The sequence below is a fragment of the Puma concolor genome, chromosome A1 (assembly GCF_028749965.1).
Source record: "Puma concolor isolate L17-30 chromosome A1, mPumCon1.1.hap2, whole genome shotgun sequence".
NCBI classification, from domain to species: domain Eukaryota; kingdom Metazoa; phylum Chordata; class Mammalia; order Carnivora; family Felidae; genus Puma; species Puma concolor.
Window position 1 is genome coordinate 178,468,427 of NC_141667.1, and position 72,089 is coordinate 178,540,515.

Consider the following 72,089-nt stretch of genomic DNA (forward strand, 5'->3'; position numbering starts at 1 on the left):
ATGTTCCAAAGATAAACTAAGAAAGGTGAGAGCACTTGTTCTTAGACTGTTTCAGGTAAGTGAAACCTCACTGTGGATGCAAATGTATTTGCTCAAAGGTTTTACTCAGAGAAAACAGTCAAAAGATTAAATCTTCATAGGGAACTATAACCCTAACAAACTTCAAAGAAGTGGGGCTCCAATTGACAACCTGTGGACTGTCCCTCCCCCTAGCTGTGAGCCTAGGAGCAAAGCAATAGAAAAGTTCAACAAATTGGATTGGTTTTCTTAATGGGACTGAAATAATCTGGTCTAAGTGAAAAAAATAAACTTTGTTCAGCTGAAGTTAAAAGGGCAGTTCTTTGTGGTTATCAAAATAATAGCTTTACAATAGGATGTTAGCACCATGTAGCAATTATTTTTTACTTTTTTACTACTCTTATCATTCTCGTTTTCCTTTTTATCTTCCATGCAATCCACTTTTATAGTTCAGAGCTGAATAAGCCATGATAGAATATTTTCACCTTTCTACTTCAAAAATTATCCTAGAATACTCTTTCCCCAAACACATCTATTTCACAAACAGCCTTATTATTTTTTTCTTTCAGTACTAGTATTTCAGTAGTCAAATTGAATTCAAGTAATATATATTCCATGGTGGAAGAACCAAAATGTCTATTAGTTTAATTTAATCCATATTAGATTGTGATACTTGTGCTTCAAATGGGTAAATTTAACAAGGTCTGGTTTTAATTTATCAAGTATACTGAAGTAGGTAAATATCAGCATGGAGCCTGATACATCAGAGTTGGAAGTATAATGAGATCAGTAGGTAAGCCCTCCATAAAATTACTTGGAGCATAGAAGAATCCAGACGTAGCAATTATACTTAGCAAGAAGAAGCATTTTTAGAGAGCGTAAAGCAATTAGTCAGATTTACAATCTCAAAGGAGAAAAGGGAAAATTACTTAAGTTAAACTAAGAAGCGTCCTAAATCATCATTACACTGTATTGATCTCAGTTGAAAGTGACTGGCTAGAAATGCTTGGTTTATCTTTACCATTAAATATTTCCATAGTGTTTGACTAGCACCAAGAATATATAGTCGGCATTTGAGCTATAGTAACTTATAAGCACACAGGCCTTTTGGAATGTGTGCACATCTTTTTGAAGAAGACTCTCAGAACATTCAGGAGAGTTGACATTGATCTATATGCTAGTTATATTTTTTAACATTTCTGCCAGTATACTAAAGTAAAGGGTGGGCAAATACATTTAAAGAGGATGAAGAAGTGTACGTGGCAGTGGTTTTAAGTGACAAATAGGTTGTAATATTTTAACTGTTTGGTTTTATATCAAACGTGTCATTGTTCATTTACTCATTGAATTGTCCTGAATATTTCTAACCTACTTCATTTTTCAGAAAGATTTAATGTCCCTGAAAAAATATAAAAGATATTTTGAAATATGCATTGCTATGTTGAAATATCTGAGAAACCTCTTCTGATTTGTAAGAATATGCTCTTCAGATGTTAAATTACTCACGTTGGAGGCATCTGACCCATCCAATTAAAATTTTGGACTGGGGAGAGGAACACAGAATCTTTCCTATTTGCTAGTAAAATACACCCTTGAATTTGTCTCATCACTACTATGGACTCAAATGTCATCTGCACAAGGAGAGAAACTGGCCAATTATTATCTCTACTAATTGTTTATTAAGCACATTTCTTGAAGAGAAAAAAAGAAAAAAAAATAAATGAGATGGTAAAATAGTATCATTACTAGGCAGATGGGGTGGTGTGTGTGTGTGTGTGCGCTCATACACACTTTTATTCTTTAAGATCTTAGTTATTAGAATTAGTCAAGTATATATAAATACACAGAAAGGCCAGAATGACCAATGCTACAAACTACCTGAATTTCTCTTTGTAGAATTAACCACTGAATTTTTCTATAAAAGAAAAAGGGAGATATTTAGATTGTACCAGAGGCTGTGATGATAGCTTTTTACACATCAACTAATTTAATCCTGAGCAACTCCTAAATTATAACGTTGAGCTTCCTATTTACTAAGATAATAAGTCCTTCTAATGTTGATGCTTTGAGAAAACAACCGAGTAAAAGAAAGGGCAATGTTTATTGGCCCTAATATGGCCCAAAGAACTACCTACTCTAACAAGCCTACAATACAAATGTAAGGAGAAGGACTTAAAAACAAACAAAAAAACAAACAAGCAAACAAACAAACAAACAAAGCTGTGGTCCCTGTAGAATCTCTCTCTCCCCTTACCATTTCCTTTTTTTTTTTTTTTTTTTTTTTTTTTTTTTTTAAATTTTTTTTCAACGTTTATTTATTTTTGGGACAGAGAGAGACAGAGCATGAACGGGGGAGGGGCAGAGAGAGAGGGAGACACAGAATCGGAAACAGGCTCCAGGCTCTGAGCCATCAGCCCAGAGCCTGACGCGGGGCTCGAACTCACGGACCGCGAGATCGTGACCTGGCTGAAGTCGGACGCTTAACCGACTGCGCCACCCAGGCGCCCCCCTTACCATTTCCTTTAAAGCAAAGGTTGGTAGATAAGGAAAGCCTAGGTTTGAAAAGCTTCCAAGATTTGGTTCTTTGTATTCCTAAAGGTGGACACTAGGGTTTTCACTTTTTTAGTTTGGTATTTTTTTGTATTCATGTTTTGGAAACAATTTAAATGAGTCGTCGTTTATACAAATAGAAGATATTAGGAACAATAAGAAAAATGTAGAGCCATCTTTCTTATGCACATCAATGTAAAAATCCTCAAAGTTAACCACTAGCATCCAGCAGCCCATGAAAAATTAAAGCATCATTACCAAGTAAACTTTTTGGGGGGAAATCTAAAAATGGCTCAATTTTAGGCAGCTTTTACCATTATAGACCAAATGTGAACTCAAAAGATCATTGTCCATGGATGCTGAGATAGCTTTATATAGAACTCAACACTCATTTCTCATGGTGTGCTGAATATATTACATTTGCCCCTCTAGATCATTTCTTTACCCTACTCTATGCCCCCAGGAAGCTCTTCTGTATAGACTCCATAAAAAGACTGTTATAACCCCTGGGGTCTAGCTGGGCTCAGTCAATGAAAATGCCTGCCTTCCAGAAGCAGATCACAGAGAGGAGAATGAGGTCAGAATATTTAGTTCCTGTTTCCTCTCTGAAGCATTGCTTCTAGCTATCCCTTAAAAAAAAGTTGCTGCTTCCCTCAAGGTGGCTTTTGTACATGATCCTCTCCCTCTGAATTCTGGTAAATGCTTCAATCTCCTCCCTTCTATCTTTAGGGTAATCCCAGGTTTAAGGAAATTCCCTTTGAGGTTCCTCAATACTCCAGCCTTACCTTAATAGTCTCCTTGTTAAAACCAAGTTATCTTAATTTCAGTGAGCCATCTGTTTTCCTTCTGTTATGGGTTCAGATGGGAAGCTTTCTTAGCATGTCCAAATATTGTGTTACATTAGTAAATTATATAAATAGAGAGAATTATCTGGTTTTTGTCCAAGATTCCCGGCACAGAACTATAAAAACACTTAGAATTTTTCTTTGTTATGCTAATAGGTAGACTCTTGGTAGGCCCCTACATAACTTCAGGATGGGGTCTGGTCCCCAAAAGATCAAGCACATGTTTAGAGAATTGGGGACTTTGAGTCAGCCTGACCACCAGGGAGCAAAGAGGACCTGGAGATTGAGTTCAATCACATGGCCAATGATTTAGTCAATCGTGACTAAATTATAAAACCATAATTAGAAGCTTAGTGGGAAATACTGATGTGCTTAGAAGGTGACATGTCCTTCCTCCACATGAAGATGGCATGGGAGCTCTGCATCGTTCCCTTCCAGAACTCATTCTATGTGTATCTTTTATATAGTAAAACTGCAATAATTAATTATAGCATTTTCTCGAGTTCTGTGAAAGGATTATGGGAACCCTCAAATTTGTAGTCAGTTTGCTGGAAGTCCAGATTGTATGATGTCCCCCCAAAACACAGCTGGCATCTGAAAGAAGGGCAGTCTTGAGGCAGATTAAGCCCTAAGCCTATGGAGTGTGATGTTAACTACAGGTGGTTTAATGTCAGAATTGTATTGCAATATATCCAGTTGGAAATGAAACAGAACAAATGTATCCCAAATCAGGAGACAGCATCATGTTTTAAATGGTGAAACTTCAAACACAGCTTCATTAAAATTGAACTTCCACTATCATATTAGTATTTCTCAGTTTTAGTAATACAATTAGTTAAGACTATGAATTTTCTTAGAGAAGAACATTGGTTTTGGTGAATCTTATAAGTTGATATGTTTCATACTTAATATCTTTTCAAATTCTTTAGTTTGGATTTTAATTTCTTCTTTGGTCCAAGAGTTAATATTTCTCTTTTAATTTTCAGGTTTTTTTATTATTACTTTAAAAATTATTGTAACTATATATTTTAAACATAGAGCTTGTTTGGTACCATATCTGCTTCTAGAAATTATTAAGCTTTTCTTTGAAAATTAATATTTAGTTTGCTTTTATGAAATGTTCATAGACATGAAAATAAGATACAGTTTCTAATTTCCTGATGTTGAAATCATTTTATATTTATCAGATAAAGTTTATTAATTTTGCCATCAGTGCCCTTAAATCCTTAGTAATTTTTTTATTTACTTGATTTATTATGGCCTTTGAGAGCTGAGACATGGTCTCCTATTTAATATTGTGTTTCTATTACTTCTCATTGTAGTTACTGGAGTTTTGCATTATGAATATTATTGACACATTATTTGGTACACAGAAGTTGATTGAAGATTTTTATTGTATTTTGTATTTTTTTATTACTATAAAGCCTTTTTCTGTTTTATGTAACGTTTTGACCTTGATTATATTTTCTCAATATTAATAGGGACTCCTGAAGTTGATTAGTCTTTTAAAAATATTTCTTTATTCTTTGTTTCTTTGTAATTGCATTGTATTTCTTGGCTCATCTTAGCTTTTTCATTTAACTTTTTTGAATCACTTTGCTTTAGATGTATACTTTGTATACAGCATTTTCTTGTAGCTTTGGAATCTAATATGTACTTCTGGGTTTTTTCAAGTTTTTTTTTTGCGTGAGATCTGTGTGCGTGCGTGTGTGTGTGTGTGTACCTATGTGTCTTTTTATGCTGACAATATATAAGGTTTATGGTCTTTGTTCTTCTTGTAGTTAACTTCATGACTTTTAATTTTATCTTTAGACCCTTCTTTATTGATATATCTGTTTTTTAATAAATAATTTATTGCTTCCTAAAACAGTAGAAATTAGAACACTTCTGTACTATATTAGTCATCCATTGCCATGATAATGCTGCATAACAAACCACTTTAAAATTGTTTTTTTTTAATTTTTTAAATGTTTATTTATTTTTGATAGAGAGACCAAGCACAAGTGGGGGAGGGGTAGAGAGAGAGAGAGAGAGAGAGAGAGGGAGAGAGAGAGAGAGAGAGGGAGATACAGAATCTGAAGCAGGCTCCAGGCTCTGAGCTGTCAGCACAGAACCTGACACAGGGCTTGAACTCACGAACCATGAGATCATGACCTGAGTCAAAGTTGGAGGCTAACCAACTGAGCCACTTGGGCAGCCCCCAAATTCACTGTTTTAAAACATTAAATATGTCAGTGATCTAGGGGAGAGTTTAACTTAACAGTTATTTTGGTTTTGTCTGGACTTATTCATTTGAAAAACTGTTCACAGTTCAGCTAGCCTAGGATAGTCTTAGTTGGGATGAATAGGGAAACTCAGCTATGTTTCTCTCACGTTTCATTTTTCAGCAAGCTAGCCCAAACATATTTTTATGCTGCTAGTAGAGGAACCAAAGAGAGCAAGAAGAAATGCACAAGACTTCTTTCAGTTTAGATTTGGAGTTAATGTGCTGTTACTTCTGCTATATTCTATTGGACAAAGTAAGGTATAGGCTAGTCCAGATTTAAGGAGTGTGAAAATAGTTTCTTTTTAGTGAGACAATAATCAACATCACATGGTAAAGAATATGAACACAGAGAGGACTGAAGAACTAGGCCAATAAGTGTAATCAATTTCAGAAGATCTGCCCTAAGAGCCATTTATTCACATTCCTCACACCTGCAAAATATACTTCTCTTCATCTCAAGTTATGCCGCTCTATTTACTCCAAATTCACTTTCAAATTGGTAATTGGCATCCTCTCTATCCCACGCCTGAGTTAATCCCTTCTTATACTACTGTAGACTATAGAGCTAAATGCAACCAGCATTTAACTAGCTAAATGTAATACTTAATATTTTACCTGGTGATGGCTTTGCCAAGTACAACAGTTTCATTAGGTACACAAGAGTTACCATGTTACCATGGTACCACAAGAGTCAGTTTTACCAATTGTTTTGCCAGTACAGAATATGGGTTGCCATCTAGAACAGTTTCAGCTTCCTCTAACAGTTTCTTCATCCTTTTCTTAGCCTCTGCCGCCAACTTCATCTCACATACTACATATTTTAGATTTTATTATGGCAGCTCCAACTAAAAAGTTTTAGATCTGCATGGCTGGCTAGCTTGAATCCTACCCTGTGTCTATTAATTTCCAACAAAAGCATCAGAAAATTGCTGAGCCAGTGCTGAACCTAAGTGATTTGATACCATTAACTAAAATGTGATGCTCAAAATTGTTTTTTAAATATTAAATTTATCTTTATCTAGTATGATTTTTTGGGTAAAGATTTATTTTTTTAGGGCATTTTTGGTTCAGAAAATGATTCAGGGGGGCACCTGTGTGGGTCAGTCAGTTGAGAACCCGACTTTGGTTCATGTCACAATCTCATGGTTCATGAGTTCAAGTCCCACATTGGGCTTGCTGCTGCCATCACAGAGCCCTCTTTGGATCCTTTGTTCCCCTCTCTCTGCCCCTCTCCTTCTTGTGTGCATGCTCTCTCTCACTCTCTCTCTCAAAAATAAACATTAAAAAAAAGAAAAAGATTGAGAGGAAGATGCAGAAATTTCCTATATACCCCTTGCCCCCACTCTTACATAGCATCCTTCATTATCAACATTTACCACTGAATTGGTATATTTGTTACACCTGGTGAACCTATAGTGATAAATGTAATCACCTAAATTCCATAATTTACCTTAGGGTTCACCCTTGCTATTGTGTATTTTGTGAGTTGAGACAAATGATATGTCTATCATTATAGTATCATACATGGTGTTTTCATTGCCCTAAAAATCCTTTGTGCTCTGCCTATTCATCCTCTCCCCAACCCCAAACCCTGGAAACCATATATATATATACGTATATATATACGTATATACATATACGTGTATGTATATGTATGTGTGTATATATATGTATATATATATATATACATATATATAAATATACATATATATATATATATATTTTTTTTACTGTCTCCTAGTTTTGCCTTTCCCAGAATGTCATATAGTTGGAATTGTAAAGTATGTAGCCTTTTCAGATTGGCTTTTTCACTTAGTAGTATTCATTTAAGCCTCCTTCATGTCTTTTCATGACTTGATAGCTCACATATAAACTTAGAATGAGTTTGTTGATGCTCACAAAGTAACTTACTGGAATTCTGATTGGGATTACATTGAATCTATAGACCAAGTTAGGAAGAGTCTTCCTATCCATGAACATGGGATATCTCTTCATTTATTTAGTCCTTCATTGATTTCATTCATTTTGTACTTTTACTCATATAGACCTTATACACATTTTGTTAGATTTATATCTAAGTATTTCACTTTTTTGGTTTTTATATAAATGGTATTTAAAAAATTAATTGGCATGTAGTAGACATACAATATTATATTAGTTTCAGGTATATGACATAGTGATTTGATATTTATATACAGTACAAAATGCTCACTATGATAAGTGTAATTACCATCTGTCAGTGTGATTGTGTTTTCAATTTCAAATTCCACTTGTTCCTTTCTGGTACCTGGGGAAGTGATTGACTTTTGTATATTAATCCTGTATTCTACAAACTTGCTATAATTGCTTATTAGTTCCAGGAATGCTTTTGTTAATTCTTTCAGACTTTCTACATAGACAATCATGTCACCTGTGAATAAAGCCAGTTTTATTTCCCCTTTCCCACTCTGCGTCTTTTATTTATTTTTCTTATCTTATTGCAGTAGCTAGAACTTCCAGTACAATGTAAAGAAGGAGTCATAAAAGGGGACATCTTTGCTTTGTATCTGATCTTAGTGGGAAAGTTTTGAGTTTCTTATTGGTAAGTTTGTTAGTTGTATGTTTTTTATAGATATTCTTTATTAAACTTAGGAATTTCCCCCTCTTCCTGGTTTTCTGAGAATCTTTAATCATGAATGAGTGTTGGATTTTGCCAAATGCTTTTTCTTCACCTATTGCTATAATCATGTGAGGTGGTTTTTTTTTTTTGTTGTTTTTTTTTTTTTTTTTTTTTTAGCCTATTAATGTACTGGATTACCTTAATGGATTACTGAATGTTAAATAAGCCTTGCATACCTGAGATAAATTCCACGTGGTTCTGGTGTATAATTCTTTTTACACATTGTTGAATTAGATACACTAATATCTTGTTGAGGATTTTATGAGAGATACTGATCTGTACTTTACTTTTCTCATAGAGTCATTACCTGGTTTTGGTAGTACAGTAATGCTGGCCTTATAGAATGAGTTAGGGGGTATAACCTCTGCTTCTATCCTTTGAAGGAGATTATAGAAAATTGGTATACTTTCTTTTTTAAAAGTTTAATAAAATTCACTATTGAACCCTTCTGGACCTGGTGTTTTCTGTTTAGGGAGATTATTAATTATTGATTAAATTTCTTTAATAGATATAGACCTATCAGATTGTCTATTTTTTGTGTAAGTTTTGGAAGATTGTGCCTTTCAAGGAGTTGGTACATTTCATATAAGTAACCAAATTTGTGGGCACAGAGTTACTCATACTATTTCTTTATTATTTTTTTAGTGTCCATAGGATCTGTACTGATGTCAGCTCTTTCATCTCATATTAGTAATCTGTGGTTATTTTTTTCTAGCTAGCCTGGCTAATGTTTTGTCAATTTTATTGATATTTTCAAAGAACTACCTTTTAATTTCATTGATTTTTTCTACTGATTTCCTGTTTTCAATTTTATTGATTTCTGCTCTAATTATTATTTTTTCTCTTCACTTAGTTTGAATTTAATTTGCTCATATTTTTCTAGTTTCTTAAGGTGTTCAATATTGGTTTTAAAGCATCTAAGCTTCCAATGCAGAGATGGACAGAAGTCCATATCTTAATTATATGAAGTCTGAGGACTGGGACAGAAATGATGAATGAAGTAGTGAGAATGCTTAAACTTTTGGTTTTAGGAATTTGGCACTACCTTCACTTGTTCAATTCAGACAGACATTTTAGATAAAAGGAAATCAGATCTCTTCTAAGTACTGTCCCTGAGGGAAGATTCCTGGTATTTAGCTTGTTTTTGCCTGGAGGTTGCTCCTATGCAATTATGGCAGTTGGTGGTGTAAGCTATCTGACCTGCTGAGGACTGCTGCTGAGTGTTTTATGTAATCAAAAGAGACTCAACAGGATTGAGAAGAGCAAACTGATTTTGTAATTTTGTTGAATATTTCAAACCTTTTAAGTTGTGTGCCTGTTTGACAATTGTCAGAATAATTGTTACTTTGCTAATTTGTTAAAAAATTTTAAATTTATGTATATTTGTGTAAATATTTTATATTGATTGCTTTGTTTTTTGTTAATACTATAAATAGCCTGAAGAAAGAAGATTGAATCTGTAGTAGATATGTCAAGCAGTTAGACACATTTAGTAATGAAGCACTGAGACGGATAGCTAGTCAAGATAATGCAGTAAATAAAGACCATGAATGGTCTTTTTAGTGTGTAAATTCTTACACCATAAATTATTATCTGTATAGCATTAAATAAACTATCTACACCTCAGATTCTTCATCTTTAAAAAAACGTTACAATACGGTATAAACTTTTTTGTGGGGTGAAATGAAATGTTTATAAAATCGAAAGCACTGAGCTAGCTCTGTAGTAAATGTTCAAGAGATGTTAGCTTCTTCTCTTCCCTCAATATCCTACATTTACTCTGAGATCTGAGTTTTATTTATAGATAAAGATTACTCTTTACTGACATGCTTCCCGTATTATTAGGTTCCTTTATATATAAAGTCTCAATTATGGAAAATTATTTTTATTATGTTTAGCCTATATAAGAAACTAAGAAGTAATTTTCGTGAAGTAAATATGGGTAGAAATAAGTGTATTTTTAAAATTCCCTTACTGTAAGTAAAATTTATTCTCAAAAAACTATTAGTGTTATTTTTCAATATGAGAAATATTTACAGGATTTCTACATTTATGGAATGAACAAATTGTTATAAATTCACTCAGATATAATGCTTCTCAAATTATAGAATTTAGGCTTTTTTGTGGTTGTCATCAGTGTCAAGTCTCTCTTTTTTGCTACTAGCAAAATGGGCTATGTTATTGTACCTGAAGATGTATAGTTATAACCTAGCAACTGCTGGCAAGGCAAACAGTGGTGAATACTTCTCAAGAATCATATTTTCCAGGTTAGATATGCTAATTACCAAGGTCAGTCTTTGGCAAAAAGGCAAAAACTGTCTCAGTTAGTTTATTCATGGTTAATTTTGCACTTTATTTTTGGTATCAAATCCTCCTGTTTTTTTCTACCAGCTTCATTTTGCTTTATTCTTAACTTTCATTGTGAGGTAAACCTGTTAATTCTAAACTATAAATCAACAAGGCAATGCATACAAAGAGATATTAATTTCTTTCCTATATAAACATTTTTTTTGGCAAAATATAACTTTGTTATTTTGGCCATGTAGGCCAAATATGGCATTGTTCTTTCTTCTAAAATGGAAATAGAGGCACATATTCTCTACAGTAAATTTTCATACTGAGTTCAATGAAATCAACTGCTTTACATTTCTGTTTAATACTTTGGAATTTCAAAACAGCTTATGTGTTTTATCTCCTTAATAACTGTGCAAGACAGACAAGGTAAGTAGCCCTGTTGCTACTGTATGGATAAAGAAATAGCATATCAAAGATTCTAAATGATATATCCAGAATCTAGTACTGGAGGGTGGACTGAAAATCCAATCTTGGTATTCTGCTAACCCGCCATGCCTCTCTCAAATAAACATAATATGACTGATTATGGCAGATAAGTTTGGAATATGTGGTAATTTGTATAATTCTGACATGTCAAATCATAATACTGTTTGCTTTTTCTACCAACAATTTTAGTGAATTGTGTGAGAAGCGAGCTTATAATTCTACCTTTTGCTATCACATAGTTGTTGATTGATAACTGCTAACTTATAGTCAGGTACTCTGCTTAGAATTATTTATCTGATGAGTGGATTCGTCCTTGTCCATGGTGACCAGTGCCAGGCAGTATGCAAGATGACTAGATATGAATGCATCAGGATTCTGTAATTGGAGTCTGTTCTAAACAAATAAACAGACAAAAATTGAAGGAAACAAAATTGAAATATTCCCTGCTCTATTTTATGAATACTTTTTAATGTTTGTTTATTTTTGAGAGACAGAGTGCAAGCAGGGAAGAGGCAGTGGGGGGGGAGGGAGGAAGGGAGGGAGAGGGGGAGGGGGAGGGGGAGGGGGGAGGGAGAGGGAGAGGGGGAGGGGGAGGGGAAGGGGGAGGGGGAGGGGGAGGGAGAGGGGGAGGGGGAGGGAGAGGGAGAGGGAGAGGGAGAGGGAGAGGGAGAGGGAGAGGGAGAGGGAGAGGGAGAGAGAGAATCCCAAGCAGACTCTGAGGTGTTAGAGCAGAGCCCAAAGCAGGGCTTCATCTCACAAACTGTGAGATCATGACTTACACCAAAATCCAGAGTTGGATACCTAACTGAGCCACCCAGGTGCCCCTGTTCCCTGCCTTATTGATAAATTATTCTAGTCCCAAGAATCTAAGGCAGAATCTAGAAGAAATATTTCTTTCAAACAAAAGCATGTTGATCTAAGTCATCTCTTGTCAAACTTTTGTGGTACAGGTAATCAGCAAAAAAAGGAATTACAATTCAATGAACAACTGCATGTGCATGTTCATTTACATGACCAGCTTTTTCAAGCCTGTCAAATCTACAAAATCTATATTATTGCCCGATTTTACAGATGAGAAAATTGAGGCTCCCAGAGACTAATTGCCAATTGCCAATAATGATAGAACTCAAATTTGAAGAAAGTACTCCCAAACAAAAGTTCATACTTTTTCTACTCTCCCACTAATCCTCTCTCAAAAAACAAAGGTCTACAATTTTTGTAATCTCAAAATATTTGTATTTGTACAAATTTTATTCTAAACAGATAGTCAATTCTTACATAAATAAGGCAATATTTTTATTTGCCTGAGTAACCTAAAGAGTTTAAGAAAATAGGGAGACAGACTGTAGAATTAAAATATGTTCAGTAAATTAAACTGTTGAGACTATACTAAAATAAAAAGCTTTTGCATAGTGAAGGACATCATTAACAAAATAAAAATGCAACCTACTGAATGGGAGAAAATATTTGCAATGATATACAGGTTAATTTCTAAAGTATATAAAGAATTTATACAACTCAACACCAAAACACAAATAATCCAATTTAAAAATGGGCAGAGGACCTGTATAGATATTTTCCAAAGAAGACATACACATAGCCAACAGACACATGAAAAAGGTGCTCAATATCACTAGTCATTAGAGAAATGCAAATCAAAACCACAAGATATCACTTTATACTTACCAAAATGGCTCAAATCAGAAACATTTTAAGAAACAAGAAGTGTTGGTGAGGATGTAGACAAAAGGAACCCTCATGTACTATTGATGGGAATGCAAACTGGTACAGCCACTGTGGAAAACAGTATGGAGGTTCTTCAAAAAATTAAAAATAGAATTACCACATGATCCAGTAATTCCACTACTATTTACCCAAAGAAAACAAAAATACTAATTCCAAAAGATATATGCATTCCCATGTTTATTGCAACATTATTTTTACAATAGCTAAGATATGGAAGGAGCCCAAGTATCCAACAGATGAATGGATAAAGAAGATGTGAGATTGAATACACACACACACACACACACACACACACACACACACACACACTCTGAAATATTATTCAGCCATAAAAAAGAATGAGATCTTACCATCTGCAACAATGGCCAGGACTAAGTGAAATAAGTCAGTCAGAGAAAGACAAATACCGTATGATTTCACTCATATGTGGAACTGAAGAAATAAAATAAATGAACAAAGAAAAAGAGCGACAAAAAACCAAACTCTTAAATACAGAGAACAAACTGGTGCTTGCCAGAGGGGAGTCTGGTGGGGGGAAGGGTGAAATAGATAAAGGAGATTAACAGTGCATTTACCTTGTTTTAAAGTTATCTTTAAGCTTTTATTAATTTATTTTGAGAAGTGGGGGAGAGAGGGAGAGAGAGAGAGTGAGAGAAAATCCCAAGCGGGCTCCATGCTGTCAGCATAGGGCCTGACATGGGGCTCCACCTCTCGAACTGTGAGATCATGACCTGAGCCGAAATCAAGAGTCAGGTGCTTAACTGACTGAGCCACCCTGGTACCCCTAGAGTGCAATTATCTTGATGACAACTGAGGCATGTATAGAGTTGCTGAATCATTATACTGTACACCTGAAGCTAATATAACACTGTATATTAATTACATTTGGATAAAAAATATTTTCATTAAACTGTTTTTTATAATATTGGACTATATTAAATTATTATACATAATTTAAACCCCATGCTTAATATAAGTTTGATTTGGAGGTAAGGCATGCCTCTGATATGCTGCAGTAGTTGTCCCTGCAGTATAAAAAATTATTTTGTACAGAAGAGGAAGCTTAGCATGGTTAGTGAAAATTTGCCAGCATAAAACTTTAGAAAGCATTGACCTGTGTGACTACATGTGAAATAGATTTACTATTCAAAAGATTTGTGTGTCCTACTTACAAAGTTAAACTTTAATTACCACAACTCATGATAAAAAGGCTCCTTAATACTATATTTTTAAAAACTACATAGATTTATTTTCCCAGAAAAAAAATCTTTATGATTAATTGCATGCAACACCCCTAAGAGATCCTCAGTACTTTGCTTTAGCAAAGTTTCTGTTAAAAAAGTATATATGTAATAACTCATTAAGGATTCATTTTGATTACTGTTTTTGCATTTTAAATACTGTTTGGCAAATTCTATTTTTGACAGCAGTGAAATGATTTAGTTTGGAGTGGGCTCTTGGTCATGCTGAAGGACTGTAATAAATCAGTTCCATGAAAAAAAAATTTGTGTGTACGTCACTATATTAGCTCTAGGCCATTCAAAGGCAGCTAAGCCTTTGTTTTACCTCAAAAAAGAATGTTTAATTCATTAGAACAGGTAGAAAAAAAACATGTTTATGCTTCTTCTTGGTATTTTACTTGAAGATTAATCTTTGTTCACCACTGGATCTGTACAAAATAAATTTATTTGAAAGGAATTAACTGTCACGCAGTGTGTGGGTCTTAGTTTTCTTAAAGTGAATAGGAAACGGCTGGGGCCTAAACAATATTTCAGTTTGAGGGTAATGTGTTTTCTGGTTTCTACCCTGTCAGATTCTCACCCTGGTCTCCAGGGAGGCGAGAAGAGATTGCCTATTTGACATATTTTGCCTAAAGCAAGTCCTGAAACTAGGATTTATATTATTCATTTGACTGAGTGCTGATTTCCATAGATTTGCCATGGGTGAGAATACAATCCATTTTCTTAAAAAAACTTAACACCTTTCTTGTATAAATGAAATTGTATTTTGTACAAAATAATGAGGGGAGAAAAGAATTGGGGGATGTTTAAAACAATTTTTTTATGTTAAACTAAGTAAAATCAGACTTTTAAATACTTCTAATTTTTACTTATTTATTTTAAAAGGTATAGGAAAATTTAGGAGTCTGAATTTTTTTTTGCCACAGATTAAAAAAAACACATATAGAGAAAACTAAATTAGAAAACCTGAGGTCTTCCCTTTTTTCAATATCTGCATAACAACAGTAAAATATAAACTCAGTCTGATAAAATAAATGATATATGACTTATCTCTTCAGCCCCCAATGTTAGTTTTTACTGATAAAAATTGTCTTAAGTTGCTGACTGATCTTTTTTTTTTTTTTTTTTTTTTTTTAATTTTTTTTTTTTTTCAACGTTTTATTTATTTTTGGGACAGAGAGAGACAGAGCATGAACGGGGGAGGGGCAGAGAGAGAGGGAGACACAGAATCGGAAACAGGCTCCAGGCTCTGAGCCATCAGCCCAGAGCCTGACGCGGGGCTCGAACTCATGGACCGCGAGATCGTGACCTGGCTGAAGTCGGACGCTTAACCGACTGCGCCACCCAGGCGCCCCAAGTTGCTGACTGATCTTGTAGAGATGCATTATCCATGGACTCAGTTAATAAAGGTTAATGATGATATTAAAATTTTCAGAGATTAATAAAAGTTCATAATCATATTTTGCTATATGGAGAAGCTTTTTTAGTAAAAGGCAAAAGATTTATGCGATTTGAAGAGAAACCAGAGCATGGAGAAGTTTTTTTAAAATAGGGAATAACCCATAATTATATTCCAACATAAAATTATATTATTTATATATAATTATATTCCAAACATAAAATTTTTATTGTAGTTTTTGTTTTTCAAATACAGGGATAAAACAGAAAAGTTCTATGAGAGCAGGAAAAAGTTCCCACTCTAGGTGAAAAAGACAAAATAAGTACCCCAAAACATGACCTATCTGTGGTATAGAGGAGAATTAACTTCACACCATTCATTTTCTAAGGCCTAATCACTATTTAAAATTTTTCTGTTGAATGACTACAACTCGAATTAGTCTTTACAATGAGAAAAATCCCTGTCATAATCTCTCCAAACAGCTCCCAAACTAGTGTCTTGACCTGAATTCCCCATATCTATAAATATTATTAACAGATGAACCAGGCTTCATATACTAGAATAGCTCTTATAGCAATTCTTTTGTTTTATCTCTATTTTCCATAAAATGACAATTTATAAATATTACACATTCATAATTCCTTCTTAATCCACCTTGTTTTTCCCTAGTACCATTGCCATTGCCCATAAGAAGCAGGTAAGTTAATTCATATTTTACTAATTCATATTTTACTAATATTTACTTTGAAAATTTAAATATCTCACTTTCACCTTGCCAGACACCTAAGTATCAACTCAGTCAGAGTTTAAGAATTAGACCTTTACTGGGGTGCATGGGTGGCTCAGTCAGTTAAGCATCTAACTCTTGATTTTGGCTCAGGTCTTGGTCTCACATGAGATCAAACCCTGAATCAGGCTCTGTGCTACAGCGTGGAACCTGCTTAGGATTCTCTCTCTCTTGCTCTCTCTCTCCACACTTGCACATACACTCTCTCTTTCAAAATAAATAAATAAACTTAAAAAAAAGAATTAAACTTTTCCTGCTGTACAGCAAAAATAGTTATTTGCTATATTGGTTTCAAGGGACTGAGTCCATTGAGAAATAATTTGTGGAAAAGAATTTTGCATAGCACTTAGAAGGGAGAAAAAAAGTGTCTGAAGAAGCAAGAAGGAAGGAAAAATATTTGAGTGAAGAAGTCATGTCATGGCCTAAAAAGGAGATTAGAGGATGAGGGAAGAGAAAGAAAAGACTCAGGATTTTCAAGAAAGGAAAGGACCCATATTTCCCTGTTGAGTAGACTTGGAAGAGGACGACTGTGAGGGGCACTGCTGACCTGTCCAGGTAAAAGATCTGGCCTCACCCACTGAGCCTTTCTTTACCTTATCCAGGTTTTATGCTAGTATTTTTTACTGGATAGGGTTCTCCCTTCATCTAGCCACTGGGTAACTATATAGTAGGAGTAGTGCTACTCTGCATTACTGGATTTTGTTTGGTCTTCATCTCATAACACCCAGAACACAAGAAAGGGCTGAGTTTCCTGCCCAGTGTCTAATTTCCATATATGTGTGGGGAGTAACTGAAATTAATCAACTCCAGAGACACTCAGAGCTCAACAGTGTTTAATGATACATTGAGGTATTTGTGGTTCTTAGAGATAGCTTTGTTCATCTCTGATTTGTTATCTCTTTCTTTTCCGATTGTTTAAAGGATAAATTTATTTAAAAAACCAAATCTTGGGGCCACCTGGGTAACTTGGTCAGTTAAGGGTCCGACTCTTGGTTTGGTTTAGGTCATAATCTCATGGTTTGTGAGTTTGAGACCTGCTCTGTGCTGAGAGCATGGAACCTGATTGGGATTGTCTCTCTCACTCTCTCTTTGCCTCCTTCCTGCTCGCATGCTCTCTCTCTCTCAAGATAAATAAATAAAAACTTAAAACAAATGTCAAATCTTGACTTTCATAAAAAACATAAAGTGAACACATGTCAAAGATTTAACTCATGAATTTAGGATGTACTCAGATGTTACAACCAGCTCAAAAGATGATTCAGAGAGCATAGACATTTAGGCATTATGATGATTTTATCCATTATAGTAAAATTGACTCTTTTCTACAGGGATAGGGGAAATGGGGTTAGGGAGGAGAAATAAAATTTCCCTCCATCAGATAGAATTTATTTACATGCTAAAAGGCAAGAGTTATTTGCAGTACTATCAATTATCTCTAACTTGTAGACTTGTAAAATACTTTGACATACCATGAAAAATGCCAATCTCTTAGCTTTAGAAGCTGGAAGGATGAATGTTCTTTAGACCAGAGGTTGGCAAATTTTTCTGTGAAGGACCAGATATTAGACTTTATGGGCCACACACATTCTTTGTCACTTATTCATCCCAGTTTTGCTTTTTGTTTCATGTTATAACCTTTTACAAATATAAAAATATTCATAACCCAAGTCTTTCACAATTTTTTTCTGATAGCAGCTGGACCCATCCTTCATTTTATTGCAAAATAATTCTTTAAGATACTAATTTGGTCTTTTTTAAAAGTTTATTTATTTATTTTGAGAGACAGAGTGTGAGCAGGGGAAGGGCAGAGAAAGAGGGAGAAGAAGAATCCCAAGCAGGCTCTGCACTGCCAGCATAGAGTCTGATTCAGGGCTTGATCTCATGAAACATGGGTTCATGACCTGAGTGGAAACTGACTCGGAAGCTCAACTGCCTGAGTCACCTAGGCACCCTAATATGAATTTGCTCTTAATTAGAAGCTCCTCCTTCTCAAACAATTTCAATAGGTCCTTGAAGAATTAATTAAGTGCAAACTTCCCAGGCCTGGTTTCAGGACTCCAATCACACATTTGACTGCTGAAGATTATTGCCTCAGATCTTTCCATGTATGAACCACTCATTCTTACTTAAATATGCCCCATTTTCTCACTTCTGTGTATTTTCTAATGTTTGAACTATTACACAAAATTCTTCCCCTTTTGAAATCCTAGCCTTCCTTACAAGGCCTATTTCAAAAGCTCTCTGCTCAATAATGTCCTCTTCAACCTTTATCCAGGGAGAATATTTTTCTTTGAGCCTTCCTAACATTAGCATCATTATTTATATCTTTCACATTAATCATCCTAATATTAATTCATTTTTACCTATATTATATCCTGTCTCTATCTGTGCTTCTATAACAAAACTACTGTGGAATAGGTGGCTTATAAATAACACAATATTTTTTCTTACAGTTCTGAAGGATGAACAGCCCACGATCAAGGCACCAGGCAGGTTTGGTGTCTGGTAAGGTCCCACTTCCTGGTTCACAGACAGCTGATTTTTCATTAAAATGTCACATAGTGGAAGGGGCCAAGGAGCTCTCTGTGGTCTTTTTTATAAGGGTACCAATTGCATTATGAGGGCTCTACCATCATGACCTCACCACCTCCCAAAGGACTACTTCCAAATACTATCATACTGGGGATTAGATTTCAACATATACATTTTAGGGGTATACAAACATTCAGTCTATAATAGTTCCCATTCAATATTAAATTTTTTTCTTATTTACCTAATCTAGGCCTTTCAAAGATCAGGTGCTCAATAAACTCTTGCTGCATTCCATCACTTGTTTCTTTTGTTCTTGACTAATTTTTAATTTGCTGGGATGAGACTTTTTGTTGACTTACTGAAATAACTTAACAGTGTTTATTTCCTTTATACCATTAGCCGGTCTGATATCTATGGGAAATCACTTACCATTCTTGTTTTAGTTATCAATTGCTGCATACCAAAATTCCCTAAAACTTATTACCTTAGAATTAAAAGCACATTTTTCATTTAAATGGTTCCCATGCATGAAACATCTGTGTAACTTAGCTGGGTTCTTTGCCTCACAGTCCCTCACAGTACTTTAATCAAGATGATTCTAGAGCTGAGTTACCTCAAAGTTCTTTATGGGGAAAGATCCCCTATAAAGTTTACTCACATTCTTTTGGCAGGATTCAGGTTCCCATGGGTTGTTGGACTGGGGGCCTCAGTTTCTCACTGGCTGTTGGTCAGTGGCATTCTTTCATTCCCTGTAGCTTCTCCATAGGTCAGCTCACAATATGGTGGCTGCTTCATTAGAGCAAGCCAATAAGAAGAGCCAGAGGAAGAAAGAGAGGGAGAGAGAAAGAAAGAAGTCAAGTCTTTTATAACCCAATCTCACAAGTGACATTCCATTCTTCTATTGTATGCTATTTTTAGAGGCACTTCTCTAGCTCTAGCCTATACTCAAAAGGAGAAAATTACCCAAGGGCATGAATATCATTGGAGGCCATCTGGAGTCAGCCTGCTACAATTCTCTCAACTTCAGTTTTCAAACCACTCAGATGATGGTAATAATGTTGAATCTACTAACTTCAGAGAATTGCAAGATTAAAATGCTATTATAAATTAAAAATACAGTGGAATGTTAACAGTGGTCTCTAAATGCAAGGAAACCAAGGGAAACCTGTCAAATAAAGATGAAATTTTCAGATCGATCATATTTATGGAAAAGTTCAAAATTAATCTTCAGCAAAAATTACTGTTAACTGAAAATGATTCAGTCTGATTTTCTCCTCTATTATCTAAGCATCCAGCTTTTGGGAGTCAATACTTTGTTCTCTTGTCTCATTATAGCGTAGCACATTTAAAACAGACATACTTGCATTTTAAAAGAGCCTTTAGAAAGAGAAAGGAATCTTATGATAAAGGAAAGGTCTTAGGCATCCATGAAGGTCTCTAATTTTGGAAGATCTCTTTCCTAGAATTCTTGCAAGTGAATGTTTACTCTTCTCAGAGCCCTGAGAAGTTATCTTTAAAATGTCTGCTTAACCTGGTTTAATCACCATTGTTTCCATTCTTACCGCTGCAAAAATTATTGCAACTGCAGTATATCATTGTTCCAGTAGATGGCAAAAGCATACTATACACCAGACTGAAGTAAGTTTGAAAACATGTATATTGAAGGCATGAACAAATGGTCTCAGCCTGTTTTAAAAATCTGCCTTTGTTGTGTTTGGGACACCATGAATGTAAAGGGAATTGTAGCATTCCATCATTGACATCTCTGATTCAGACAGGTTTTGCTGATATTCTACAGAATTAAAAAATATATATATAGTTCATAGAAATGAGTGATCTCATGCAGAATTAAGTTATGCCTGTGTGTTAATCTTGTAGTCAACTCAGGCTTTTTTTTTTTTTCTTTGTTCTTTTTGGTTTTATTTTAATAAAAGAGTGGATATAATATGGAAATTATTTTAATTAAAAGAAAGGCATATGGCACTTTGTAATTATAAACCATGAAGATCAGTTGTTTAGATAGTGGTGTTCTGCAATGGGAGTTAAAAGACACAGAAAGACATAAGACATTTATATTCAATTGCCATTTTTCAGTTATACGATAACAGCATTTCCCAAAGAATGTACATATTATTGCACATATTGTAATTTAGAAAGCATATATGCTTAACGATTTCGTTGCTATTCTTGCCTATTTATGTTCTTGCTAATTTGACAATACTGTAATTTAAAACAAGAATATTCTGCAGTGATGTGATTGTAACTGCTCAGAAATAAGGATGGTGACATTTATATTCATGCAACATCAACATAAATTAGGCAAAATTCAGCTTTTTTTCCTGGCATTGGTGCTATCTAGAAAGGATATACACAACCAAATTTCAGTGAAGTAAAACTTAATTTTCTTTTTGTTTTCATTATATAAAGTTAAATGTATTTCCACTAAAAAAAATTTCCTATAATACATGTTGTAAATAATGCCCATTGCTCCATTGCTTTATTTGTCCTTGTGGCCTCAGCAGGACACTATGTCCAGCTCTTCCTGTGAGGCACCCTCCACTTGGTAGGGGGCTGTGGTTAGGGAAAAGCCACATCTAGCGAGAATAGATATGACGAAGCTTGCTGGTGAGGCTTTGCAGTGGGCAGATGGGCAGGATTTTAGTTGGAGCTAGCTCAGATTGTCAAATCTGAGAGCTGACTACCATAAGGGGAAATGAATACTGGGGTTCATTGCTGGAAAATTAGAGCAAGACTGGATGAGCTGAGAGATTGATTTGGGCAGTTCAGGAATTAGTTTTTGAATAGAGGCTGTATGCCTGGCTACTTTTTCAGTGTGGTGTTTTAGAAGACTTTCTGTTTAAAGGTGCTAACTAAAAGAGCATTACATTAATGCCTTTAGGGATTGTCAATCTACAAAGTCCTCTCTGACTGTTTCTTGAATTTTGCTGATAACTGAGACCCAATTAGATGGTAAATGGATTTGGATTACTTTTTATTTAATACATTATCTTACATATGCTTATAGTAAAGCTTTTCTGGCTTTTTCTATCCACTGTAGACATCTTTCAGGACAACCCATTTGACTGGGCATTTCATTATCTTAAAGTGCTTGGTTTTGAAATAACGTTAGAGAATTTATTGTCTGCTCTTCTACATCAGCTAAAACAAATCTATTTTAGCACTAGTCCTTGTAGTACCTCATTGTTCCCCTTTCTTTCTTCAGAAGAAATGCTGATTTCCCTTTATAGATTTTAAACTATAATTTTTTATTTATCCAGGTTTTAATTACATTGAGATTTTAAAGTATCCATGAAAATAATTTTATCAAGGTTTTCTTAATAACAAAGTATGAATATCCATCCATTTCTTTTTTATATGCATATTTGCTTTTATTTTAAACACTCTCTTAAGTCAATTTCATAAATGCATAATTGTATATCATAACACAAATGGACCTAATATATCTTGAGAATTAGAACCCTGAAAAATTCAACAAAAGAAAAAATCAGGTTTGAAGCCCTGATGACCTGGTAGTGAAAATGGTATTAGAGAACTTACCTATATAACTTTCACATCTGACATTATTAGAAAAGAGACCTCTATCATTGATTTACCAAATTTGATATAGAAGAAAGTGTTAAGGTCTCTATCCATGTCAATTTCAATGAAATATTTATAATTTGTTTCCTTTGTTGAAGACAGCATTCAGGCAGAGAAGCTCTTTGATGCTTGTTTCTGTGTCTTGGCCTCAATCTAACTGTGAATAGTTTTTGATTTTGTTTTTTAGAGCTGCTGACAACAGGGTTCTGATACTGGTTTTTCCTCCATGCCCTTTTGTCCCTTTTTTCCCCAATTTTTCTAGTAATGCAATCGCTTGGACATTTGACTTTTAAAAAGCTTCGGGTGGCCTTTTTTTTTTTTTTTTTTTTAACTTACTAACATATTTTCCATTTTTTCCCCAATTCCCAGGGCTTTATGGTCTTGGCTCGGCTCTATGTCAAAATATATGCTGTAACCCATCTTATGTTTACTTAGCTTCCTCCTATCTCAGAAATACAAATACCACCAACATGTAATTCCAAAATACGGCATTATAGTCTTTTACCTTCATTTGTTTCTAAAGAATTTATTGAAAATAATTTCTCTGCTACTCCTTGTAGCTTCTTTTTCAATTTCCGAATGCTAAACTCCTCTTTCTTTATATATTTTAACAGAATTTTATTCAATAATTTTACAAATATTTACTGAATATCTACACTGTGAATACAGCAGTAAACAGAGCTGATAAAACCCATATCCTCATCAAACTTCTAAGGTAAAAGAGAAGACAGACATTAAAGACATAGTGAAAAGTAAGCTGAGATGTCTATGACAGCAGGACCTAGTTTCAAGGAAGGACCAGGGGAGTTATAGCTTCCAATTACTAGGGAAGCATAACAAACTAACTTCACATTTAGTGCATCAAACAAGCACTATTACGCCTACAGATTCAGTGAGTCAAGCATTCAAAAGGGTACAGTGTGATGACTGGTCTCTCCTCTTTGATAACTGGGGATTCAGTTGGAGAACTCAGAGCATAGAGGCTGGAATTATCTGAAGAACATTCATTTGGCTGTGTGGCGCTCAGTGCTGTTAGCTAAGATCTTAGTTGGTCCAGCTGGCCAGAACACGTAAATAAAGCCTCTACGTATGCTTGGGCTTCCTCACAGTATTAATGAGTTCCAAAGGTAACTGTCCCAAGAAAGTACTAGGCAGAAGCTGCATCTCTTTGATGGCTTAGCCTCAGAAGTCACATAGCACCACTGTTGCCACACTGGTTGGAGAAGTCACAAAGCAGCCAAGTTTGAAGAGGAGGAGAAATAGACCTCAACTCTTGATGGACAAGAAACATAAGATGACAGTATTGCTATTCTATGAATATTGTTATTCATTTGGGGAAGAAAATATAACCCAACACAATATCTTTGAGAAAGTGATATTTAACTTGAAGCTGATTGAAAGGGAATGGATATGAAAAGGCATTATAGTCAGAGGAAGCAGTCTGAGTTAAGATGCTAAGCTGGGGCACCCATTTGGCTTAACTGACAAAATGAGGACCAGTTTGGCTAGGTCACAGAGAGTGCAGAGCTGACAGGCAGGAGGTAAAACCAGAGAGGGAAGGCCTTCTAGACCTTGGTAAAGAGTTGAGACTTTCAGCAAGGTCTTATGGATCATGGTAAAAATATACAAACCTCGTTGTAAAGGCAATAGGATGCCATGGGCAGGTTACAATTTTGGAGTGACATGATTGGATTTGTGGTTATAGGTATCTAGTCAGGTTGCTGGCTTGCAAGATTCAAGTGTGGGTGTGGGGCCATTTAAGTGACGATTGCAGTGATCCAGGTCAGAGATAAAAGTGGCCTGGACTAGGGTGGTGGTGGTAGAGATATTGTCAAGTAGATAGATTTGAAATATATTTAGCTGGGATGAGAAAGATTTGGAAAATGGTTTGGCTATAAAGGGTAAGAAGGTGACCAGATTTTGGATTGCAAACCATATATGGAAAGACTTGAGTAACAGGAATGGGTTTTGACAGAGAAGATTATAAGTAAAGTTGTAGGCATATAGAAGTATTTTGAAAGCTACATTGAGATATCCAATGGTAAGTGGATTTCATGGGCCTGGAGCTCAGGAGAGATGAAGCATACATTTGTGAATCACCAGCATCTAGGTGGTACCTACAGCCATGGATTTAATCAGAAGAGGGTATCAATAAAATGGTCGGCAGTTTCACAATTCTTAAAGAATAAGCAGAATTTCATCAGGCTTGAGAAAAGGAATTTGGCTTTTCTTACATTTTATTTACAGGGTCATTTAATTACAGGATCGACTGAAATATAATTAGAGGTAGAAGAGGTAGGATTTTGGAAATAGTTTAGCTGCAAAAGATCCCTTTGCAGGGGTCATTTTCTTTCTTCTTCTTTTTTTAAACATTTATTTATTCTTGAGAGAGACAGAGAGAACAGGCAGGGGTGGGACAGAGAGAGAGAGAGAGAGAGAGAGAGAGAGAGAGAGAGAGACAGACAGACAGACAGAATCCAATGCAGGCTTCATGCTCTGAGCTGTCAGCACAAAGCCTGATGTGGGGCTCGAACCCACGAACCATGAGATCATGACCTGAGCCAAAGTCAGACACTTAACCAAAAAGCCGCCCAGGTGACCCTGCAGGGACCATTTTCTATAGTACATGAAAAAGTCATAGATATGAGGCTGGAAAATATTTGAACATATTGAATATTTGAATAATAATTATAATTGGAAAAAAAGGCATTGTTTTACATAGGTTTTAGTTTATGTGTTGTGAAATAAGAAAGATGCTATCCAGACAGTAAAAAAAGTAAAATTGGTGTTTAGAGTGAGAGTGAACAATCAGAATTAGTTCTACAAATTTGTGAGACTGTATTCTGAAATGATGCTCAATGAAATTCTGTAGATCAAAGAATTTTCTATGCTAGTGAATATTTTCTATATTCTGCAATATAGAAGTGTGGTTTTGAAAAGAGTGTATCCAGGCCTTTGAAGCCCCTTTTCATTCCTTGGAGTATGGATAGTTGGGAAGATAGGAAGAGTTAGAGCTTTGTGTCTTTTTAGTAACTATAGTGGTTGTTGTCCTTGGTCACATTTAAACAACGAGCTGGTGGACCTGGTGTGAACATTTTCACTTAAACCTAAAATAAATACATGGCCATCTAGGTGTCTCTAGCTTACCTGTCTTATTTCTTAGTGACTTAATAACATCACTCATAAAGTTATACTTCTGTTAATAGGTGTTGCTTTATAACTCTTGGCTTAATACTTTCAAGTAGCTTATTGTTTTGAAGAGAATGGGCATAAATACGAATAACCCTGCTCGTAAATGCTTTTAATCCCTAGAACTACAGCATGTTGTATTTTCTCAGCAAAGAGTGACTGAACAGTTTGATAATAAGCATTATCCAATGTGAATGGGATTAAAACTTTTTCAGCTTGCATTAGAGTAGGGGATTCTGAAGATGGAACTTATTCCCAAAGTATTTATCTATAAATTTCAGGACTAGGTAATTATAAATGGAAAGTTGATTTTCTACAGGGTTCATTTACTCATTCCTTTATTTAATATATAGTAGATATCTACCACATGCTACTTACAGTTCTGGGCTCTTGAGGTCTAAGAAATGAGCATAGTAGTTGCCATTAAGGAGCACATAGTGAAAGAAAGGAGAAAATCTAGAAAACGCCCTAATGCAGTTTAGGATGTTACGGAGTAAAAGAATTGTTACCTAAATCAGAGGCTTTACCTGATACCCTTGTTCTAAAAGAAAGTTGAAATGAATTCTACATAAGACAATAGGCATTACTATTTCTAGTTTGCTTGTTTGTTTATTTATTTAGAGACAGAGACAGAGAGAGTGTGAGCAGGGAGCAGAGAGAGGGAGAATCTCAAGCAGGCTCTGCTGTCGGTGCACAGCCCAACGCGGGGCTTGAATGACCTAAGCCAAAGTCAAGAGTCAGAAGCTTAACCAACTAAGCCACCCAGATACCCCTCTAGTATTTTTTTTTTTTTTTAATATTGAAAAGATCCTAGAAAGGAGTAATATGGTTCCATAGTGTAGACAGGTTATTACCTACTTTTTTGTATGGGATTTAGGGCAATGGGACACTGTATGCTACAAATGTGCTGAAAGCAGCACAAGATAGGTTTCCTCATAGACCTCATTTTCCCTTCTGGATTCTACACTCTACCAGGTATTGTGCTTGGTGCCTGAATGTGATTCATCATTAGTGGTTCTCAAAACCATTAGCAGGTATCTGAATCACCAGGAGGACTCCTTAAAGCAGAGTCTTGGGATCAGGGTCTGGGCTCAGGCCCGAGAATTTGCATTTCAAACCATTTCCTAGGTAATGCTGGTGCTGCTGCTGCTGGTCCTGGAACCACGCTTTGAACGCTACTGTATTAGATTTATCCTTGTCCTCAAAGAGTTCACAGTTACAGGTGAGGGAGGCTGGTAAGTGAGCAGATACTAAAAATACAGGTAGGGGGGCCTGAGTGGCTCAGTCAGTTAAGCATCCAATTCTCAGGTCATGGTTTCAGGGTTCATGAGTTCGAGCTCTATGTTGTACTCTGCACTGACAGCTGCAGAGCCTGCTTGGGATTCTCTGTCTCCTTCTCTCTCTGCTCCTCCCCTGCTGGCTATCTCTTTCTCTCCAAATAAATACAAAAATAAACATTTTTAAAAAATGCTAAAGAAACCTGATGTGTCCTGAACTCTTTAAAAAAATAATACAGGGTAGTAAACACACAGGGATATTTGAGCTGACATTGCTTAGAATCACCAACAATCAGATTCATGGCACATGGTGACTTAATGATTTGTAGACAGGCAAAGTGAAGTAAGCATTTGATGTAATAATTAAGATACTTTGTCCCCAAAGCACAGCAGGATAAACCTTTTTCTCAAGGAAGCAAAAGTGACAATGCCGTCTTGATTGCTTGTCTATGCTGATTGGTTTCACCAGTTAAGTGCTTCCCTTCACAATTCACCTCATCTTTGTAGATTTAACCTCACATCATTTGGGAACTGCATTTCTCTCCAATGTTATCAGATAAATAGTGGCTGTGTTTATGTTTCTTGACAGCCATATAAAAGTGAATTTATAAGTTTGGGTTTCAGCATTCATGTATAGTTGCAAATAAAATGAAATATGTCAGAGCCTAAATAGAGCCCCCCCCCCTTTTTTTGCAAGGTTTATCTTCTGACCCAATTTAAGCACTATCAACTGAGAGATTATCTTATACAATGAAAAGAACCGAAAAACCCTAAACTTTTGACAATAGATTGAATTAGTATGTAATTGTTTTACTTGTGAATTTTCAGAGGGGAAAAAAGTTATTTCTTTCAAATTTCACTTTAGTGAGAGATTAAAGAGAAGTTTCATAAAGTGTAGGTGTTTCCCTCAGATGTCAGATATTTAGAATTGTCCCAAAGTAGAGAACAATGCTTGCTAAAAGTATACTTTGGAGACTAATGAATGCTGTTTCTGCCTCCTATCTTCTGAACTGCTTTAATAGAAGTTTCTTGTCCTTTAACTCTCTTCTCCTAGCTCCTGCCCCTTTGCTTTCTGCCACACTTTTCATAGGAAAAACAGGAGTTTCTTGACAGTTAATAGCTCAGGAGTATTTATGAGGTCTAATCCTGTATCCTTCTCATCTTATTCTCCTCTTCTATACCCCATGTTTTGACCTACTTTTCCAGATGTCACTTAATCTTTCCTGTGATTTTGTTCTCTTCTCTAGGACTCTGTGGGATAGAACATTTATTCCTAACTCTGATTTCTGGTTTTAAAAAGCACTGAACTCCATTTTTATTTGTAAACAATTTACTTGTAATAACTGTAAGAAAGCATACAGGAATTAATGAATTTAACAAATGATGAGGGTGTTATAAAGTCACAAGAAGGCTTAGTGTGTCCTCTTTATAGCTATGCCAGCTTTGTAATTTGAACCAGATTTCCTTTTTATTTTTATGTTTTTTAATTTTTTAATGTTTATTTATTTATCTCGAGAGAGAGAGCACAAGCAGGGAAGGGGCAGAGAGAGAGAGAGAGAGAGAGAGAGAGAGAGAGAGAGAGAGAATCCCAAGCAGGGTCTGCACTGCCAGCACAGAGCCCAATGCGGGGCTCAATCTCATGAACCGTGAGATCATGACCTGAGCTGAAACCAAGAGTGGGACGCTTAACCGACTGAGCTACCCAGGCACCCCTCAACCAGATTTGCTTTTTAAATGTCTTTCCCCTGATTCTTGGATCTGCTTGACTCCCTGAATCCCTAAATCCCTGATTCTTCTGGAACTCTTTAACAGATATTTTTCTCAGAGGACAAAATACCACACCTTCTCCCCGCCGCCCCATTGCAGAGTCACCTTTACTCTTGGACCCTTCATCTTTCTGCTAATAGCAATCCTATGTGCTTTTACACTAGTGTGAGCATTCTGCTTTACATTCTCAACACTCAGTAGGGTCACCTTGGACTACAGCAAATCTTTTCCTTTACTAAAACTTTATTTAAGGTCATAAGAAATACCTACATTAACCTTATATTCTGCATCCTAGTACCCCAAAATTTTTTCAGTGGTCTGACTTAAATCCCATCAGGTTACAATAAATAAATTAATTAGGTAAGTCCCCAGGGTATCCTACAGACAATATCCTAGCTCTTCCAGCCTTTCCCTTCCCTGCTCTCTCAAAACATTAAACAAATTCATACTATTGACAATCTCTATCTTGCTACCGTATCATAGGTACCAATTTCTATTCCAGACAGGGATCATTGATTGCAAGGAACTGAAACCTGTTGAAGAGTCCTTAAACAAAAAGAGAAGTGTATTATAGAGGTTTGGATAAATACAATCAGGTCGTTTGGGGACTGTCGTTGGAAACAAGGCTTCTGTCTGCCACCAAGTTTGTTCTTTCGGTATCCTTTGGGCAAAATGGTCTCCTTTATGCCTTTATTTATAAGTGTGGTCTGTTTTGCTCTCCACAATTTAACTCAGCTTTTGTTCTTTCAGTTGGCTCCCCAGAGCTTCCTGACTCCATATCTCAGTGTCTCTTTGATTACATTCAAGAGATGGATAGAAATTCCTGATCCATCTGTTGTCATTCATGGTGGGGCTGCAGGAGAAAGTCAGCTACACTTTCACCTACTAAAAAGATTTCTTCACATTTATATATATATATATTTTGTCAGAGTCATCTTTAACATAAGGTTAGACTAGGTTAAACCACTTTTAGAAAAAAATAAATGAAAATTCTGCATGTAGGTATTATAAAAATAGACTATTTTAAAACTGTCCCCAAAGTAGAGCCTTGATACAATAAGTAAACATACATATTTAATACACAGCAGAAAAGTAATTTGACAATTGCAGTTTCTCTTTTTATATCTAGAATTAATTCAAGTACTAAATTGAGGAAAAAACCTATTAATAAATAATGAGACCAAAGTTAGTGCAGGGTATCTGCCAACCAAAATAACAATCAATGACTATCAACAAACAAAGGGAGAAAATAAACTTTGTAGTAGTTGCTTTTTAAAGCAAGCTTGAGCTACAATTTGATCTGATTTGTGAAAATGTCCTGTAGATGCTGTTTTCTGAGGTTGTGGAGGCAGAGACCTCATGATGAGATTAACGCTTCATAGAAAAACAAAACAAAACAATACCAGAGAGATGATTGGTTCTCTTTCCATGCACATACACAAAGAAGCATTTGTGTGAGAACACAGTGAGAAGATAGCCATGTACAAACCAGGAAGAGTTCTCATCAGGTCCTAAATTGGCTAGCACTCTGATTGGGACTTTCTAGACTCCAGAACTGTGAGAAATAAATTTCTGTCATTTAAGCCACACAGTTCATGGAATTTGGCCATGGCAGCCTGAGCTGATTAAGAGACTATCCATTTTATCTTTGGCAGCTATCAGCTTGCAGGGAATGCTCAACTTAACAACATTAGTGTATTCAACTGCAATAATTTTCAGAACAACAATCTATCCCTTAACCCAAATAGATTTGAATAAAGAACAGCATATAACCAGAAATACTTGATTTACTGTAGAGAAGAGAGCAAGGGAACTTTCTGGTACCTGGTAGGATAAACTTGAATTAAAGTGAAGTCAGTCAGGAATTTATTCCCCAAAGTCTAGTTACTGGTTCTAAGGTCAAGATCTATATATAGCAACTTTTGCTAAGGCTTGTTAATTCAGAGATTTCCGGATAAGTATTTCATTTATGATGCAGGTTTCACATTTATACTTGTTATACTAAGGTAGGGATTGGCAAACATTTTCTATAAAGGACCATACGGTCTCTTTGGCAATCAATAAGCTCTACCCCTGCTGTAACCACAGATGATATGCAAGTGAATGGGTATGGCTGTGTTTCAATTAAATTTTCTTTAAAAAACAGTCACAGTCCACACGTAGCGGTTAGCTCACTAGCTACAGTTTGCTGACCTGCTGCCTCTTTTGTCCTTCCCCCTCAAGCCATCATGTATCAATCTTAGGGTCTTGGGAAAAGGATGCATTCCTGGGCAAAAGCTAAACTTTTTAATACCCCCTCTCACAAGGGAATGTAATACCTGATGAATCACCTCACCAAACAGTTCCAATCTATTCCATCTGGCAGTAGGATTTGCTTTTCCTGTGGAAGTGCTTGCTTCTTTCTTTCCAAATCCCTCAGAATATAGGGTCTGGTCACTGGGATCATTTCCACTATTGTATTCACAGCTTGAGTAGAGATGGTTTGATATAGCCACATATTGAATGCTTATATTTAATCATGTTTTACCTCAATTATTTGGATTGAACTAATATTCTTCCTCCAAATTCAGGAATCAATTGAACATTGGATTTCTACTTTGAGGTGAACATTGTGAAAATAAATATGATACTGTTCCTGTTTCCTACTGATGCCTCATTATCCAGAATCTTCAGTGAAAGAGGTGTTCCTTATGACTGATTTCCCAATGACAAAAGCTCATTGTTTCAAGTAGCAAGATTTTAATTTATTAAAACCATTTTGAATTTAAGTTTGAAAAAATTACACACTTTCTTGTTATGTTAAACACTCTACTGACCAGAGTGTACCCTTTTAATGCCTTAGAATTATGAAATGAATCAATTTTAATACAGTGAACTGTAATTCAGTTATACTTTTAGGAGATGGTGAGTTATACAAGGTATTTTCTTTTAGGCTAAATGACTCAAGAGAATTATGGCATGATTTCTGCCCCTCAAATCATTCATTCCCCAGCTCAGCTCCCCATGGCATTATGCCCAACTTGGAATATATGGAAAGTTATTATGTGTAAAAAAATAAACAAGCCCTATGAATCTATATACAATAATGAGTAATTTTCATTCAAAGTCTCTATGAAAGACTCAAGGAAGCAGTTTTATCACACTATTATCTGAATGTGGTAAGAAGGCGAGTGAAAGGTATTTCCTTCCTTCAGAAAAAAATCTTTCAGCAGAGTCATCAGTTCCTCTTTGGTGGGAATCTACATTGCCAGCATCACCTGCAGTCTCACTGGTTTTGAAGGCCTCAATACCAGTCTGCATGCCAGTGCCAGAACCAGCACTACACTTTTGCATTTAGCGCAGAGTGTCTTAACCCAGTGGAAGAATGTTGAGTGTAACATAATACTCGCACAGTGTTTCTTCTTAAGTAAGAAGAAAGCAGATGACAATGGTAGCAGCAGCAAGTGCTATCATGAAGTTTTGAAGCCACAGGAAGGGGATAAGCAGAACCATTGGCACTGCATGGCTATAAAAGTACTGTACCCAGAGGTATGTGTGAGACAGATTTGGCCGAACTTTCTGGGAAAGTGCACTACAGGTCCCAGGTCCCGGTACTATAATGAGAAGTATACTGTTAATGCATGAAATTGTGACTTTATTTTTATTTCCTAATTGGTGTTTCATCTGTGTTCAATGTTTTCTAGCACCAGTTTCCAAATCTGCAGAAAGGGATAAACAAATTTGCTCTATATGTTTTTAATGAAGGTTAAATGAGGGTTCACAAATGACTCAGTAGAGTACACGTGTAATTCTCAATGCCTGTGTAATCCAAGTATCTGCCTTCCCTATTATAGTGTTCCCTTCTTGGAGGTCCTTGTCCCTTAGTGTACAAGAGGGAATCAGAATTTCTTCCCGAGTATATTTCCAGAGCTGCCTATTTGATTGTTAATTCTCAGTGTGTTGTGTTCTTTCTCGTTGTGGAACTTCCAGCCCCGCCAAGGGCTGCTCCACATTCAGGGCTTTGGACAGGAAATTGCATTCTCCCTCTAGAGGGCAAGTCAAAGAGAGACATGAGTAGGCCACATTTGCCTTTCCACATTGTCCTTTTAATCATCTTTCCACCATGACTACCAAGGTTGGACAGATGAATAGGATATTTTTTCTTGTGGAGTTGGTGTTTTAAAAATGGGATTACAACCATTAAAGAAAATTTTGGGCGCCTGGGTGGCGCAGTCGGTTGAGCGTCCGACTTCAGCCAGGTCACGATCTCGCGGTCCGGGAGTTCGAGCCCCGCGTCAGGCTCTGGGCTGATGGCTCGGAGCCTGGAGCCTGTTTCCGATTCTGTGTCTCCCTCTCTCTCTGCCCCTCCCCCGTTCATGCTCTGTCTCTCTCTGTCCCAAAAATAAATAAACGTTGAAAAAAAAAAATTAAAAAAAAAAAATAAAAAAAAAAAAAGATAAAACCATGTGAAATTAATTAAACAAAGAGGCTATTGGACTGATGTGCTGTAATGCCATGGAGACCTATGTAAACAACAACAAAAAAACATTTAAACCTGTAAATGCCTAGAAATTATGAAATAAAAGCCTAAGAACAACCAATCACAAACAACCAACTAGACCTTAAGCTATAGCCAATCAATAATTTCCTTGCTTTATTTCCACCTTTCATCTATAAAAGTCCCCTAGCTATTGGTGAAGAGCTCCTAAACACTTGTGGTTTGGCACTGCCTGGTTCAAATAGATTCTTGCTCAAATAAACTCTCAAAAAATTTAATATGCCTCAGTTTATCTTTTAACAACCATGACAATTATAAAAATACAAACCGAATGCATGTCAAAATTTATTTTTTAATCTCACTCGTTAATTTGAGAAGATTCCAGTAAGATGTTATAATTAGCTTAAAGGAAAATTTAAAGTGCCACACATATCCGTGTTAATCACGAATGCCAAAATGGATTTACAGATACAAAACTTTTTTTTTTTTTTCTTAACGGGAGGGTAGTAGTGGTGGGCAGTAGAATAATCAGCTGTCCTTCCTCTAGACAGAAGTTATTTGCATATATATGGACAAGAGACATTTGCATTGGTATCAGTAATCTAGTTATCTACACTTTACAGAGCTGTGAATTGCTTTTTCTTTTGCATTTTTATGTGATTGTACACATCTGCTATACTGCACATCCACCTACAAGAGGCAGATATCTTCTCTGAGAGGTTCAAGACTTACTCTTTTATGAACGCCCTCTAAGAACAGTGAAACCAGCAATTCTTATATGTATTCATGTATACACACACATACAACACACACATTTCAAAAAGCAAAGCATCATCTCTTTGTGCAGTGTTAACTTAATGGTAAGAATGGGGCCACCAGGCATCAGTGGAGCACCAGAAGGTCCTGGAGGCACTTGAAAAGGATTACAGGGAGTGGGATACAGCTCTGGTGTGGAATATTACTCTGCAGAGGCAGGATATGGCGCTGGTGATCCCCAGACTCCAGGTGGAACAGTGCCCAATGGGACGGTGCTTGCTGCCCCTGGTACTTGCGGAGCCCCCCCAAGATGGTATGCCCTATCAGAGGCAGGATACTGCCCTCCCATGCCTGGTGTCCAAAGTCCAGAAGACATGGATCACCATGCACCTAAAGCCCCAGTGGCAGCTGGATCTGTGGGTAAACCATATGGTCTCAAAAGCACAGGAAGGGACAAATTTGGTGCAGGATGTAGCCCTGTGAGACCAGGGCCAAGCACTGTTGGGGCTGGATAAGGACTGGCAGGTACACGGACACAACTTTTGGGACCTGCATATTTTCTGTCAACCTTATTTCCAGTTTTTGTTTAATTGTGGAAGGACAGCTTGAGACCACACTCCGTGGTGGTTCTTACCCATTCGGTAGCTAGAGCAGGGGGAGCTGCAGGCGGGTCTTCGGCATCCGGCGGCACGTTCCTGCTCCCTTCTTCCGTAAGGAGCCACATCACAGGCATGGAGGGCACCTGTGCGGCTTCAGACGCGTCTGTGACCTCGGGCTCAACAGCAAAACTTGGGAGGAAGGGCAGTCCATTCACCCTGAAATCCCCCCTTAGTCTTGGCATTTTCAGCAGTGGCCGGCTTCCTCCTTTACAATCTCTTCAGGAGTTTTTCAGAAGCGGAGATCAGGCCGAGCCCGCGGGGGTGCTCATGGGACAGGGTGCTGCGCATGCGCAGAAGTTCCCAGCGGCATTTACCACAGCCTCCAGCTGAGGGTCCTTTAGTAGTTGCTCAGCAAGGCTCCGTGCAAATCTCGCGGAGAAATGACGGGCAGGTTAACAAAAGATGTCTCTGTCTTATGAACGGCACAACAGCCTCATATCTTCAGGTAATCCTGAAGGGAATAAACCGTACTCTGCCACTGAAAACACGGGTAATCATTTTGTACTTAAAAGTCTTTCATATTTATTACTAAGCAACAAAGAAAAGAAATAGTTAAAGCTGTGCATGAAATATGATTTTTCCAGATTGGAAAGCAAAAACACCTAAGAAGTCAGAGGCAAATTCCTAATTTTTATGCTTACTCCTCTTTTTCCCCTTTTCCTGTTTTGGGCTATCAAAGATATTCCTTTTTTGGGAGGGGAGCGGGGGGAGATCCCCACCCATCCTTCATGGTGTTCAAGATTAGTTAACCAGTGAATTTACTGAAGGATCCAGTCCCTTCTTCTCATTATATATTTCTCCAGGCGATCACTCAAACTGGGTTAATTCCATGAGCCTTTAGCCAAATCATTGATGCTGGCTGTAAACATCCAGAGGTCCACAGAACAGACCAGGGACAAGGGCCACTGTGACCTGTGCATTCTAATCAGATCAGGTCTTTGTTGCTTTGTATCCACCTTCATCAACTTCAGCTTGTCAGTTTCTTTTCTCACATTTTCAAAGAGTAAAGATCAGAATTGTTTGACACATTCACACAGATGTGCCAAGAATAAAACTAATTAACATAAACAGTAGGCTAAATCTATACTGAGAAAAACAAATGTTTTCCAGGTACTAGCCTTTACATAGAGTCAGTTACCTTATCACGTGTGATAGTGTTTAGCACTTGCCCTAATTGCCGTGGATATTCTTTTAAGTATTCCGAGATTTAGAAAGGAATCCACATTCTTCTTTAGAGCTTCCTTAGTTTCAAAACTGAAAGTTTGAAGTAATTGTTCTAGTGAGAACTCAATTAAGCTCTTAGCCAAGGGCCATTATTATACTCAGTGTCTGCCGTGGAAGAGGGGAAGAAGAAAGGTTAATGCTTTCATTTACAAATGTTTGTTCACTTCCCTTTTACTGATTCAACCTGGGAGAATAAATAATACCACTCGTTAGAGCTGTATGTAAAATAGAAGTATATAGATGCTAAGAGAAGTTCTAAGATAGGAGTTGGCCTTGTGTTTCTGTAAAGAGTCAGGTGGTAAATATTTTAGGTTCTGATGTCATACATTCTCCCTTGTAACTACTCAACCCAACCACAGTAGCATGAAAATAGTCATAGACCACGCATAAATAAATAGCCAATAAAGTTGCATCCACAACAATAGCTGGTGGGCTAGATTTGGCCCATGGGCAATAGCTTGTCTAACCATTGGGTAAGAGGGTTTTTTGTTGTTGTTGTTTGGTTTTGGCCAATGAAGTGGTTGCGTTTGTATTTGTAATGAAATACGTTTATCTATTTAGGCTATTCCGAGGACTTTTTCCTTCTGTTTCAGGTAAGACATGTTGGTATGTCAATATCATTTGGAAAAATGAGGATTTTTAATTAGAGAAAGACATAAAACAATTATGAAATAATATGACAACATTGAATTAAACCTGTCAATTGTTCACCACAGAGTATTATAACATCAGCATCTTTGCCTTCAATGGATTTTGTCTATATTGTATGGTTTTGCCTGTGTTCATTTTACTTCTCATCGCATTTTAATCTAGAGCTATTGGTGCTTTAGAAAGAAAGCTTTCACTGACAAGGTGTAGTCTAAAAGTTTTTGTGACTATTGGGCAAATATTGATACAGAGACAGGAGTGTGTGTGTGTGGGGGGGAGGTGTGTATGTGTGTATTGTGAATTTTTGCTATTCTCGAATTCTCTATCTTGGGCTTCCCTGCTCCATCAACACATGAGGCTGATTTTACCTGCTTTTTTCTTCATGGTGCTGAAAACCTCAGGACCACTCTACCCTGAACATAAATGGAAGTCGGAGCCTGGTGTCTAGTATCAGATTAAAAGTCTTCTTTTAACCTGACTCCAGAAGACTTCTAAAAACTTCCTTCAGACATTATGGCATATGAGAAGATTAAAATGTGATGGAAAGGCATGAAATAAATAAGAGCACTTATCATCTTTGAGGAATGTTAAAAAATTCAAAAAAACTTCAAGTGAATCTGAATTTATGTAACGCCTACCCCAAAGAATGACCCATTTCTTGATCACTCTTGATCATTTCTTGATCACTCACATTTCTTGATCCAAATGTACTTTGGATACCATGTAAGAAATGAAAATGAGTTTTTTACAAAGAATCATAAATCTCCTACCATACTTGACCAAAAAGTATGGTGGTTAATACTTGCACTTATAAATATCTGAGACCAGAGTGATAGGAATTCCAAATTCCACCCAACGCTCAAAATTTTCTACTACAAAGAAGTCCTCTTTCAGAATTATAGTACATGGGAATATTTTCTTACTTTGGACTTTAAACATGTTTTTGTTTTTTCACTTTGCTACTTTTTACTTCCCATCATTTACAGGTACCTCCTCTTTCTGCCCCTTAAATATTGAAGTATTCTCAGACTCAATCCTAGATCTTTTTCTTTTCTGTATTATCTCTTACTGATTCCTTCCAGCTCCATGATTTTAAATATCATATATAATTTGATACCCCCCCATTTTATCACTAGCCCCAATTCCTTAGTTGAACTTCAACCTTCTATATCTGTCTCCCTAAAATTTCCACTCTAATGTCTAACATTGCTCCCCAATGTCTCAACCTAATAAATTCACAATGGAACTCTTGGTTCTGCTCCCCCTCTTTTCTCACCACTCAGTATTTTCCATCTTAAGTAACTACCATTTACCTAGTTACAAAGGCCAAGATCTAGGAGTCATTCTGATCTTTTCCCCTCACCACTTACATTTAATCCATCACACATGCTACAAATTCAAACATTAGAATATAACTCAAATCTGGCTACTTCCCACAGCTTCCACTTCTACCACCCTAATCTAAGCCACTATCACCCATCATGAAGCCTTGAGCAATGCCTTCCTCACTGATCACGTAGCTTCCACCCACACCCCTTTACAGTCCAGTCTCCACACAGATGTAAAAGTGCTTTTTAAAAATGCACATGAGATCATATAAATCTCCCAATAAAAAGCATCCAAAGACCTCTCATTTTATATAGGATAGTATCTGAAATCCGTTTATGGTCCAGAAGGCCGTAAGCAATCTGGTCCCTGCCTCTACATCTTAATGTTTCCTACTACTCTTCTCTTTGCTCATCGAACGTAGTCGCACTAGTCATCTTTTTGCTTCATGGTTATGCCATTCCTATTCTTTCCTCCAAACCTTTATCTTTGTTTCTCCTCTGCCTACAATGACCTATCCCAGATATTTTTATGGCTGGTCCATCATCATCATTCATGTCTTTCCTTTGGTGTTTTCTCCTTTCTTATCTGAGAGACACAGCTCATTGACTACTTGGCCTTTTAACTGCTCTCTATTCCTTATTTTCTTCATAGAACTTAAAACTTTCCAAATTTGTATCATTTATTTGTTTACCTGTTTGTTATTAGTCTTCTCTTTTAGAATGTAGGATTTATGGGGGCAGGGACTTGTATGATTTGTTATTACTTCCCTAGGGTACAGAATGCCTAATATATAGTATATACTCAATATATATTTATTGAATAAATAAATGAGTGTTTTATACTTAATTGCCTATTGCACTTAGATGGTTTAATTTCATTAAAATTTTCTTAATATTACATTGGAAGCACTATTTCATTTTAATTTGGGTTCCTTTATTTGTGAGGATAAGCATAGATTTATATGTTTATTGACAATTTGTATTTATTCTTCTGGGAAAAACCTGTTCAAAATAATCTTATTTCCTCTCACAAAAGAAAGATCCTGGTAATCATAATAATATAATCATAATAATATAATCAAACTAATAGTAGTTAATTTAAATAACATTGGTACAACCACTTCCCTCACCAATCTTTATTCATAATAATAATTCAATTTTTTTTAATAATTTAATTTCTTTATAATCTATAAAGAGAAAGCTTATAGGAAAGCAAAAAGGTTCTCTGAAGGATCAACTTTTTTTAAAAGCAATTTACAGGGGCGCCTGGGTGGCGCAGTCGGTTAAGCGTCCGACTTCAGCCAGGTCACGATCTCGCGGTCCGTGAGTTCGAGCCCCGCGTCAGGCTCTGGGCTGATGGCTCAGAGCCTGGAGCCTGTTTCCGGTTCTGTGTCTCCCTCTCTCTCTGCCCCTCCCCCGTTCATGCTCTGTCTCTCTCTGTCCCAAAAATAAATAAACGTTGAAAAAAAAAAAAAAGCAATTTACAAATATTGGTATTTTTCTTGAACAAATTATTTTCTTGCTGACTTCTGAGTAGATGTTAATGCTACATGGCAATAATCTAGTCTTATATGAAAACGTAATTATTCATATAAATTGACATAGTGTAAAAGAAATATTACACTGATAATTACAACAAACTTTACATTTCAAAATAAATGTGGCAAAACAGGGGCGCCTGGGTGTCTCAGTCAGTTGAGTGTTTGACTTCAGCTCAGGTCGTGATCTCCCGGTCCGTGGGTCCTCCCATTTTGGTCTCTGGGCTGACAGCTCAGAGCCTGAAGCCTGCTTTGGGTTCTGTGTGTTCCTCTCTCTCTGCCTCTCCCCTGCTTGCACTGTGTGTGTGTCTCTCTCTCAAAAATAAATAAACATTTAAAAAACTCTAAAAGAATAATAAATGTGGCAAAGCACAATTTGAATATGATATATTTAATTTAAACTTTTTAAATGGCCATCAATTTTAATTCTAATACTCCAAATACATTTCTCAAATTCCTCATGCCTTTTGCAACGGGCAGCTCACAATACCAAAGGTAATAGAATCACACTGCACAATACTTGACAGTCCACACCTATTCCAGAGACCTCATCTTTTTAGTATATAAATTGCCTTTAAGGAAACACTTAGGCTTTGCATACAACAGAACTATTACTTACTCTATATTTATTCTTTCTTGATATTTTATTTTATTTTATTTTATTTTAGAAATTCAATCTTCTGTGTCAAGTGCTATCGTAGACACACCACCTGTCTTCCTGGTCAGTGATTTTCAACTCATTTCCTTGGTGTCCTTGGATTTGCTGAAGAATGTGAACTGAGGGTGAACAACATGGTGGGGAGGTCAAATAAAAACAGGCGGGAGTTTATCATAAATGCAATGTGGATTCCTGGTCTTTTTCATGATAATATATCATTATCAATGTGCAGATCCAGCCAAAGACGATCTCACTGACTGAAGGGCCAAGGAAAGATGTGAACAGAATTCAATCTTGAGAGTACTGCAGAACTCTGCTACTCCTTTGAGCAAACTTACCCTCATCTAGAATAAAGCAAGATGGCAGATTTGAATGCATATCCTTTTATCCACCTTGTGGGTCGGGGCTATCAGAATTTATTTCCACCAATCAAAAATTTAGAACTGATATTCGATGTTTTCTCATCGCATTATAAAAGACAGAATTCACATTAATGCTATTTTATTTGCACAATTTGGATCTTCCTTTCTTCCTCCTTGTTTCCTTTCTTGCTTTATTACTTTCATAACATATATCACCCATTTTTTCCTATGGAAAGCAAGATAGTCATTTTAAAAAATATATTTTTATGTTCTAAGCAAACATCAATTTCCTATGCAGTAAAATGATATGTTTTTGGTTTTTGTTTTTTTTTTGCCATTTAAAAAGTTGTATTGGTTTTAAATCAGGAGTTCACTTATATTTAAGTCAGCATTCTTCTTAAGTGTCTTAAAATCACTATTGCTAACAGGAAAAATAAATAAACTATTGACTGGAAAAATTCTAAGAAGGGCATTCTTAGATAGAGAGATGCTTGGAATTAGAGGTCCAAATGCTGCCAGGAATCTGGCTCTTTCCATATCTCATCTAGTGCCTGAAGAACATATTCTTCTTGGTTAAGTCACAGACACTTAACCAGACAACTCCAGACTTTACAGTCTCATAATCAACAGCCCCCTACCACCTGTTCCCATTAGAAAAATAATAGGAAAAACCACTTGTTTGAACCATGCTGGGCCACATGGCCATCTCTGCATCAATCACTGTGGCTTAGAGAGTCTGGAACTGTACACATTTGCCCTTACCAGTCTTCCTTGAATAGAGAGAAAGAAAAGCAGATCCCCCAAAGTGGGCCCTACTATCTTATGTTGATTAAGCAATGATATCAATCAGAAACACTTTCACTGAGGGTCTGTGCCCTAAATACAACTATACTCAAATGCTGCCTTATTGTATCAGAAATAATGCAAAGGTAGAATATTACAAATAAATCTGTCAAAATGGTATAGTAGCAAAAGGGGAGTTTTGGACTTTTCCACTTAAGAGCTCTGATGCTTTTGGCAAGTCACTGAAATGCTCTGATCCTTTTTGTCTCCAGCTGAAGTAAGCATAAATAACCACATTAGGGTTTGGTTTTAAAGATTGGAAACTGGAAAACATGTCTGTATATGCCTCCAGGATCTATGATACAGTCAGCACTCAGACGGCAGTAACCATTGTTGTTTGTTGTTGCTGCAGAATTTTGCAGTGAAGGCACTTTTTATGAGCTTTCTTTTAGAAACACATACTCCATCTGAACATTCTGTGGAGACTGTGAAAGCTCTTTGTTCCACCCTATACTGCACACACAGAATGTTTCACAAGGTGCAAAATACACACTTCTGCTTCTTTTGCTTTCGTCTTCTTTCCTCTTCAGAGCCTTACTTTCTGGTTTCTTTTTCTTCCTATTCTCTCATCTGTATTAAAAATTTTTCATTTTCCCATCTATCTTGCACCTCTGCTCAGTGCTGACTCCCTGCCCACCCACAGACTTTGGTGCCCCTTCAAACTTGTGGGCACAGTTCATCAGAGAATTAAGCTTCCACTTCCACGACCAGATCACAAATAACAAAGGTTCAATTTTGGCAATCTACTTCTCTGTGATGGGAGAGGAAAATGGTGGTTAATCATATGGAAAACAGTTGTATACTGAATTTGACTGCTTCCTTCGACAGTCCTACTGACAAGTTTGCTACAGATGGAGTTTAGAGCAAGTAGTTTCAAAGGGAAGGCATAAATGCATTCTGTAAGAAAAGTCCTTGTGAAAGGGGAGCAGATTCAAGATAAAATTATGTGTGTGTGTGTGTGTGGCGACAGACCAAATCCCATGTGTCTCTCATATTTGGATGGCATTAGCATATATCTAAAACATCTTCCTTTTCAATACACAGTCTGTGTTCTGGAAATGCCAACTCATATTAAAATATAATTAGGAAAGTAATCCTCTTCTCATAATAATAGCATGTTTCAAATTCAACGTACATATTTTAGTACTTGCAGCATGTTTCCAGTCATTAGTGTGTATAAGCCATTCTATTTTCTGGTCCTACACATCGGTGGATAAGGTCAGTACAGAACATGAGCTCAATACACTAGCATTCACCTGAGATATCATACTCATATCTGTAGGACTAAAGATAGCTTTTCACCACCATTGAATTTCACTACAATTTCACCTCACCAACAAAAACATGTCACTGTTTCAAAACACACTTACCTCTGCCAGACTCTTCAACATCCTTCTGATTTTGTACCTTATTTTATGCAGTTCTTAGGTCTTTTCTCTGTATATTCACAAATGTGTTATTGTTTTCAATATGGAAATCCTCCTTGCTAAAGGCATTTATGCAATTCTCTTAGAGTAACTTAAGTACTTTTTTGATGATGATGGTGTTAGTATAAAAATACCCCATGTTATGTAATTGAGAGTATCTGACAGTGATTTATGCATTTGTAACACCTTAAGACTTTGCCATTAACACGTGTCACCCATGTCAAAACATAAAAAGGTAATTACTTTGTGGAAAGAGATGTTACCCAAGTAATTCCTTAGAAGTGTATGCTACTTCCAGGAGAACCGAAATTTCATGCCATTGCCAATGAGAGCATTTATTACAGTCATCAATGCATAATCTTAATCTTAATGAGGTCCCAATCACATTTGGCTGTCATAGGCTTTTAAATATATCCTAAGTCTATTACTTGGTTCCATTAATTAGTATGTATATTTTCAGGAGCCTAAAATAGATATCATATTAAGCAGAAAATTTAGAGATGTGTTCTTGACATCCTGTTTGGTTTCTACACTATTCATAGGATAAAGAGGCTTAAGTATTAATGGAACAGCTTTCTCTGTTTTCAGATAGAGAACCTATGTTACAAGCATTTAGTAATTTTTTAAGAAGGCCCTATTAATATTTTATTTTTTCTTTAATGGCTGTAATGAAAATGAAAAAAATAATTGTCTTAAAGACCTAACATACCCATTTTGGACAAGGGCTAGTTAGGGGTGGAGAGACTGCTACAACCGTTAATGAATTCTACCAATCCTGTGGGTGAGGTGCCACAATTGAGAACCAGCTTTGCTATGAACTGAACTGTACCACCCCTAAAATTCATGTGTTAAAGCTTTAACTCCCAATGTGATGATATTTGGAGATGGAATCTTGGGAAGTAATTAGGTCATGAGGGTGAACTCTCTCATTATCTATCTTTCTGTTTGTCTCTCCTCTGTGAGATGACACAGTAAGGAGTCAGGAGTCAGGAGTCAGGAAGGGAGACCTCACCAAGAATGGAATCAGCCGGCACCTTGATCTTGGACTTCCAGTCTCCAGAACCGAGAAATAAATGTCTGTTGTTGAAGCCACCCTATCTATGTTTTTTTTTTTTTTCTTCATAGTAACCCAAGTAACTAATTCAAATTTTATAATCTGTATCAATAGTAATATGCTAATTCCATTAGAAGAGCCATTTACTATTTGGTAGGCAGTGATAAAGAGAATTATTTCTATTTGATTTTGCAGGGCAGATGCCCTGGAAAATAAAACCAGCTCACCTTGAATGGTTCATAGTTTAAAAGTCTGACTCAGAGTCTTTATGCTCCAATGACATATTTCACTTTTAAATTTAGCTGAGCATAAAGCATATGAGTGACAAATATGTGGTGGAGACATGTCACTATAGGTCATGTGTCAATGGTATTTTTCAAGAGCTAGTAAATGTAATAGAGCTTTGTACATTTTCTGAAGCATTCAAGTGACTATAATAACTTTTCTACTGTTCCATCTGAGTCCTATAACATGTTGCAAATATTAAAATCAGCTTATCTTTATTTAAAACAAAAGTCAGTGTTTTCCGTGATATGCTTTCAAATGGCTGTCAAATATAAACTTTGTGCTGTATGTTTCAACATTTATAAATAGAACTCTAAATAAATCATGGCTCTCAAATAGTGCCACATTAACATCTTCTATCAAAGTTTTATATAACTATATGGCTAATGGAGAAACAAACAATTATTATAACAATTTTGGAGTGACATTATTTGATGACGGTGATAATTCTTCCTGCAAATATATTTTTGGCTAAAACTCTACATAATACATAATAAGGTTCCAGAATGTACAATTTAAAAATAGTAACTGTTTCAGCCTACTGGATATCCATTTCTCTGTATTGAGCAATTTTTATTTTATACAAAACTATTTTCTACATCAATACTATGAGGCAATATGTCTGAGTAGGACAAACAACAAGTAAAAATAGCTCCCCACACAGTGCAAATTTGTATTCTTTTTAGAATCAGAAACATTTCTTCATTATCCTGGTTTATGGATTTATGGATTTGGAGACTGAAATAGAAAAGTTTTATAAATGTAGTCAAGTCTATTAGAGAGGCTGAACTCAGAAATATATTTAATGAAATAAAAAATATTAAAGCACTTCATAAACTGTAAAATGCTGAACAAACCCGCCAAACAATAAACAGTTCAAATCTTCTCCGTCTGAGTTCAGGGATCCTTCTATTAGAACAAATGATGTAAAGCAGAGCATCCTGTAAAACATTCTTCCCTGTGCCAGAAACTTAAATAGGAGAGCAAATACCTCAGCTGATTCCTTTCCAGTCCAGGATACTTAGTTATTTTAGTCATCATTTGGGAATCCTAATAGGATTCCATCTCAAATAATGCTATATGAAGCATTCCTAAACAACAAAATTGAGAATGCTCACTTAAGTTTAGATAATTAAAGTCAAGAGTTTGTGCTTCATTTCAAGGATTTAGTTGGACATAAAGTTCACTTTTCAAGTGATTAAAATTAGAATGACATTGTAATAATGGTAGCCTTAAGTGCAGTTGCCAATTACATAAACTTGTTTTAAAGATACAAATCCCTTTTGTTCGTGGGTCTTATTGGACCTGAACAAAGGTGGCCCATGAAACAGTGTTAATTCTTCTGGTAATGATCAATACTTTTAATACATAATAAACCATTAAAAGTGTGAAAGTAGCTCTTTGGGGGAAGTAAGTTAGCATAAATGTTTTTATTGCCAATTGCTACTTGTGTCCATGTGCTTGGAGTATTATACAAAATGTTCTCTTACTGGGGAAAAATTAAACTGTGAATAAAGATAAAAGGCTTTAATATAAGCAGTATCCAATATAAACACAGTTTATATAAGTTGGTTTACTATAACTTGACGACTGTTTTCTAATAAAAGTTATGCTTTGAATATTAAAAGAATAAAGCTAGTTCACACACACACACTCATACACACACACATACACACTCCTTACAGAAATTTCCCCTTAATATAGCTCAAGAATGGAACATATACAACAGGGAAAAACAAAAGATGTATTTGCCATTTGAATCCTAGTGTTGAGGAACATCAGCTTCTCTAGAAGAGGCAGTTGGACAGTTTTGTGAGGAAAGAGGGGGATATTTTCAATTCCTTGGAGGGCTTAAAATATGCTGTATGGTTTTTCTATTTCTTGATTCAGGTTGTTAGTAATATTAATATTATGTTTTATCAGCCATGCTGTTTTTGTTGGAGAGATTGAGAGACAAGGAGAAATTCATGATAAGATCAATGGCTAACAAGAAAAGAGATTTCATGAGGCGTGGATGAAGCATAGGGAAAGCAAGAGGAAAAACACAAGGAATTTGCAGGGAGTAAACATTGACTGTGTTGAAATTAACGAAATTTAGTACAACATGTATCAAACAAACAGAAACAAAGTGAAGGAAGCTGTGCCTGAGCATAGATTTCTGAGAAATTAGGAGAATCGGGTCATGAACTCTCATAACCAACCAGCAGGTGGGGCCAAAGGCCCAGAAGAATTGGTAATTGTCAGGTGCCTAGAAGACCAGGTAGGGTGAAAAAGCCATGAGAGGGGTGGAAGTCAGTAGGCAGCAAGGAATATTTATTACCCTAGAAGAGGCTGAGTTTTCAGAAGATGCTGAGTATGAAGTTGACGGGCCAGTCCTTACTACTTTTTTTCAACAAATTTTTTATCTATGGTTGTGTTTTAAAACATTAGTTTCATGAAAATTGAAACTGCTATTAGTCTTATTATCAAGGAATAAAAATTGTAAAAGATACATAATACTTTATATTGTCTTTAAGATTTCAAGGACATGAAGCAGATAAAAACATGATCGCATCACTGTCTTTTATATTTGAAATGGTTTTTGGCATTGAGAGCCTAGTCTCAGGAAAGTGGCCAGTCACCATGCATTCTTCTTGCAAAAATTTCAGGTATATCCAGTTGTCATTAAAAACAAACTGTGAAAACTAGCTGTTCAAATTACACTAATGTATTTTTAAACCATGTTTTAAAATATTTTGGGATGCACTAAAATAGCTCTCGATTGTATGAAAATCATTTGCAATTTATCAATAAAAATAATTATGTGCTTTTTCATATTTATAAGTAGTATGGGAAGTAATGTCAACTCTTTTTTAGATTATCATTCAGTGTTGCCATTTTTGACATTAAGCACCACGATTAACCCCAAAATAGTTTTCCTTAGAGGTGATCTACTCAAATATGTGTTAACATTACCATATAAATGATGATAGTTAAATTTATTATTAGTAAATGGAAATCCTACTATTGCACACACTTACCATTTCTCTCACAATCTGATCTATTTTAAATGTATTCTTTAACATAATTATATAAAGACAAATTTAATCTTAATATGTCAGAAGGTATTATCGTCTTGCAAGCAGTACTCCAAGGTTAATAATGTCTTGGAATATAAAGTGTTTTTGACTGTAAGATTAGTCTTCTTATTTGAAAAAGGCTTTAAATTTCATTTCAAAGGAGATTTCACGCCCCATGAAATTTAAACTATGACATTTAGAAAACATTCACTTTATTATAATGCACTGAAAAATTATAGTGCAAATGCTTCTTGTTCCTATCCATCAAAACTGTTGTTAGAAATGTAAAGGGAGTATTTTCTTAGGTAAAAATTATGTGATATGCTGGGAAAAAAAAGTGAATGTCTCCTACTGTTCATCCTGAAATCAGGTAATTACTGCTTCAATTATGTTACAGAATGCTTTAAAATTAGGTCCTGAAGTTGTTTTCAGTAGAATTGATGTTTAGATAACCTTTTGTTCATTGAGTTTTCCATTTATCCAAACTTCTATGAAGTAAGTGCTCCATGCACTTTAAAAAATAACTTTTGAGGAAATTCTTTTATGTACTCTTAATACTTCTATGTCACAAACTCTTACTGAGATTAGAAGACACAAAAATGTGGTACTTTTATTGTTTTGTTTTAATTTTGGGGGGTGGTGGTGGTGAGTAAAGTCGGGGAGGGAGCAGAGGGAGAGAGAAAGAATCCCAAGCAGGCTCCACTCTCAGCATGGAGCCCAACATGGACCTCAATCCCACGACCCTGTGATCGTGACCTGAGCCAATATCAAGAGTTGGATGCTCAACCAACTAAGCTGCCTAGGCACCTTAAAAATGTGGCACTTTTAAATATGAATGTGAAGATTTCATTTTTCATCACACAGTATTTTCAGACGTTCTTGCTAGAGCTCAACTTTGATTTGCGCAACTTCTCAATTTTTTTTTCTTTTTAAAACAAAATATTTTTGAACAGTATCAAAAATGTCTAAGAAATGCATATTAGATTCCTACAAAATTTTGGATCATAATACTTTTATTCTTTGTCTTATTTGATAATACATTTATTCTTGAGATTTAGATCACATTCACCATGACCTAAAATTACACTTTAGTATCCATTTTGCTTTAAAAAAATTGAAACTGACTTACTCAATATTTCTAAGAAGTTCCTCAGTGATAAAAGGTACACTTTCAGTAGTTAATAGCAGACAGTAGACATTCAATAAACATGAGGTTGGATGAGTATATGGATGAAGTTAATATAAGGCAGAAATGATGTGAGTTATACCTATTTTAGTGTCAAATAAAAGTGATGAAATCATATTATAATAAAGAAGATTTTTGCCTGTATTTCACATCTAAAATGTCATTCTCTGGGTGCCTGGGTGGCTCTCAGTTGGTCAAGCATCAGACTCTTGATTTTCACTAAGAGCAAGATCTCACAGTCAGTCGTGAGATGGGGCCCACATTGGGCTCATGTGGGCCCTGTGCTGATAGCATGGAGCCTGCTTGGAATTCTCTTCCTCACTCTCTCTCTGTCCCTCCCCTGTGCTCTTTTTCTCTCTCTCAAATAAATAACATTAAAATAAATAACATTAAACAAATAAATAAACAAAATGCCATTCTCTTAAGTAAGGACCGCTCATTTAAAAACCAGAGAAACAAATAACACAAAAGAAGAAGTATACACCTTCTTTACAGTAAAATGAGAAAAGCTAAGAGATCAAAATGTCATCTTTTGTTGACAGATGTCGTCATCTGTTGAAGCCAATTGGTCCATGGTCAGAAGTGTTTGATAATCTTTGCCATTCCAGAATGATTTATCCAAAGGCTTTCAGGAAGAGTTGAACAACAATAAGACCCCATGCCCAGCACCTATGAACTTACAAAAATGATGCCTTTCTGCTCAGCAGGTCAGGAGGGTGAAAATTAATCCATATGAATTCATCACAATTAGATGGTTCTTATGCAGTTTTGGAGCCCAAATTCACATAAGCTGGGTCGTTCAAAAGTCCTGGAGTAAGGCCACAAAGTTATCTTCAAAAAGACCCAGACATGTAGTTCCCCTGTTTTTGGCAAAAACAAACAGAAATTTTACTGGAAAAATATCATTTCTGTTCTGGGTATCAAAGATTCCTCACACATAATATGTTGAAGCACATTAAGCAGCAGTAGTCAAAAATAAACATACATACAAGTACAGGAAGACAACTGGCGGAAAAAAATTGAAAACTGATATATACCCCAAAACACTTAATATATTGGAAACGTATCAACCACGGATTAGGAAACAGCTATTATTTTTATGTCCAAAGAAGTAAAAGACAAACTTGTATATAGTTGAAGAGAACATAAAAGTATTAAAAACCCACCAACAGATTTGTAAAAGCGTGAAATAAAATTTCTAGAAATAAAAATTACAACAACAAATATTGAAGACTTGACTGGGTTTAGCAACTGATCACATACAGCTGAAAAAGAATTAGTAGAAGAAAACATCAGAAGAAATTACTCAGAGCATACTTTGCAGAGAGAGAAGTTATGCAGTTTGGGAGGTTTTGTTGGATCATGAAAGAATGAGTTTCACAAAGATGTGAAGAACAATAAAGATGGATGGATTAATACATTTCATCCTTCCATGTTTTCCCTCCAATAGTTAAAAGTTAGGTACTTCATTCTTTTTATCAGTTTACTTATAAATTATGCATCTTTCATTTTTCTAACATTAATCAACAAAATTTGTCTCTTCCTGGATAATACAAGGACATTACACTTAGTCTCATCCCAATGGATAGATTGGTTTTTTTTGTGTTTTAATTCTTACTAGTTTAACCCACTGTGATATCATTATTATTGATCTTCCTTCCAAAAGAAGAAATGATAGGATAGAATTGAAAAATAAAGAAGGGCGATTAGCTTAAAATAAGCCGCTAGACTTAAATACAAATAAATCAGTAATTATATTAAATGTAAATTGTCTAACTGACCCAATTTAGATAAAAAGATTGTTAAGTAAAATTGTCTGAATGAAAATCATTATGGAAGACACATCTAAACTATAAGAACTATATAAAAAATTAAATGCTAAAAGCAGAAGGGTGAAAAAGGCAAACATACAAATACAATCTGAAACAAAGCTAGAAAATCTATTTGAATATCAGGGAAAAATAGAATTTAAGATCCACAGCATTATTAGAGATAAAAATAGTCACTTTATAGTACTAACAGTTTCAATGTCTTAGAAATATAAAATGATTTTAAATTTATATTGTGTATCTAAAAATAAAAATTATTTTAATGGGGATGTTGTGTATACACAAAGGTACGTATATTTTCATTGTAAAACACCAATTAAAATTTTTTTCTTTGTGTTGATTAAGATATTTGTAGAGCCAGTGAGGGTCTTTAAAGAAGAACAAGGACAAAGCCAGGGAATGACATTCAAACTTCAATGATGCATTTATTGGACTTGTGTCTTTTCTACCACACTGGATTAAATAAATTTGTTAAAAGTAAAATACGGGGCCCCTGGGTGGCGCAGTCGGTTAAGCGTCCGACTTCAGCCAGGTCACGATCTCGCGGTCCGGGAGTTCGAGCCCCGCGTCGGGCTCTGGGCTGATGGCTCGGAGCCTGGAGCCTGTTTCCGATTCTGTGTCTCCCTCTCTCTCTGCCCCTCCCCCGTTCATGCTCTGTCTCTCTCTGTCCCAAAAATAAATAAACGTTGAAAAAAAAAATTAAAAAAAAAAAAAGTAAAATACAGAGAGATACCCAAAATATACAAAGAATATACAAAAAAGAAGGGAACACTGAGAAACCCACAATCATAGTAGTAGAATTTAACAAATAACTTCAAAAATTGATAGAAAGCAAACAAAATTAGTTAAGAATATAGAAGATTTATAGGATGTGACTAACAAATCACAAATTACGTCATTAATGGATACAAGTAGAATGCCACAACACATACACATAGGATGCACCTTTTCAGATACACATAGGACATTTACCAAAGTCAACCATACAGAATTTGACCATAATGCAAGTTTTCACGTGTTTTGAGGGATGGCTATCATGATCCCTATATGAGTATGCTAGAATTCAATTAGCAATCAATAATGAAATTAAATAGAATATTCCCATATTTTTGGAAATTAAAAGATTAACTAAAAAATCATGTGTTAAGAAATAAATCATCACAGGTACATAAAACTAACAAATAAAGAAATTTATAAGGAAAATACTATGTTTTAAACTATTAGAAAACAGCTAAGACACTATTTAGAAAAAAAGAAGTTGAAAATTAATGAGCTACACATCAATTTCATAAGTTAAGAGTTCCCCCCAAAAAATCCAAGCAAAAGAGGAGCCTAATAATGTAGATAAAAGCAGAAGTTAATGTTATAGAAATAAATACAAAGAAGTTGAATAAAGCCAAATGGTTGTTCTTTGAAAAATTAATTTTAAAAAAGCAAAATTTGAGCAATGATAGTGACCAATAAAGTATAAGGCACATATGATATTAGAATGGAAAGGGAGGCCTAATTCCAGATGTTACAGAGATTTTAAAAAGCTAATGTGAAGGATTTAAGAATACCTGTTAGGTTAACACATGGGAACATTTAGGTAAAACGGGTAGGGTCTTAGAAAAGATACAACTTAGCAAATTAAAGAAAGAGGGAAGCCTGAACTACTAGCCAAAAATCTTCCCGCAAAGGTAATTCCAGGCTGTATAGATTTTAATATGTTATTATTATGGAAAAATGTAATAATGGAAAAACAGAGTAAATATGATAAACGGCAAATTAAGACACTTAAAAACAGTTCCCACGCTTACAGATGGAGTAATCAGATTGCTGTGAAGTTCCAGGGCCTTGGGCTGTGAAGAAGCAGATGCTTGCTGTCGTATTCATGACCATCTCACCCAAGCATGAACATCTCCATTCTCTGCATCTTTATCCTCAATCGTTCTTCTTTGTCACAGCATTAAAGAACTAAATGTCAGGCCATATGCATATTGGCACGTTTGCCTCTCTTTGAACCTTTATGAGATACAAAGGATGAAAAAAAATACTGATGTGTCATACTTAGTATTCAAGTCTGGCACTGTGTGGACATTTGGACTACAAAAGGAATAAAATCAGCAGATTAGAAGGAACGTTGGGTTTTTCTAATCTTTGAATTTTAAAACCACATGAATGATCCTGGTGAATTAATTTAATTTTCAGTGTGTCTGCCTCCAACAAGTTTGATCTTATGAAGAAAAGGTAACAGCAGTTCTTTGGAATTTAGAAGTGAGTATATTGGATACATTTCTATGGATCTTACTTTTGTTTTAAGTGTTTATTTAAATTCCAGTTAGTTAACAAACAGTGGAATATTACTTTCTGGTAGACAATATAGTGATTCAACACTTCCATATGACACCTAGTGCTCATCACAAGCGCCCTCCTTAATCCCCATCACCTGTTTCACCCTTCCCCCCCCCCCCCCACCTGCCCTCTGGTAACCATCAGTTTGTTCTCTATAGTTAAAGTCTGTTTCTTGTTTTCCTCTCTTTCTCTCTCTTTACCCATTCCTTGTTTGTTTTGTTTCTTAAATTCTATGGATCTTACTTTTTAAAATACATAGAAGTTAACAAATGTAGCTATAAGCTTTCAATGTTTTTTTTTCTTTACCTTAAACTTAAATGTAATCTAAGCATTTTATTGAACTATTCAGTGTGACACAATAATAATAAAAAATAGTGGCCCTCGATTCTAGCATGTATCAAGAATCACCTACAGGGCTTGTTAAAACACAAATTGCTGGACCCACCCTGAGTAGGACTGGAGTGAGGTCTAAGAATTTGCTTTTATAACAGGTTCCCAGATGATGGTGTCGCAGCTGGACAGGGACCGAACCTAGAGAACCACTGTTATAGAACCTGAGCTCTAAAGCACTATGCTGTAAGTCCTCTCTGGAGCATCTTATATAATCCAGTCAACAACTCATAGATATATACTAGCATTATCTCTGTTTCTAGATAGGAAAATTGAGAATGAAGATTAAGTACATTACTCAATTGCAAACTGCTAGAAGAGTCATAATTTGAACCCATGTCTGTCTGTCTCCATCCAATTTTTTTGGGAGTGTGTGTGTGTGTGTGTGTGTGTGTGTGTGTGTGTGTGTGAGAGTTCAGTTTAAAATAGTTTTACCTACATTTAAAATTCTAGTTAAAATTCAACATTAATGGAGTCCATGATTGTCTGTGAAACTCTATCCAATGGTTTCTTAGAACATGGTTTATAAATCACTGTAGAGTCCAAAATCTTAACCACTATTTCTAGCATAAGTTAAAAAGAACCATGACTAATTTATACATTCCTAGCAATCACTTAAAGACAAATCAATTAAAAACCTTGGTCTTTATTTCTATTAATTTTGGATGTGGATATCTAGTGCTGCTTATAACACCCACCGTGTTCTGAGGGTATTGTTAATTTTGAATAGTCCCTTATTAAAATAAATGTTTTTGCTTCAGAATCATTGATTAATGGTGGTGGAAGAAAATTTTCTCTCCAAATTATGATATAATATTCTCTAGTTTAATGACAATTCCAAACAATTTACTAAATGAAAAGAATTACCAAATTAATTAAAAAATTCACAGTTGGTAAATTTAAAAAAAAATAATAAAAAGAAAAATATTCACAGCTGGGAACAGGACATCACACAACTATTGAGTTTGAGGAGCCTATAAACCTGAATTCTTGCATATTTCTCTCTCACGAAATACTTGGACCCTAGTTCCTATTTTTTGGCTATCCCAAAGGGACTAATTCACAAGGATCAAAGTCTTCCACATTGACCATTGCTGTTGCCTATCCTCTTCAATTTTTTAAAGTACGGCATTACTTTTAGATCAAAGCCTTTTTGAGGGTCGTCTTCTTGTTTAAGAGGCAGAGATGATATGATGGGAGAGAATTTAAAGTCCAAGGGATGTTCCATTTGGACAAAGGTAGCTCCAGTAGAGACCAAGAGAAGAAGGAAAATCTGCATCTTAGTGTTCACAGTTGCAGCGCTGATCTTGACATTTGAAGATGTCAGAAAATAACTTTGGTATTAATAGTGCATAGTTTACTTAAATGTTTTAATTCATATTCTGAGGGACTTCCTTTGTAAATCTTGCCAAAAGGTTGCTGTCTTACCTTTGCTCTTTAGGCATAGAATGCCTTAGGCATTAAGTCCTGGGTTAGCTTGGGGCTAGAGCAATGTGTTTGCCTGGCTTCTTCCATTTTCTTTTTTCTTGGAAGCATCTTTAAAAATGAGGTTATTTCAGGGAGAAGCAAACATTACACTGTACTATTAATATTTGAGTGCTATTTAAATATTTATTAGAATATTTTTCTTTCTTCTGTGTAGTTTTAAAAGGTTTTTGGTTTTCTTAACCGATTTGATAGACTTACAGGCTCAATTTAAACTCATGTAATTAATTTTTTAATGGGGAATATTATAATTCATCTCAACAGTTCTTAATTCTAGGTAAATCTACTTTGTTGAGTATGGTAAGTGTACTGGGGACTCATCGGTGAAGTACTTCTTAGAGATCCATGCAGAATCACAGCTTTTTCCCTTTCCCCATATCAACTTGCCAGAAGTCTGTTTTACAAGCAACATAAAGGTGTCACTGTGCCATTTCTGGCACCGTCATGAATAGGGTCCTGAGGCTTTTTCTTATAGCAGAAAGAAAATACTTTATTCATCCCTGAATTTTCTAAGAAATAATTATATGTCAGAACAGGAATATACACTTCTTGGCTTTGAGAATTTTTGGTCTAACTTTCCTTGATTTTTTTTCCTGGTAAATGTTTTCCCAATCTATTATAAAACCCTCCTAGTGTCTCTACCACCATAAATGCTTTGAGTGTTGATAACCATGAATGGATAAATTGTCCCATGGCTACCTTGCTTTTAGTGATGAAATATACTTGTCATTGGGATTTTTTCCTTCAATTTTGAGCTCATGCCTCATTTTAAAGATCTTTTAACTGCATTTCTAGTTTGATAATAAAGCTGGTGCTTATTATCTATAATGTAAAAATGATTTCCCTGCTATTCTCTCACTATCGAAATTTCTGTTCTAAACATTTTTAAGTTTTTCTATGGCCATATTCTCTATTCTATTTCTATTTCTATATTTTCTGTTTTCTATTCTCTTTCAGTTTTGTGTGGTCCAGTTACAAGCACTTACTCTTTTCAATCTTTCTTCAAAAGTCAGTCTTTCTAGTTCTACTGGCCTTTTTATTGGTCACTCTTGAATTCTCACATAATATGCTAATTACAAAACTATATAACTTCAATATGTTTCTGAAGCATAATATAGTTCTGACAAGACTAAGCATATTTCTGTGCATTTTATTAAAAGAGGAGCTCTCATGGGACTCTTCTCATCTTCATGCATCAACCTGGCACCAATAAATACAGAGTAATGTACTTGTATTACAAAATTCTCTTGAACCTCTGGGAATTGTGTGGTTATTTGGTTAACGTCTATCCTCTTACAAAAATGTAAACAGCATGAAGGAAGGAACTATGTCTATAGTTAGACATTAAATGGAAATTATTAAATGGAAGTTAAAATGGAAATTAATGATTGAATTTTTATTTGAAAAGTCTATAGTGTTATGGCTTAAAGCAAAAAAAAATCTAAAATTATTTTAGCAGTCAGCTCAGAGAAGTGTTTGAGTCAAAATAATTGAATTATCTGCCCCAGCCCTGATATTAGAATACTGTTTTATCTGTAGAGGGAAAAAAATCAGTCTTTAGGCAAAAATAATTTTGATGTTGACTAGAATATGTTAATATTTAGAATTTAGAATTTTAGAATATGTTATTATTTTTGAATTTTGTCAGACTGTACTAGTCTGCTGCCATTATAGAATAAAATAGACTGGTAGCTTAAACAATTTTCTCACAGTTCTGGAGACTACAAGTGTTAAATCAAGTTGGTGGCAAATTTGGTTTGGTTTCTGGCAAGAGTCCTTTTCCTGCCTTGCAGACAGCAGCTCCTTTGCTGTATTCTCATGTGGCCTGTCCTCTGGGTGTGTGCAGAGAGGGAGAGACATTAAAGCTGCCTCTCTTATAAGGACATCAGCCCTATTGGCTTCAGATCCTACCCTTATGGCTTCATTTAACTTTAATTACCCTCCTAAAGTCCCTATCTCCAAACGCAGTCACATTGGAGATTAGGGCTTCAACATATGAATTTTAGAGGGATACAATTCAGTCCATAACAAAATTAGTTTCCACCTCAAGTAATACTCAAGCTTTATTGGAGCTCCATTTATTGATGTTGAAACATACATTTTTGGGATAGAAATGGGGAAGGGGTGCAGTGGCAATACAGCAAAGAATGATGAAGGCATTGCTTAGTTTAGATTTTCTGAATCACCATGTTCTAAGGTGTTTTTTGACACTAACAACCAGTTCTATGATTTTCCAGACACCAAGTGCTACCCAGGAATTCAACTCAATTCTGACACTAACTACCTGGAGTTAGCACAAACTCCACAGGTTAAGGACTCTGTTTCACAAGACTGCCTCCACTTCAGATGCCAGTCACAAGTTCTGGGCTACCTCTGACAACTGGCTAAGTGGTAGGGGTTCCAACAACCTTCTGACAACTGGCTATATAGCAGGGGTTCCTACACCCCCTCCTCAGTTTCAACACTTTGGTAGAAAGGCTCACAGAACTCAGGAACAAAATTTTCTGTGCGTTAACTTCACTTATATGTATTGGTTTGTTATAAAGGATACACTGCAAGAACAACTAATTAAAGAGATGCACAGTCCAAGATATGGGGGAGTAGTTGTGTGAAGCTTCCCTTCTCTGGGGGAACAATCTTTTATTTTAGCACTTTGATGTGTTTACCAACCTAGAAGCTCTCTGAAGAATCTCATTATTCAGTTTTTATAGAGGTCACTCTCCAGTCCCCTTCACCCCTCCCCCCAGGAGGTCAGGAGTGGAGCTGATCAAGGTTCCAACTCGCTAATCACTTAGTCTTTCTTATGACTGTTCTCCCATCCCAAGGCTGAAGAGGGACCATACCTAAGCCACCTCATTATCATAAACTCAGATGTGACCCAAGAGAGCTGGTTATGAATTAAAAGGACAATCCTTTTGCTCAGGAAAGTTCAAGGGGTTTTGGAGGTCTATATCAGGAACTAAGGACAAAGACCAAATATATTTTTGTATTATACCACACCATTTTTAAAGTGTACTGCAGAAACAGTCATGAAAGTCAGACTTTCATTTGTAAGGATCAGACTCAAGAGAAAAAGACTCTCTGAATTCCCAAGTCCATTCTATAAATATCAAGATCCAAAGTCTAGAGGACTCAAGAGCTTTAGGATGTATGCAGGAATAGATGTGAAAGCAGTTTTTCAGAATGAAATGAAGTAATATAGTTTAACCAGTTGGCTCCAAGGGGAAGAAATAGAGAAGACAGAATGAATTAAAATAAGTGAGTGTTTTTCAGAGGGCCCTGGCCTTGGGTTCTTCTGAAATTGAATCTCTGGGGAGCTGGGCACTGTCATTTCTCTCAATGATTTTGAAGATCCATGAGCAGAAAAGAGTTGTCTTCCAATGTCTATCTAGACACCAGGAAGGGATTATTCTTTTAAAATTTTCTAAACTATGATAGAGATTTGGAAACATTTTTCTTCCCAATTATGTGTGGACTTTCATGATTGCAATTAAAATTAATTATGTGCCTTTTCAATTTCTAAATAGATGAGTGTATTTCTTTATTAAATATATTAGAGAGGACCTGGGATATGGTGGGTTTTATGGATTTTTGTAGTTTTCTCTTGCCTCCAGAAACACTATATGGTAGTCCCACCGATCTCCAGTTTTGCTTTCTGCGGTCTTAGTTACTCAACGTCAACTGTGGTCCAGAGGCAGATGATCCTCCTTCTGACATATCATCAGGAGATCAGTGGTAGCCTAACACTACGTCATAATTCCCATGTCATTCAGATAGTCACTACAGATATTAGTCTGTACAGATAGTCATTCCATAGTCACTACAGATATTAGCAAAGATAATGAACTGAGAAGAGACAGTCTTTCTAGAATGGTTTTGGAAGCCTTGAACCTTTTGCCATGACAGAATTATAGTGAATTTCCAATTCCAAACAAATTAAATGCCAGATTATGTCGTATCATACGCAGTGAAACTTCAGAGATGGTGAAGAGATTCAAACACTGTTATGAGTTGTAGTCAAACACATCAGTTTTTGGGCCCATAAATTAACAAAATGGAAACCACAGAAAATGACTTTTGAATAATGTTTTTAAAATACTGAATAAAGGAAAATCAAGAGTGGAGTCAAGAATATTTTTTTCTGATATCTGGAATCAACCCCTTTTATCATATGCATATCTTTCTGTATGTATATTATCCATACCTTAATCTTTAGTTTTAAGGTTCTTGAGGTTTTGAAAGATCAAAGCAAGTTAAGTACCACTGCTCTGAATAGGTTCTGGAGAAACTCTGTAGCATCCCTTAGGGGAATACAAATTGGAAAATGTTTGAAAAACGTTAATCAGAAACAAGTTATGAAAACTTATTAAAATGTGCTTTCCTGGTTACAAAAAAGAATCTTCTCTCTCTAATTTCAGAGAGAGATTTTTTTTTTCAACGTTTATTTATTTTTGGGACAGAGAGAGACAGAGCATGAACAGGGGAGGGGCAGAGAGAGAGGGAGACACAGAATCGGAAACAGGCTCCAGGCTCTGAGCCATCAGCCCAGAGCCCGACGCGGGGCTTGAACTCACGGACCGCGAGATCGTGACCTGGCTGAAGTCGGACGCTTAACCGACTGAGCCACCCAGGCGCCCCCAGAGAGAGATTTTATAGTTTGATCTTTTTACCAAGTGTTGTCCGTGTTATTTTAAATGATAATATCAATTCATAATTACTGCATCACTTTTTAAAATATTTTAATTAATTTTTTTTTGAAGAGAGGGACAGAATATGCCAGGTAGGGGCAGAGACAGAGGGAAAGGAGAGAATCCCAGGCAGGCTCCACACTATCAGTGCAGAGCCTGATGTGGGACTGGAGGGGCTCAAACTCATGAACCTTAAGATCATGACCTGAGCTGAAACCAAGAGTCAGACACTTAACTGACTAAGCCACTCAGGCACCCCCTGCTTCACTCTTTAATTAGAATAGTATAGTTGAATTTCAGATTTTAAAAAGTATCTATAGTAACTGAAAATTACAATCTTTATTGAAGCTTTCAAAATGAGCTTTCAAAATAACCATATCAGCTTTGAATTCACATAGTAGAATTATTTTTTGGTAAAATCACTCATAATGAGATCATTATGGTAACTAAAACTGTTATGAGGTCTGAGATAGAATTTCCATATTCAGAATTCCTTAACATAATGGTCTTATACTGACATTTCAAGGCACTTTCGCACTCATCAGGTATTTTCTGCATTGACTTTTCCTCTGCCCAGGCTCATGATAAGCATGAAATAGAGCCAAAGTGTTTTCCCTTAAAGGGCAGCATCAGGAGTGGATATTTGTTATCACATTTGTTCTGTCTTGCCAACTCTGCTGAGTGTGTCAACCAAGCTGGTTACATAGCAATTTAGGTCTTTGGCAGATTCTTTTGTCATTTGAATAAAGGGTGAAGGTAATGTTCTCTGTAGAAAACACCTTGCCTAATATGTCTGAAGAGCTCAAAGGCAATCTCATGGCAGTTTGGATGTGGAGGCTCGGAAATGAAATCGTGGTTAGGACATGTTCCCTGCAAACAGTAATTGGTAACAGTCTGGCTAACTACAGCTATGGTTCAATTTTCTGTCCCTTGTATGTAATTAAGTTGAGGCCCTAAACTCTCCTATAATAAGGAAAAAATTACACGTGTCATAGATCTTTATATGTTATCAGGGTTTTACTGTCAGATATGAGTGAATACTAAAACATTTTCTCAGAAAGATGATGATAATTATAGACGGGGAATATGAAATTAAATCTACTTCAATTTTCATGGTAGTAATGAGTAGAGGAAAGAAAGTTTGCAGGAGCGTACTTTTCAGGGAAGTGGCTAAATAATTTAGCACAACCTCAACATTTTCTCTATATTAAGTATAATGCATTAACTCTCACAGTATACTTTTCATTTCTTTCTGAATGACAGAAAGAGGCTTGTTATAAACATTTTTATGCTGAGTCACAATAAAAAGAAACGTGTTTAAGAAGAAGTCACAATTGGTTCATCTTTTTTAATTGAAATGGAAGAGAAATGAATGAACTTCCTCAATAAATCTAAATGGCATATAATGATAATGTTAATAGCAGCAAAAACATAATACTTATTATGGACCAGGTACTGGTCTAAGGGTTATACATATATTAACTCATGTAATCCTTCCATCGGCATTGTGAAGTCATTGGTGTTATTAACCCCATTTTATAGAAACGAGAAATGGATGGATATCTACTTTGCTATGGATTTTCTGGGTTGGCCCGATGGGATGATCAATTTTACTGGATTGTTAAACTTTTTTCTTCTTTTTAATTTTAATGTAAATATAGTCATAATCTGCATTCATTGGTGATTAAAATTGCTAAGTTATTAAGGCATACTACAGTAGAGTGACTATGAACATCAGCCCTCGAGCCAAACTTCTGGGGTTTGAATAGTTGCGTGATTTTGAGCAAGTTACCTAACTACCTATGCCACACTTCACTCACCTATAAAATGGGAATAATAGCAGCCACTGTATCATAGGGTTTCTGGAGGACTAAATGAGTGTTTTCTGTAAAATAGAGTAGTGCTTTGCATATTGTAACTGCTATATATGCCTGCTAGTACAACTCTCCAACTCACCAGATATAATCCCACCTTAGGGCCTTTGCACATTATCCGGTTTCTACCTGGACCACTCTTTCCCACAGGTAAGTGCAGGACTCTTTCCTTATTTCCTTTAAGTTTTTAATCAAATGCTACCTTTTGTAGAGTGCCTGGGTGGCTCAGTGGGTTAAACCTCTGAGACATCAGCTCATGTCATGATCTCACAGTTTGTGAGTTCGAACCCTGTGTCAGGCTCTGTGCTGACAGCTCAGAGCCTGGAGCTTGCCTTGGGTTCTGTGTCTCCTTCTCTGCCTCGACCTCATTCATGCTCTCTCTCTTTCTCTCTTACAAACAAAGATAAACATTTAAAAAAAATTTTTAAATGCTATCTTTTGTGTTAGCCTTCGCTGGACACAGTCTCCAAAATTGTAATGCCCTCCTCACCTTTCCCATACTTTATCCCCTTTCCTTGATTTATTTTTTTTCTTATAATTTATGTATCACTTAATGTTTTCTTAGTGCTTTGTTTTACTAATTTGTCCCATTTAGAATCTGCCTCTCCTCACTACGATATGAGCTCCATGAGAATAGAGATTTCTTTCTGTTTTGCTCTGGGCTGTGTCTACTAAACCTAGAAGAGCAGTGCTGCACACTAGATGCTTAATTGCTATTTAGTCCACATATCCATGCACGCATGCACACATGCACAAGTATTTCCTCTTAATGTAAAGGGGTATCAGATGCCATGTGATGTTATGTATTATCTCTTTGTATCATGAGCCATGCAGACACTGGAGTTATTATAGAGCTATCAAATCTGCTGCTAGCCTTGGTGTGAATTAGAAAAAGATGCTGCTGTCTCCAGGATGTAGCCCTAAGCTAGGACATGTGACCTGGCTAGGGAAACACAGGATAGATCTTAGGTTGTCACCTTTGTACCTGCTAGGAGTGCGAATTTCTTTTCATTGAGAGGATCAACTGAAACACTAATATGATAAATTAAAATAGTTTTTAAAAAACAAACTAAAGGGGCGCCTGGGTGGCGCAGTCAGTTAAGCGTCCGACTTCAGCCAGGTCACGATCTCGCGGTCCACGAGTTCGAGCCCCGCGTCGGGCTCTGGCCTGATGGCTCAGAGCCTGGAGCCTGTTTCCGATTCTGTGTCTCCCTCTCTCTCTGCCCCTCCCCCGTTCATGCTCTGTCTCTCTCTGTCCCAAAAATAAATAAACGTTGAAAAAAAAAATTAAAAAAAAAAAAAAAAACAAACTAAAAATTGATTAGTAAATATCTACCTACCTAAATATCTATGTATCTATCTATCTAATCAACATATGCCTATCAAACATAGGGTTCAAATTTTTTCTTCATCTATTCTGATGAGGTTGGTATTTTTGTTTATGACAGCAGTAAGTTTCATTTACAACATTTACTTTTATTTTAAAATATTATAGAGAACATTTTTAACAGAGATCATCACATTTAAAATCAATGAAAATTTGCTTGAGATTTTCTTTTTCTTTTGAGAAAATTTTAAATGAAATGATGAGAAATTATATAATTTATAATATAATAATATAATAATTTATAATTATTATAATTTATATAATTATATATAATTAATTATATATATATTATAATTATATATATTATGTAATATATATATATAATTTATAATTATGATCATTTAAGAGTCTCTTATGGTTTGTCTACTTCCCTCTCTGTAACTTCGTTTTCCCCCCTTCCTCTCCACCTGATCTTCTGTTGAGTTTCTCAGGATCCACGTATGAGTGAAAACACATTGTATCTGTCTTTCTCTGCCTGACTTATTTCATGCAGCACAATACTCTCCAGTTCCATCCACGTTGCTACAAATGGCCAGATTTCATTCTTTCTCACTGCCAAGTAATATCCCATTGTATATATAAACCACATCTTCTTTATCCATTCGTCAGTTCATGGGCATTTAGGCTCTTTCTGTAATTTGGCTATTGTTGAAAGAGCTGCTATAAACATTGGGGTACAAGTGCCTCTATGCATCAGCACTCCTGTATCCCTTGGGTAAATTCCTAGCAGTGCTATTGCTGGGCACAGGGTAGGTCTATTTTTAATTTTCTGAGGAACCCCCACACTGCTTTCCAGACTAGCTGTACCAGTTTGCCTTCCTAACAACAGTGCAAGAAGGTTCCCGTTTCTCCACATCCTCTCCAGCATCTATAGTCTCCTGATTTGTTCATTTTAGCCACTCTGACTGGCGTGAGGTGGTATCTCAGTGTGGTTTTGATTTGTATTTCCCTGATGAGGAGTGACATTTAGCATCTTGGCATGTGCCTATTGGCCATCTGGATGTCTTTAGAGAAGTGTCTATTCATGTCTTCTGCCCATTTCTTCACTGGATTATTTGTTTTTCAGGTGTGGAGTTTGGTGAGCTCTTTATAGATTTTGGATACTAGCCCTTTGTCCTCTATGTCATTTGCAAATATCTTTTCCCATTCCTTCAGTTGCCTTTTAGTTTTGTTGATTGCTTCCTTTGCAGTGCAGAAGCTTTTTATCTTGATGAGGTCCCAATAGTTCATTTTTGCTTTTAATTCCCTTGCCTTTGGGGATGTGTCAAGTAAGGAATTGCTGTGGATGAGGTCAGAGAGGTTTTTTCCTGCTTTCTCCTCTAGGGTTTGGATGGTTTCCTGTCTCACATTCAGGTCTTTTATCCATTTTGAGTTTATTTTTGTGACTGGTGTGAGAAAGGGGTCTAGTTTCATCCTTCTGCATGTTGCTGTCCAGTTGTCCCAGCACCATTTGTTAAAGAGACTGTCTTTTTTCCATTGAATATTCTTTCCCGCTTTGCCAAAGATTAGTTGGCCATACTTTTGTGGGTCCAGTTCTGGGGTTTCCATTCTAATCCATTGGTCTATGTGTCTGTTTTTGTGCCAATACCATGCTGTCTTGATGATTACAGCTTTGTAGTAGATGCTAAAGTCTGGGATTGTGATGCCTCCCACTTTGGTGGTCTTCTTCAAAATTACTTTGGCTATTCGGGGTTTTTGTGGTTCCATACAAATTTTAGGATTGCTTGTTCTAGCTTCGAGAAGAATGCTGGTGCAGTTGTGATTGGGATTACACTGAATGTGTAGATAGCTTTGGGTAGTATTGACATTTTAACAATATTTATTCTTCCAATCCATGAGCATGGAATGTTTTTCCATTTCTTTGTAACTTCTTCAATTTCCTTCAAAAGTTTTCTATAGTTTTCAGCATGCAGACCTTTTATATCTTTGGTTAGGTTTATTCCTAGGTATTTTATGCTTCTTGGTGCAATTGTGAATGGGATCAGTTTCTTTGTCTTTCTGTTGCTTCATTATTGGTGTATAAAAATGAAACTGATTTCTGTACATAATCCTGCAACTTTGCTGAATTCATGTATCAGTTCTAGCAGACTTTTGGTGGAGTCTATCGGATTTTCCATGTATAGTATCATGTCATCTGCAAAAAGTGAAAGCTTGACTTCATCTTTGCCAATTTTGATGCCTTTGATTTCTTTCTGTTGTCTACTTGCTGATGCTAGCATTTCCAACACTATCTTAAACAACAGCGGTGAGAGTGGACATCCCTGTCGTGTTCCTGATCTCAGGGGGAAAGCTCTCAATTTTTCCCCATGAAGGATGATATTAACTGCGGGCTTTTCATAAATGGCTTTTATGATGTTTAAGTATGTTCCTTCTATCCCGATTTTCTCGAAGGTTTTTATTAAGAAAGGATGGTGAATTTTGTCAAATGCTTTTTCTGCATCGATTGACAGGATCATATGGTTCTCATCTTTTCTTTTATAAATGTGATGTATCACATTGATTGATTTGCAAATGTTGAGACAGCCCTGCAGCCCAGGAATGAATCCCACTTGATCATGGTGAATAATTCTTTTTATATGCTGTTGAATTCGATTTGCTAGTATCTTATTGACAATTTTTGCATCCATATTCATCAGGGATATTGGGCTGTAGTTCTCTTTTTTACTGGGTCTCTGGTTTCGGAATCAAAGTAATGTTGACTTCATAGAATGAGTCTGGAAGTTTTCCTTCCGTTCCTATTTTTTGGAACAGCTTGAGCAGGATAGGTATTATCTCTGCTTTAAATGTCTGGTAGAATTACCCTGGGAAGCCATTTGGTCCTGAACTCTTATTTGTTAGGAGATTTTGATAACTGATTCAATTTTGTCACTGGTTATGGGTCTGTTCAAGTTTTCTATTTCTTCCTGTTTGAGTTTTGGAAGTGCGTGGGTGCTTAGGAATTTGTCCATTTCTTCCAGGTTGTCCAGTTTGTTGGCATATAATTTTTCATAGTATTCCCTGATGATTGTATTTCTGAGCGATTGGTTGTAATTATTCCATTTTCATTCGTGATTTTATCTATTTGGGTCATCTCCCTTTTCTTTTTGAGAAGCCTGGCTAGAGGTTTATCAATATTGTTTATTTTTTTCAAAAAACCAACTCTTGGTTTCATTGATCTGCTCTACAGTTTTTTTAGATTCTATATTGTTTATTTCTACTCTGATCATTATTATTTCTCTTCTTCTACTGGGTTTGGGGTGTCTTTGCTGTTCTGCTTCTATTTCCTTAGGTGTGCTGTTAGATTTTGTATTTGGGATTTTTCTTGTTTCTTGAGATAGGCCTGGATTGCAATGTATTTTCCTCTCAGGACTGCCTTCGCTGCGTCCCAAAGTGTTTGGATTGTTGTATTTTCATTTTCATTTGTTGCAATATATTTTTAAATTTCTTCTCTAATTGCCTGGTTGAGCCATTCATTCTTTAGTAGGATGTTCTTCAACCTCCATGCTTTTGGAGGTTTTCCAGACTTTTTCCTGAGGTTGATTTCAAGTTTCATAGCATTGCAGTCTGAAAGTGTGCATTCTATGATCTCAATTCTTTTATACTTATGAAGGGCTGTTTTGTGACCCAGTATGTGATCTATCTTGGAGAATGTTCCATGTGCACTCAAGAAGAAAGTATATTCCGTTGCTTTGGGATGCAGAGTTCTAAATATATCTGTCAAGTCCATCTGTTCCAATGTATCATTCAGGGCCCTTGTTTCTTTATTGATTCTCTTTCTATATGGTCTATCCATTGTTGTAAGTGGAGTATTAAAGTACCCTGTAATTACCACATTCTTATCAATAAGGTTATGTTTGTGATTAATGGTTTTATATATTTGGGTGCTTTTGAATTCAGTGCATAGACATTTAAAATTGTTGGCTCTTCCTGATGGATAGACCCTGTAATTATTATATAATGCCGTTCTTCATCTCTTGTTACAGCCTGTAATTTAAAGTCTAGTTTGTCTGATATAAATATGGCTATTCCAGTGCTCTTTTGACTTCAAGTAGCATGATAGATAGTTCTCCATCCCCTCATTTCAGTCTGAAGGTGTCCTCAGGTCTGAAATGAGTCTCTTGTAGACAGCAAATAGATGGGTCTTGTTTTTTTTATCCATTCTGATACCCTATGTGTTTTGGTTGGAGCATTTAGTCCATGTACATTCAGTGTTATTATTGAAAGATATGCGTTTAGAGTCATTGTGATATCTGTAGATTTCATGCTTGTAGTGGTGTCTCTGGTACTTTGTGGTCCTTGCAACATTTCACTCACAGAGTCCACCTTAGGATGTCTTGTAGGGCTGGTTTAGTGGTGATGAATTCCTTCAGTTTTTGTTTGTTTGGGAAAACCTTTATCTCTCCTTCTATTCTGAATCACAGACTTGTTGGATATTTTTTCTGTTCATCACATTGAAGATTTCTTGCCATCCCCTTCTGGCCTGCCAAAATTCAGTAGATAGGTCTGTCAGTAGTCTTTTGGTCTCCCTTTACATGTTAGAGGGTGTTTATCCCTAGCTGCTTTCAGAATTCTCTCTTTATCCTTGTGTTTCACCAGTTTCACTATGATATGTTGTGCAGAAGAGTGATTCAGGTTATGTCTGAAGGGAGTTCTCTCTGCCTCTTGGATTTCATTGCCTTTTTCCTTCCCCATATCAGGGAAGTTCTCAGCTATGATTTGTTCAAGTACACCTTCAGCCCCTTTCTCTCTCTCTTCTTCTTCTGGAATTCCTATGATATGGATATTATTCTGTTTGATTGCATCACTTAGTTCTCTAATTCTCCCCTCATACTTCTGGATTTTTTATCTCTCTTTTTCTCATCTTCCTCTTTTTCCATAATTTTTAAATTTATATTTATATTTGAGAGAGACAGAGCATGAGTGGGGGAGGGGCAGAGAGAGAGGGAGACACAGAATCCGAAGCAGGCTCCAGGCTCTGAGCTGTCAGCACAGAGCCTGATGTGGAGCCGAACCCACAAACCATGAGATCATGACCTGAGCCAAAGTTGGACATGTAACTGATTGAGCCACCCAGATGCCCCTAATTTTATCTTCTAATTCACCTATTCTCCCCTCTGAATTGAGATTTTCTTTTTAATGCAAGGAGATTTTTTTTCCAGGAGGAATCAGCGTTGGCTCTTTGGTGTTTTAATTCAAAATTGTCCCCTTATAGTCCAGTTTTGAAATTTTTACTTTATATTTTGAATCACCGAGGACAAACTGGACATCTCTATAATAGGAAAGTTTAAGAGCTATGTTTTCTGTCCTCAGCCTAGAAATACAAGGTAGAAGCTGATTCTGTTTTGAAATCTGCCTACATTAGAATACCTAAGTTACATCAGTAATTAAAATATCCCATATATTTTTTCTGTCCATTTTTTCTATACCAGTGTACATAGTTTATTTTTGTCCCTGATAATTTACACTTAATTCCTTCGCCTAGAGAATTTTTCTCCACACTTAGAAAAAAAAAATCATAAGTTGCCATAAAACACAAAATGTGTATATATTGCACTGGAGTGCCAGTGCTCTCTGAGAGTTTTTTCTCCATTCTTGGCTAGGAGCCTACATGACTTGTAAAAACATCAATGGCTATCATTGAGGGCTTCGAATCTCTGCAAGCTCAAACTTCCTGTGTGTACTTAATATTTCTCTGATTCAACATTGAAATTTCTATCCAGTTGTCTTATACCTACACCCCCCCTGCAGTCGCTTCACTTGTACGTTTTCCGGAGTTCAGTATTGCTTTCTTTCCTACACTCTTTCTCTTGGATTAACATGGGTGTTGCAAATTGCAGTTCAGGGGTCAGTCCAACCTGAGCTAGACCTATCTTTACCTTAGAATTTCAGCACTGTCTGGGGTTCAAGCAATTGGAGACACGTGCACCCAGTCTTCCAGGAAGTCAGAGAACTTTCAAATAAATGATATGTTAAAAATATTTAGTTTCCTAATTCTAATCCATGAATCTTTTAATTTACCTTGATGTCTTTAATTTCTCATAGCAATATTTTGTAGCTTTCCTGTAGAGATCTTGGACATATGTTATCAGATTTATTACAAGGCATCTAATAATTGTGTTGCTATTATAAATGGTATTAAAATCATTATTGTTTTCTAGTAGTTGCTACACCATACACAAATGTTAATTCATGCTGGATAGAAGACACAAGTGTGAAAGGCAAAACCAAAAAACCTTGAGGAGATAACACAGGATAATATTTTTATTATCTTAGGCTAAGGAGAGGTGTTTTTAATGAAACATAAAAATTGTAAACCATAAAGAAAAAAATCAATAAATCTGTCTACACGAAAATTAACCCTTTAGTGTTAAAAGCACAAACAAAAAGAGTGGGAAGACCAGCAAATACAACACATGGAGCCACTTTGTGTGCTGCTCTGTGGAATGGAATGGAATCTATCCCTGTTGGCAGTCACCTCAAAGGAGGGGGTGGGCAAGGGGAGGAGAGAATCAGTCATTCTCATAGCTGGTAACTGGCTTGTCACAGATCCAAGTTCCTAACCTGTACTAAATTAAAGCATGCTGCTGCCCATTAAAATGTAGCATTACTGAATAACTAAAATAGGTTTGAAACACGAAATAAATCATGATATTAATTGTGGAAGAAAAAGAACATTCAAAGAGAGGATACTCATTAAGAGTGGAAGGATGAGTAAGTGTAAATAAATAAGAAAAACAAAGGGCACATAAGGCATGGGAGACAGAGGGAACGCCATATGCTTAGGTATTTCAGAGATGTGAGGTTGTAGGCTATGGTGTAAGGTGTTTTGGGAAGAATACTGAAAGAAAAGAGCATACTAGGAGGTATCACAATAGACATTTAGGCTTAATTTAAGTTTTAGATTGCTGGCTAGCATTACTCATCCTAATATAGCCATCAGAAGCTTATTAAGATTGAATAGGAGATAAAAATCTGGTAATCCATTTAAAACTAATTATAAAGTGCCAAAGTTTACACATAATTTGCTTTAAGACATATAAACTACAATCACATTAAGATTATATACGCATAAAACATTGATTTCACTTGTATTCTATCCAGTTTGCCTGAGGTAGGGATTCACAGTCAGTGGTCAGGTCATTATGTTTATCTCTTAAAATACCCACAGGAGTAGGTGACTCTTATTAGTATCATTTATCACAAGTAGGGGGAGGTTGAGATTCTTCTAAGTAGACTGTAAGAAAGACGACGTTTGATAGGTTGATTGGGACCTGATTTTGAAAGTCCTGGGATGACATGTGAAGTAAAGCATTTGGATTACATTGGAGAGTTATTTTAGTTCACATCTCTGTTGCTGGAAGAAATCAGGCAGCAACGTGAGGACAAGAGATTGGAATACAGGAGACCATCTACAAGGAGGTTGCGAAGTGACAATGGCCTGAATTCAGGTCATATCATGAAAATGGATAAAGATGGATTAATAAGAACCTGCAGATGTAGAGCAGCAGAATGGGGTAACTAAACACAAGAGGGAAATTAGGGGGGGAGGAATTTAAAAAATGATTCCCTGGGGGGGCTTATAATTGGTAGGATGATGGCACCGAATACGGTGGAACTCACAGAGAGGAATCGAGTATTGGGGGAAAATAATGAATTCAGCTTTGGACAATTGTGTATTTAAGGTATTCCTGGGACACCTGTGGGGTGAGGCTTAATGATGATAATTAAAGTAAATATAACACTTATCAAGTGCTTACTTGTTGCTGGGCACTGGGGTGGGCTGCAATTTCTCAATTCAAGGAGGATGGAAGTGAGGCTTATTGAAGATGTAATTCGGCCTATGCGTGGTGGCTGGGAGTTGAGCACAGACACTCTGACTCCAAAGCCTGTATACACGTCCTTAGTCACTGCACCAAACAGCCCCCAGGGCTTAGAAGGGATGCCAGGGATAGAGATGGGGATTTGCGAGCTATTAGTTTATAAGTGATCCCTGCGGGTGTGAAAGGAGATGAGTTTTCCTAGGGAGAGATTACAGAGGGAGAATGCTGGCGGAACACATCTATACAACTTAAGCAGAATAAAGTGATTATAGACATTTAATGTCATGCAATGTTGTAAGACTGCTTTACATTGATTTCCTGTTGCAAGCAAATGGCTTTCTGAGTGTAGTGATGTCCCTTTGTTCAATGTAGTTCATCTCTCATTTATTCTTTGGAAATGAAGCCAGTTTAACAATATGTATGACTAATTCTTTTCTTAAGAAATAGAGTTGAAGAGGTGGCCATCTGCATTGCCTTCTGACAGCAGGTTAAAAGGAAAAGATTGGAGTGAGATGAACTGTCTCTATTTCCCTGTAAGGATATGATTATTTGCTTCTTTATTTCATTTGGTATAGCTAGATTTATTCACTATTGATTGGGATGATTGATTAGGAAAGAAAAACTATAGGAAATTATTGCATAAAAAAAGGAAAAAACATGTTTTTGATGTAACTCTATAGACTGATTTAGAGTCATTATTGTTAGTGCAATATCAAGAAATACAAATGCTTCCTTGTTTTATAGTGCTCCTCAGCCTATTTTTCAAATTTATTTCAAGAAATTCTTTTCCAGTCATTTCACTAACTCAGAATAAAAGTGACAATATATTTTAAAGGATCCAGAGGTCTCTAACGTATATTGTCACTACCCCTAGTTTCTAGTACATTCCTTAGTACAAATAATCTGCCACTGGGCATTATTTTTTAGAAGGTCAAGACTATTTTTGGTCTTTCAGGATGCAGAAACCCTCATTAAAATGAAAATAGCTCTGGAAGGAGTAACAGTTCAAGTTTGAGCTTCTCAACCTTGATTATATGTCAGCGTTACTACCTTGGGGGCTTCAAACAATAGCAGTGCCAAGACTTCACTTCTAGCAGATAATGATTTAATTGGATTGGGGTGGATTTGAACAGTGGTTTGTTTGTTTGTTTGTTTTTCCTTTCTTGGCTTACAGGAGAAGTTGGTCTCATAGTTCTGGATGCCAGAAGTCCAAAATCAATGTCAGTGGGCTGTGCTGTCTCTGGTGGCTCTAAGGGAGAAACAATCCTTGCACGTTCCAGCTTTTGTTGGCTACGGGTTATTCCTTGGCTTGGGGCTATATGACTCCAATCCCTGTCTGTGTGTTTCCATGGCCTTTTCCTCTATGTGCTTAATCTCCCTCTGCCTTTCTCTTCTGAGACACCTTTCATTGGATTTAGGGCCCACCTGCATAATCCAAGATCTCTCAAGATCCTTAATATCTGCAAAGACCTTTTATTTTATGTAAGGTCACATTCAAAGGTAATGTGGACTGAATCGTGTCCTCCCAAAATTCATATATTGAAACCCTAACCTCTAATATGATGGTATTTGGAGACAGTGCCATTGGCAGTTAATTAGGTTTAGATGAAGTAATGAGGGCGGAGTCCTCCCAATGGGTTTAGCATTCTTATAAGAAGGGACACCAGAGAGCTCTCTCTCTCTCTCCCACTTCATTGTGAAGACAAAGAAGAAGGCAGCCATCTGCAAGCCAGGGACAGTGTTCTTACTGGGAACTGAATCTCCTGGCATGTTCATGAAAGATTTCTAGCTTCTAGGACTGTGAGAAAATAAAATGCCTGTTGTCTAAGCTAGCCAGTCTATGGTAATTTGTTTTGGCAGCCAGAGCTTATGAAGACAATAGGTTGCAGGAGTGAGGCGGTAGACAACACCTCTTGGGGGGGGGGGGCAGCTATTCAAATCCTGCTTTTGATATTACCTGAAGCTCTTACGTATCACGTACAATTGGTATCACCTGAACCCCAGGCCAGGCTCATATAATAGAAAACCAAACTTCAGCAGACTCTTTTTCTTTCCTCCTACAATTCTTGGACACTGGTATTTTTAAAACTACCCATGGTCATATATTGAAAAAAAAATCATATATTAAAAAGAAATGGAAAC

General features: G+C 36.1%; 1 long non-coding RNA gene across 1 annotated transcript; it reads right to left on the minus strand.

Moving 5' to 3' along the window:
• Positions 1 to 19,480: 19,480 nt before the first annotated feature.
• LOC147584664 (uncharacterized) lies at positions 19,481 to 51,989 on the minus strand. Its single transcript, XR_015255715.1, has 3 exons — positions 51,790 to 51,989; positions 48,843 to 49,021; positions 19,481 to 19,613 (listed from the first exon to the last, which is right to left on the minus strand). It is a non-coding gene; the product is annotated as an uncharacterized LOC147584664 (long non-coding RNA).
• Between the last annotated feature and the right edge of the window lie 20,100 nt (positions 51,990 to 72,089).